Source organism: Lontra canadensis, unplaced genomic scaffold (assembly GCF_010015895.1).
Source record: "Lontra canadensis isolate GAN:19392208 unplaced genomic scaffold, GSC_riverotter_1.0 scaffold5, whole genome shotgun sequence".
Lineage (NCBI taxonomy): Eukaryota > Metazoa > Chordata > Mammalia > Carnivora > Mustelidae > Lontra > Lontra canadensis.
In genome coordinates, this window is record NW_022630999.1 from 36,890,210 (window position 1) to 36,962,032 (window position 71,823).

A 71,823-nucleotide genomic window follows, 5' to 3' on the forward strand; every position below is an offset into this window, starting at 1 on the left:
TATATATGCATACTTCTTTTAATAGTACCCTGTGCAGCTCTGATATGCTACAGACCTTCCTGTCTTAGAAACGTCTCTCTTTGCACACACACATGCATAGATGCACACACATATCCATTTCATTACTGAACAATACAGATGACATGCATGTTTTCTCTTGGCCTTGTAGGTAGTAGAGTGTATGCTTATCATGTGAGCACTAATTAAAGTGACCAAACCATTTATCATGGGAAGCAGGATATTTTTGAAAGTGAAAGGGGATGCTATTACTAATGCCAAGACCACTGGACCTCATGACGTGCATCATAAACACCACTGCAGCTGGGGTAAGTGACCAAACGTGATCTGAACCACAGTGAGGAGAAATCCGTGATAATAGTCTTAATCTCAGGGGATTCTAAGAGTGTAAGAGCAATCCCCAGAGATGAAGTAATTCAGCCATTCAGAACCTTGTCCCTGAGCTAGAAGAGGTTTCCTTGAGGACGTCTCATCTTATTCACAATCACCCTGCAAAGGAGGTATTATTATTCCCACAACATAGATAAAGGAATGGAGGCTTGCAGAGGGAATACAAAATGTCCAAGATCTCCGCAGCCAGAACTTCATAGAGCTAATACTAGGACTTCGCCTTCCCTGATTCCAGACACAACCTGGAAGCTATACGAAGTTGTGGATCGCATGCAAACATCAGTGGCCTTGGATCAGGGCTCAAGTTCCAGCTCCTGGTGCTCTACCAGCTGTGCGACCTTAGCTGACCTGTGTGATTACTTACAGTAGCACTATGAGAATAGTAGCTTCTCACAAGCAGTGCTTGCCATGTGCCCGGCTCTGAGCTGCTTTCCTGTTGTTATCACCTTCCCACCTCACACTAACCCCGTCACATTTTGCAAATGAGGGAAATAGTCTGAAAGATCCTGGAAAAGTGCCCACTGCATGGGAAATAATAAATGTAAGTTTCCCTTCACTCCTTACTACAGGTCAGAGCACAGTGCAGGTCCTGAACTATTTTGGGTTTCATAATATTGCTCTGGAAGGTTTTTAAAAGTGATCCCTTCTAATGAATAGGTCTCCTTGTTCTGTTTTTCTAAAGGCTCAACGGTTGCTTATTATATGGTTATTATTATGATGATGTCCAGAATCCCTCCCACTTTCTTGAAACCAATTTTGTCCCATGCCCTGGTTGTGGCCATGCATGAGAAACAGCAGGTGGTGCCAGATGACAGATGGTGTGGGAGCCCGTTCCCCGGTGGGAGGGGGCGCGAGCGAGGGAGCAGGCAGGCAGCTGCCAGGAGCTCTTCCCCTCTCGCTGGCGCCTCGCTCTCAGAAACTCCCAATCCAGACACAGGCAAGGCGCTGTCCTTTCAGCACCACAAGCTCGGGCTGAGGAGGGAGGACTCCTGGCCGTCCTCCTCCTCTTCAAATTGGCTTGAATCTGCTCTGACCCCCCAAGAGTGCATCACAGTAAGTAGGCATTTGTTTTTGTTATAACCACTCCTCAATATCCTCCGACCCTTTACCATCCCTTTCATCTCCACAACAATCCTATTTGGTCTAATAATGTTCCACCAGCAAGATTGGCAAAAGAAATTCAGTGGTCTGGTTTTCTAGGGGTGGGGTGGGAGCACCGTTTGACTTCCAAGGAAGCTTGAGAGAAATAAATGTGATTTGTTTATTTAGTTGGCAATCTTGCAATACGGGGGTTGCTAACTTTCCATGGAAGCAAAAAAAAAAAAAAATGGCCCTTTGCTATTGAGGAAATGGAGGCATTCCATGGCTGAATAACAGAAGCATGTTCAAGCCAGCCTTTTTTTGTTTTAGGAAATTGTATCTCCTGTACAACCTATGTATCATGTGAAATGGTACAGTACACATGGAGACATTGAATGTATTTATTGTGGTGTAGGGAGATTGCTGAAGAAAAGCCAACATAATAAAAAAGCAAAGTGGTAAGGTGTGGTGGTAAGGTGAAATTTATCATACTGCAGGGTGACCCAGAATAAGAGGATTTAATTTTGCAGTAAGAATAAGCTTTTCACTGAGATTATATGACTGTATTAGTTCTAGTGTTTTGGATTTTTTTTTTTTTAAAGCTTGTATATTGTTTGTGTAAGTCTGGGATTTCCTTGACTTTTCCTGAATTTGGGGGCTGTTGAACCCATGGGCAGGTGGGATATTTTGATGATTAGAGAAGTTTTGCTGGATAATGAGAATCATGTCATGAAATCTAGCAGAAGATAGATAGAAGACTGATCTCTACACTGAAAGCCGAGTGGAACTGTTTAGGACACTGCTGTTTTCTCTGTCGTCAGCCAGCCCTCTCTTTCCCTGCTTCACCTCCCACTATAACTAGAACCCCACTGTTTGCCTTAGGTCTGGGAAGAAAGGCGTAAGGATGGTGAAGCTGAACAGTAACCCCAGTGAGAAGGGAACCAAGCCGCCTTCGGTTGAGGATGGCTTCCAGACCGTCCCTCTCATCACTCCCTTGGAGGTTAACCACTTACAGCTGCCTGCTCCGGAAAAGGTAAAGCAGTTGCTCTTCTCCCCATCAGTCCCTCATGCTCCCCCCATCTCAGGAAATAAAGCAGCAAAAAAATTCCACCTCTCCAAACCCTTTCATTCCCTCAGCCAAATATGTCCCTTTTCTTGTAAAATGTAGTCATTCCTGTCAGAGACATGACATCTCTTGTGTTATTTCAGGTTTGTGGTAAGTGTTTACTCATTTTTTTGTTCACATATACATACATGGGCAAGAAAATTAATCTTTCTTTTTTGAAGTTTTATCATAGCATATGAATATTAACAAGCTTGTGGATGGTGACAGAGAAAATTGTCTTGATTATCGGGGGGAGGTGTTTCAAAAATTCACTGGTATAGATTTGAGGACAGAGAATTGGATACAGTCCAACGAGCATTTAGTCTGCACCTGCTAAGGCCCTATCCCTGTGCTACAAGTTGGTTATGAAAAGGCAAATTACAAAATCCCTATCTAGTGCAATGCTTAATATAATGCATCAAGGTAACTGCTATACCTGAGAATTTCACAGGTTATGAGAGCACAGGGGTGGAAACAATTAAATTCTCTAGGGGTGGGCGGGGACTAGAAGGACAGGTTAGGTAAACTGCAGAAGAGAACATTTGAATTTGGCTTGTAAAGGTGAGTAAAAACCTTCCAGATAGACCATAGGAGGAAAAGACATTTAAGACATATTAAAGCATGGAGAGCTTTTGAGATATAGCATGACTAGTGTAGAGCGTCTTCGGGGAGGCGTGGCTGGCAATGAATGAGTGGCTGATGGCACATCTCCTGACATGGGAGTAGTCCATGAAGAATGGAGGTGGGCACTTATATAAAGGTGGGCACTGATACAAAAGTTATCCCATGGGCAGAGCTGGGAGAAACATTATTGTTTAAGATCCAGTTGAGAGAACTTGGGGTTTTCTATGTGAGCTTTTGCACACTGTAAGAGATGGATTTGGAGGTGGATGATGGAGTTCCCTGGCTGAAGAGCAAACAATGGATCATTCCATTTGTTGGATTTTCTCATTGGCATCTCCAGGAGGGCATTGTGTGTCTTAACCAATTGGATCTATCCAATGAACAGAAGAGGAGCCAAAGCTAGATAAAGGGCCTGGCTGATTGGCTGGGGGTTGAGTCATCTGTTTTGAAAGTGCAGAGGCTGTCAGTATGAGAATGCGCATGGGGGTGGCAGAAATAAAGAATCCTTGAGCCATCCTGTGAGGCTGATAAGGCTTTTAAAAATAAAATGTGAACAGGCACTTAACACTAAAGAAATGTGAAAGAATAGTATTAATTAGGTATCTGCTACATGGATAGCAGAGGCTCTCGGTTTGGGGCTGCATATTAGAAATCACCTGGGGGAGGCTTTGAAAATCTTGATATCTAGGCTGCACCCCAGAACAATTATATCAGAAGCTGGGGGCGAGGCCCAGGCATCAGTATTAATTAAATTCCCCCAGGTGACTCATGTGTGCAGCCAAAGTCAAGAACTGCTGCCCTCGGTGCACACTTCCCTGTGGAGTCAGGGATCATGCACTCAAATTTATAGGTGAAAAGGTGAAGGATCAGAGGAATTTGGTTAGTTACTCCAGCTGACAGAAGGGGTAAGTGGCAATGCTAGAATTTGAACCCAGATATAATGGAAATTGGAAAGGAGCAAGGGGATATTTTCTTGAAGTCTTGTGAGGCTTCAGGAAGATTCTTCACCCTTCTGCCACTGCTACCGCCTGGAAGATCTGCATGTCCCTAAAAAGGATGCAAGGAAAAGGGACTGTGGTGAGATCACCCTTCTCACCATCCCTAGACCCACGGCAAGTCATCCTCATACCACGGCCTCTGTCTCTCCTCACTCTCCCATCCCACCTTTTTGCCTTCAAGGGCTCCCTTCTCTTCTTCAGAGAGGAAAAGACACAATAACCATGGAGTTGTTAGTTCAGATGAACAAAAAGTGTGTCCCAAAGCCTGAAGGACAAACAAACGGGGGACCTGCACGCATGGAAAGGGAAAGCAATGCATCCCAAAAGATGCAATTCCCTACAGGGGCACATCCTCACAGGGGCACATTACAGACTCTTTCTGATGTTCATGACCAAGTCTTCCTACCAGGCACCTCCATTTCCTCCTTTGTGAAGGGGGATCACCCTTACCTCACAATGGTCAGAACAAAGTTAGATACAGGCTCATATGTCAAGTGCCTGGCACAAAAATAACCATAAAAGAATAATAATGACCATTTTCAAGTGCTTCCTAAATACTAGATTCTGTTCTAAGACAAATGTCCATGCGTGCGTGTACCCCCAAAGCATGCGCATGTGTACACACACACACACACACACATGCACACTTTTCTCTCACCCTGTCAATAGTTAATAGGACTCAATAAAGAAGTTGCTATTTTAATCCAATTTTTAAAGATGACAAAACTCAGAAATGGAATGGTAAAGTAACTTCCCAAAGCATATAGTAAGCATCCTGGTGATGTCTAGAGAACCCAGAACCCAGGCAGTGTTGTTCCAGAGACTTCCACTTCAGCAGGAACAAGGAAGCCAGCTGGCCTGGGAGTCCACAGACTTGGGCTTTAGCTCAAATTCAGTTGCCAGCCCACAGTGTGACTCGTGTAACTTGTTTTTCCTCCCTCAGGCCTCTGTCTACTCTTCTCTGAGTGGGAAATGGTAGTAGCAGTTTTCTGTGTAGTATTTTGATTTTCTAATATTTACAAGAGTAGACAAGTTTTCCCCTGACATTAGAACAGATGTGTTAGAAGTGAATTGTACTCAAGAAGCCAAATGGGTCCTCCAAATGTTTAGCTAACAACACAGACTCTGAAGCTACCTCTCTAGGAGGGCGCCCATCTCTGCCCCCCTCTTACTATTTTACCTTGGCTGATGACTTGAAGCAAGTTTCCTATATGGCCTCAGCCTCCTTGTTGTGAAGTGGGGATGATAATATTGGGATGCAGGTCACAGGACTGTAGGGAAGGGTATGTGAGTCCTGACACACTCTTCGGTTAGGTTCCAGTCAGATGGTGAGTGTTTGAAGCCAAAATGTTCATTAGTAAGAAGTATATTTGACCCCACTATTAAATCATGTGGGGTTTTTTTGAAAATGTAAAATACAGAGTGTGCTTGGTGTGTGATACTGGTAATAATCTTTGGATTTGCACACTAAATGCACTTTAGTATGGAGTCTGTGAGTTTCAGGGTTGGGGGAAGCTTTTGGAGGCCAAATGGAGAAATGAGCATGTCTGAAGCCCTTGCGCTGGGCTGGGAATGGACCACACAAAGCATTCATATCTGTTGCTTCAGTTAATCTTCTCAATGGTCCTATGAGGGGGATTTTTGTGCACCCATTTCACTGGTGGGGAAATTGAGGCTCACATCAATGGAGTGGCTTGCCCAAGTGCACCGGAAACCCCAATTTTCCCTCTGCACTGTGCTGCCCTCAATAACAAGAAGCCTCCCATCTCCAAGAGTGCTTTCTCCAGCTCTACACCTCTCATCCATGGCCACGTTCCTCCTTAGTCTTCCTAGACCAGCTGGTGGGGGCTGGGTGTGATCCCCCAGAGAGAACATCCTAGCCTCCAATGCTCCCGCCCTGCCTACTGGAAGGATTGCTGCCAGCGTCAGGAGAGAGATGGGCTAGCTTCCCACCTAGCACTCTAATCAAATTCTCTACACTGCACAATGCCAAGGTTGAGAAACCCTGCCTTAGAGTTTCCTACACCTTCCAGGGTGGTTCATGCTTCTTCCCTATACCTAGAATGGCCTTGTCACCTCTTGCCTGTCTGTTAAGCCAGTACTCATCTTCCTAAACCCAGCTGAGAAGGCAGCTCTCCTGGGCGCCGTCAGTAGCTGCCCATAATTATAGCTATGGTTTTACTTATCCCCATGAAGGTATCTATTTACCCACTTACTCACTCACTCACTCATCCAGCACAACTTGTGAGGTATCTTCTATGTGCCAGGCACTGTGCTAGGCTATGGATACCCAAGCATAAAAAGCCAGGCCTAGCCACTGCTTTCATTGGCCAGTCCAGTGGGGACGAGGGACTTCATACAAGCCATCATACAAACAGACACACAGAGACACGAGCTAAAAGAAGGGCTATTAGGGAAAGATTACAGAGCTGTGATGTGAGAGAGGATAGGACTCCAGAGACCTAACTGTGATGGAGGCTGATCAGCGATGTCCTCCTGAGGAAGGAGCCTTGCCTGAGACCTGGAGGTTGGGTGGTCAAAGGAGTAGGGGCCGAATGTATAGTATGTGGCCAGGCATTGAGGGAGTTGGAGGAATAGGCAGGAAAGTAGGTGGGCTGGGCACACTGAACAAGGGGGAGAGATTTGGGAGGTGAGGGGAGGTGGGCACCAGTTCATGGGGGGCTCAGTGTATTTTTTTTTTGAGGTGTTTAAAGCAAGAGAGTAATGGGATCAGATTTGTATTTAAGGAAGATTCTTCTGGCTTCTGTGGGCCACCCTAGGGATGAGGGATTCACTCTGGGTCTCCTCTTCCTCATTCTTCCTAAGGTACCCCCCTCGCAGCACCAGTGTAGTTTCCCTAAGACAGAGGTGACTGGTTCCCTGCAGCATGTGACCATGAGAGAAAAGAGTGGAAGGCAGGAGGTCAGCTAGAAGGCCACTGCCATGTTCATGAAGGAGGGTGGGGGAAGATAGAGTAGTGGCAGTGGGAATGAGGAGGTGGTGCATTTAGGCTTATTTGGTGTCCGGTTGGCACTGAGGAGAATTGCCCACTAGGCCCGAGGGCCCTGCTCGGCCTCATCGTGCATCCTGGAATGCAATGAGCAGTAGGAAGTGCTGACTGAGTGAGACTCCCCATCCCTTACTTAGCCTAAAGCAGGCTTGGTTTCTCCACTTGACAGATGCAGGAAGAGACTTGAACCTAAGCAGTTGGGTGACTTTTTCAAACCATGAATGCAAGCTCTTGAGAAGCTGAAACATCAGTCAGCAGATACCAAATTCTGGGACATGCCCGTGGGGCCCACGTTGGTTTGTCTAAGTGAGCACATTTAACCCGGATGTCCCCACAACCCATCTGTGAGGTTGCAACCGTTATTGCCATTTTACAAATGCAGAGACTAACGCAGAGAGGTGAAATGCTGTCCTAGGACACCAAAAAGAAAACAGTGCATCCCAGATCTACACGCAGGTGTGCTGGGAGATGCCAGCTTATGGGCGGCAGGTCTGCAGAAAGCAAGCCACAAACGGACACAGCCCCACCTTGGCAAAGCCCCAGATGAATCATGTATTTGACAAGCCAGCAGCCAAGTTCTGGGCAAATGTTCCTTTTCTTTCTACTGATTCCTAAGTCTTTGCGTGTCCTGGATGAGGTTGGTCCACCAGCTTGTGGGAGGGAAAAATGCAGTCATTTGGAGATCCAGTAATGAGGTTTGATACACTTTGTATTTTGCATGGTAAGCCACATGAACTTTGCCATCCTTGAGGCCCGGGTTCAGATGTCAGCTAAGCTATTTTCTTACTGTGTGGCTTTAGGCAAGTCACTTAGCATCTCTGGGCTTTTTTTTTTTTTTTTAACAACTGTAAAATGAGCGTAATATCTACATACTAGGGTTATTGTGAGGAAAAAGAATGAAAATTGTCTAATGGCACACACATGGTGCTTTTAAAAAAATTTATTTATTTATTTGACAGACAGAGATCACAAGTAGGCAGAGCAGTAGGCAGAGAGAGAGGAGGAAGCAGGCTCCATGCTGAGCAGAGAGCCTGATGCGGGGCTTGATCCCAGGACCCTGGGATCATGACCTGAGCTGAAGGCAGAGGCTTTAACCCACTGAGCCACCCAGGCGCCCCACAAATGGTGCTTTACTGATATAATGTTTTATCTTTCACTGGATATCCAGAATATATGTCCTAAAGTTCATGTTTTCAAAAGATGACTGTAAAAATGAAACATGCTATAAATGGAGTTTCCAAGGTGAAGGCACACGGGATCCAACAATGTGGACCTGGACAGATGTGGCCAAAGGAGATGCCTCTCCTGTCACTGAGTCTGTCCTGCTTGTCTTCCTGGCTTCTCTGGTGGCTTTATCAGAGGGTTCTTTTTCTCCCTGAAGCACAGGATCAGAGAACCATCAGCTATTCCCTAGGGAGCAGCAAAAATGCTCGTCTCTGCACATTTGAGGTTCATCGAGCCCCCTTGTTCCACTCTTCAGATACTCTCAGGAGACAGATTATAAATCACCATGAACTGGAGCAAATGTTCTGACCAGGCAATTCCAGCGAATAGATATAAAAATGACCACGAAGCATATTTAAAATTCTTTATAATTTTAGAAATATAATTTTAAACCAAACATAACTTTTTACCTATTAGATTGGCAAAAAAAAGCGCCCACCCTGAAAACCAAAAAACAAAACAAAAAACCCCGACTCCACAACATTTGATAATGCCCAGTGTTGCTAGCACTGAGGCAGAGCAGATCTAATACACTGTTGTTGGTTATATAATTTGGTGCAATGTTTTGTAGAGGGTGTTTTGACATTGTTTATAAAATTTAAACTATATGTACCATTCGATTGGGAAGTTATCTTATGGGTATATTCTTTCAAGTATGCAAAGGCTTATGAATAAAAAAGATAACCTGTGAACAACTGGAATGTTCCATGCGACTGGGCTGGTTAGATGAACCCTAGCACATGGGTGTGGAATACCAAGTGGTTGCTAGGAGAACAAAGCGTTCCTGCCTGTGCTAATGTGGGAGGAGCCACAGACACAACAGCTCCGTTAAAACAGCTCTAAAGAACATGGCACGGAGTCATCCCATTTGTGGAAACACATCTGTGTGTATGTTTTGTTCTTATCATTCATAAAACAATTTGGACAGATGCATAAGAAACCATTAAACGTTGAGGGAGTAGGGATAGAGGTTGGATGGTGGACTGTTTGAAGACTTCCATTCCATATTTTTCATACTTTATTTTTATCATGAGAATGTATCAAATTTTCTACTTTAAACCCCCCCCCCCATTCTCACAGATGGTGAGACAGTCTTGGAGCACGGAAGGGACTTGCTTACACTCACACATGGAAAAAGCTGGTATCCCTGCACATAGAGGAAGGCATTATAGCAGTGCACTTTGAATTTGAACACTAACTCTACCACCTACTTGCTGTGTGACCCTGGGCAGGTTTATTAACCCCCCTGTTCCTCTGTTTCCTCGCTGCTAAAATGAAAACAATAATCTCTTCCTCTAAGAACTGTTTTAGGGGTGAAATGAGAAAATGCATGTCGAGTTGTTCACGCCAGTGTCCAGCACAGAGTAGATGCCAGAGCCAGGCTGTTGTTATTACTGTTGTTGCTTATTACCATTGTTCAGCAGTTTGGTCCCACAATCAGGATCACTTTGCAGAGCACAGGGCTGGCCCTAGGCCTGGAGGAGTACTGAGCAGTGTAGTGGGCTGAGCCTTTGGACCACAGAGGACAGGCCCAGAGGCAGATGTGCAGATCTCTACTATAAAGATGCCAGCCCCGGTAGCTAGTTTTCTTTCACAGCAGGAGTTGGAGCTCTCCCCATACCCCCAACCCTAGAGAGGACCATATGGAGAGTCCCTCATCTCCCCGGGTGCTATACCCTGCCAGGGGGTCGGACAGTCATGGTCATAGTGGACTGACTGGTGCATTTGAGGCCATATCAGCCCACCTTCTCTTCTGCCTCTGAAAAAATAAAAGTCCAGCAAGGAGAAGAGACCTGATCCTGTGGAAAGAGCCCCAGACTGGGAGTGAGCAGGCCCTTACTAGAGTCTTGCTTCTGACCCAGGCTTGCTCTGTGACCTGTAGCAAGTTCCTTCCCCTCTCTAGGCTCCGTTTCTCCATCTGAGAGTTGATGGGGTTGGACAACTCTACCACTAACGTCTTCTGAGCCTTGTGTTCTGGGCCCTTGCCAAGCTTTGAGGGCCCAAAGAAAGAGACTCAAACCCAAAAAGATGGAGCACGGGTTGAGTGGTGAGCAGGGGAAACGGGAGAATTTCCCAACTAAGTATTCAAGCCCCATCTGGTCAATTTCACCTTGTCTCTTTACAGATAGGATTTATTCATTCAACAGTATGTATGGATTCCCTCTTATGTACCAGGTGCCACAAGATCAGAGTTTGAGTGTGGTGATTCTTGAATGGTGACGTTCCTAATGGGTGGCACTTGGATCTGAACCAGAAGTTTCGACTCAAGATTTGGCTTTGTTTCTTAGTGCCCTTGTGAGGTTATGAGGTCATTTCTGCTCTCCAAGCTCGGGTTCCCCATCTGTAGAATGGGGATAATCATTCCTAATTCAGAGTGATTGAGAGGGTTTCCTATGATATAGGATGTAAAGCTTTTGGCACAATGGTAGTGGGTACCTATTTTATTTTAAATTTTGTATTTGGGGGGACAGAGAGAGAGAGGAGGGGCAGAGGGAGAGAATCTCAAGCAGACTCCCTGCTGAAACAGAGCCCAACTCAGGGCTGGATCCCAGGACCCTCAGATCATGGCCTGAATGGAAATCAAGAGTCAGACGCTTACCTGACTGAGCCACCCAAGCTTTCCTGGGTACCCATTTTAAAACAATGATAAAAAAGAGCAGGGTAATCTTGAGTTTGAACCATCAATTCAACCACTTCGCAGTCATTTGACCATAGGCAAGGGATTGAATTCTCTGAGGCTGAATTGCCTCATTTGAAAAATGGGAATCATAATGATTTTAAAGGAGATACATGAAGATCAGAGAGAAGGTTGTGAGGAGAGTTATGAGAAGTAACAGAATACACTCAGTAGGCCCCTTAGAACAGTGCCTGGCACATAGTAGGTGCTCATCAGGTTCACTGTCCTGCGCTGAACTTCTCCCTTCGTAGCAGGGATGAGCCGCAGGGTACAGCTTAGATCTATTTTTGGCCTGCACAAGTCCAGCTCATAAAAATACAATATTGCTCCTTGTCAGCACTTCTGCACTTTTATTTATTGTTCTTGCCAATCCCAGGGCCTCTCCATGTGGGAACCTCTTTATTATTGATAATCCTGGGAAGTAGTATTTTAAATTTTTATGATCTGTACTTTGCGCCATCTGAACCACCATGTATTATCTGGCCTTGCCAGTGAAGGGGGACTATATCCAGACGAGGGGTCCTTTTGGGATGAATAATTCATCCCATTTTCACAATGCCAATTATGTTAAATTATGTTCTTCATATCAGCCACTGACAGGACAATGGGGACTGATGTATAAATATGAAAACAAATTTATCTCTTTCCCAAATCCGCAATGGTATCTGAGAATCTGGAAGTTCATTTTTCCAAATATTTGTAAAACCCCACTTTAAATGATAAAAAGAGTAGAAGGGATTTTTCCTCTTCTCTCTCCACTCCCCCCAACCCTTCTGTCATTAATCAAGAGCTCAGGGCTTCATTTTTCCCCACTTTTTTTTTCAACTGCAGAGAATAGAGCCTTTCTTTGCAAATGTATTTTCCCTCCTCTCTTTCTTTGCTTATGTAAGCTGATTCCTCCAAGGTACAATTAATGATTGGCTAACATTTTTTATGCTTTCCCTTTCACAGTGCTAAAAAAAAAAAGCAATTATTGCCATATCTTCTTTTATAGAAGGGAAATGTTTTTGGCTCCCTTCCATCAGAACAGAACACCAAATTTTGTGACACGCCCAGTAGCTGGTCGATTCCAGTAACTCTGGAGGGTTGTGTTTCTCCTGTTCTCTGCATCTTTCCAGTGTATCCTACTGTGGCCAGAGGCTTCTCCATTACCTATAATAGGCATCTGGAAAGCCACTCTCTGGTTTATAATCCTTCTTTGGCTTTTCACTGCTTTCAAGTTAATCCTCAAGATGCTTAATGTGGCATTCGGAGCCTCTGTTTACCCCCTCACTCCACCTGCCCTGTGCTCTGGCCACTCAAAACCACTCCCTGTGGCTCTTCCACGTGTCAGCCTCCTGAGTGTCTTCTGAACGTATGCTGGTATATGCTGTTCCCTTGGTCTAGAAAACCCTTTTCCCTAAATTTGGGGAGGCAAGAATGGAAACAAGAAGCTGGCCAGAGAAACCACTCGTGGAGAGAGGACAATGCTCTGGACTCGGGTGGTGGCTGTGTGACTGGACAGATGGGTTGATTTGAGAGAAGTTTTTGAGAAGCAGAGCTGGTACTGAAATGGATTTGGAGGGTGACGGGAAGGGAGGAGTCATGGGAGAATTCCTGTATTTTATTTGACATAAGCACTGGCATGGGTAATGCTGCTATTTTGGGGGGATGACTTGGGGAAGAAATGTTGAGGGGCAGGTGGATCTAGGAGGCCAAGGACTTTGCTGTGGACATGGTATATTTAGGTGGGTTGGTCCAAGGGCAAATGTCCATTAGGGTAATGTGAGTGCTGGATGAGGTCTGAATTAAGCTCTAAGGATAAAGATGGACTTGGAAGTAATACAAGTGTGAACATTCAGAGGGTGTGTACGAGGGAAGCGTGCCCATGACCTCACCCTGAGAAATTCTAACATTGAGAGGTCAAGAAGAAGGGGAGGATCTTGAAAGGGAAACTGAGAGCTGGTCAGTGAACAGGAAGAGAACCAAGAAAGATACAGCCATGGATGCAAGGGAGAAGAGCATTTCAAGGGGTAGGGAGCAAACAGGCCCACTGCTGAGAGGTCAAAGAAGAGGCCAGAAGATTGTCTACTTGTTCTGGGCAAATGGGCAAAGACCTGCTTTTGATGTGGTGATGGGGTTCTAATGAGCTAACACTTCCTTAGGGGTGAAGTTAAAATATTAAGTATCAACCTGGGTTGCTTTTGGGGAAAATATGGCTTAGCTAAAGAGAAGAGAAGACTTGGGACCAGCATGGGTCAGGTACCCACCTGACCTGTGGTCTGTGTTTGAACTTGGTGGTTTGAGGAATAGGGCTCCCAAAGCGAAAGAACTATTTTCATTAGAAAGTCACTCAGGACATAAGCAGCCTGTCATAGGGGTTCAGGGCAAAGCAGAAGGTGGATTCGAAGGAGAGCTACAACTCCCAACTCTGCCTAAACCCAGCGGCTGCCCATTGCCCATTACTGCAGATGGTAAATGAGATGCTTTAAAAAGAAATAGTACATATATATATATATATATATATATATATATATATATACACATACATACATATATATATAATTATAAATATTACATGCTATTTATATATTCATTTTAAATATTATATGTAAGTTATATAAAGTAATATATAAATTATTCTATATATATTTTGAATTTGATATAAATGAAATCATATAATGTACCAAAAAATTTCATGTCAGATTTTGTTCAAAGTAATGTCTGTAAAATTCACCCATATGTGTGGCATGCCGTATTTTTATGAATACATATTTTTATGAATAAACCATAATTTATGCATTCTCCTATTAATGGATATTTGGATTGTTCTCAACTCAGGGATGTTATGAAAAGAGTGGGCATGAACATTTTATTTGGTGGACATTTTGAGGTGATTTTTTTTTTTCTCATGCCAAAAAACATCTACTGGTTTTGTTATGCTTATTTAGTATTTGGCCATCTTACTAAATTCTAATAGCTTTTCAGTTCATTTTTCTTGGAACACATTTTTGTTAGATAGAACTTTTTACCTCAAGTAACAGAAAACCTAATCCAAATTGGATTAAAGCCCAAAGGGTAACTGCAGAGTTCAATGTGAACTTCAGGAGAGGTGTGATCCAGAGGGCATTGCATCATCAAGGCCCATCTCAATTTCTCTAGGTTTCTCTTGGCTCTGCCCTTTTTCATATGCTACCTTTGTCTTCATCTTGACTCCTTATTGTGACAACAATCTCTACAGAAGTTTTGGAACTCAAGTCCTCACCATACCAGCCAGAGTAAGAGCACGTTCTTTGAAGAACACCCATAAGGAGCAAGGAGGCTTCTTTACCCTGGTCAATATTACCTGGTTTCTCATTGGTCCAAATTTTGAGCCAATCAAATCTTATGATCAAAAAGATAGTAGGTCCTGATTGGCTTAACCTAATTAGGGACCATTCCTATCATGAAGGGAGGCATTATACCCCCCAAACCACATGGTTGCTACACAAAGTGGCAGCGGTGAGTTCCCAAAAGGAATATCTGGGGACTTTTGATCTAAATGGATGCTAGGGAACCAACCACAAAATGTTTAATATGATATTTAGAATGGTATTGCCTATAATGATTATTCAGTGTCTCATTCTGACAGTTATATTTTTAAAGTTCTGTCACCTGTCTCAAAATATCAGCTGTGCATAGGGTCTTTTACATTTATGTGAAATGATGAAAATGGTTTTGAAACTTTTGAGAAACTTTGGAAAAAATGTTTATAGAAACTGAGGGGCAGAGGGAAGGACTAAGAAGCAAATGCTTCTTAACATTTGCTGTGTGATATCACGCCTGAGATCTGATGGCTAAGGATCTAGCCCCAAAGGGATCAACCCAAGAGATGGTCAATAGTTGAGATGGACTTGGCAGTGTGGGAAAGCATATCAGTTTTCTATCATTGTACAACAAATTTCCAAAAATGTGATGGCTTAAAACAACATGAATATATTGTCTTGCAGTTTTTGCAGGTCAGAAGTCCAGGCACAGGATAGCTGTGTTCTCTGCTTGAGGTCTCACTGGTCTGAAGTCAAGGTATTGACCCAGCTGCCTTCTGGTCTGGCCCTCAGGGTCCTCTTCCAAGCCTGCTGAGGTTGTTGGCAGTGTTCAGTTACTTATGGTTGGAGGACTGAAGTCCCCATCTTCTTGAGTGAGCTGGCTGTTAGCTGTGGTCACTGTCAGCATCTTGAGTCTGCCTTCCAGCTGCATGGTCTTCTTGTAACAAGTCAGCTTATTTCTTCAAGGCCAGTAGGAGATGTGGAACTTGACCCCAGGACCCTGGGATCATGACCTGAGCTGAAGGCAGATGCTTAACTGACTGAGCCACCCAGGCGCCCCTCACCCAGTGAACTTCTATTCATCTATCACACCCTACTTCCCCCCACCCCCCCTCAAGGAGATCAGGAGCATGACTGAACAGCATTGTTCTTGAGAAGCTCTTTTGTTTCTCTTGATGGGCTGGATAGGGAGGACCTGCAGGCTGACTAATACAGGCCAGGCTCCATTCCACACCTGCTTTGAACATCCCTGGAAGAATATCGGGCAGCACTCAGAAGCAGTATGAAAATAAACAATTGTTATTGAATGAATGGTTTGAGTGCTTATCTTCTATTAACTCATTTAAACCTCATGACAACCCAATGAGGTATTGATGGTTATTGCCCCACTTTATAGATGAGAAAACAAAGACACAGAAGGCTTAGTAGTGGAGCTAGTGTTGAAACCCAGCACAGAGCTTACACCTTCCTACAGTACTGACAGTATCAGCGCCTGACCCACAGCATAGAATTAAGTGAGATGTGCATATCAAATGTTCAGTACCTGCCATATGGCAAATTTGCAAGGCATGAGAATTATTCTTATTACCTGTGCCAAGGAAGCTTCTGTTTTCCTATTCTTCAGAACAGGAGGTAGAAAGAAAATAAAAATAACTAACAATCCACTCCACCTCCCAAAAGACCCTCACCCTTATTTGGCTGCCCTATGTTCCTGTTTGAAGGAGCCAGGGCTCAGTTCCATTATTTGGAGGAGAAGATTACAGAGAGGGGCAGGACACAAGAGCAGAAATGACATCTGCAAATTATGGGTTCTAGATGATGGGGAGAAAGAGAAGTGTTAGATGGGTTGGTCCCTGAGCCCCCTTAACCAACATATGTAAGTGCCACACTGGAATGCTCAGTAATAGCAGTACTTTCCCACATCCTTTCCTTTTCGGGTTACATTTAGTCAATGGCACGCCTCATAGACTTAAAGAACATTCTTTATAGCAGAATTTTTTGCTTGAGTCAGTCCACTTGACTGCTGTCTTCAGGAAAACGTGGTGGGAATTTTCAGTGAAGATTCAGTTAATTTAAGCTCCAATGAGAAGTAAGGATGATCATAGTTAGAAGACAGCTTCCTTTTATCTGGGTGACCTTGGACAAATGACTTAGTATCTCTGAGCTTCAGTTTCCTTGTCAGAAGAATGGAAATGGTAGTGGTATATAGATAAAGGCATATGAAATGCTTGATCTAGTTCTAGCACATAATAAATAATTCCAAAATATTACCCATTATGATCTCACTTAACACTCAAAACAGCCTTGTTAAATAGGGATGATGATTATGATTATTGCCCATATTTTACAGGTGAGACCTTGAGTCTCAGATAGCTTCTGTGTTCCCCCTGACACTATGGCACTGGCCACGGTTATTGATTATCTGTCAGATTCTTTTCTCTTCCACTTTGCCTACATAGTGGGATGGAATTCCATAAATGTCTTGGCAGGTTGACAGCATATCTTGATAAGATATTAACCACCTCTGCAAAATATGCAGACTTTAGAAAAACAAGACGATACAGGAGATTCTAAGACCTTTATGTTTTCCTCTGTACAAGTCCCTAAGTCAAATTGGAATTAAGTGTATGTATAAAGATGGATTACAAGATGTCCATCATAACTTGTTTACATAACCCAAACTGTGTAAAAAACCTAAATGTTCAACAACAGAGGCTCATCGGATTCATTGTAGCATATGCGTATAGCGAGATATTATGGTACATCAAAAAGCAAAATACAATTGTGTATTTGTCTCTATAAAAATATGTTAGTATATTGTTGTATGTTTAAAGTAGGTTATAATTCATGAAGTATGAATCTGTTGCATGAAGAGGAAATATATGTTTATATAAATAGCACATATATATCTAATAGATGCATATATATGCATATAAAAACGTCTGGAAAGGTGCGAACCGAATTGTCTCCTATGGTTGTTTCTGTTGGAATAGGAAGTATGGGTAATTCGAATTTTCTGCTTTCTTGTGTGTTTGAGAAGGAGATTCTTTACTTTCTGATCTTTATGGAATGTATAACAATTCTAGCTACTGAGAAAAAGAAAAGAAAAAAGAAGCGTTTCAAGTCTCCATTTGTGCTAACACTGGTTGAACATTTCAGGTGATTGTGAAGACAAGAACAGAGTATCAGCCTGAACAGAAGAACAAAGGGAAGTTCCGGGTGCCGAAAATCGCCGAATTTACGGTCAGTTTCCTTACACAAATTGTAAAGGTAAGGCTGGCTTCAGCCAGCTCAAGACTCCTCGTGCTAGTAGAGCAGGTGCTACTGGAGAGTGGGAAATTACATAAGACTATTTCTGGACGATTTCTTGAGGTCACACTATCTGGCTCACTGAGTCTAATCAAACAACAAAACCTCACCTCGTGAGGACTACATATGTTCTCTTTTGCTCTGGAATGCTCGGATAATTTGAAAATTGATAAATGTGCCTCCTTCCTTCTTTTCCCCCTGTCCCCATCTCTCTACATTTCCATCACAATCTCCTGGAAATATGATGGAAATCTATTTTTTAAAACCCTCAAATTTTAGTCAGTGGATGTTTATAACAAAATACAAAAAAGACAAAGGACAAAAAAAAAGCTGACTTCTTGGTGGGAAAAACCCAAATGGTTGACCTTTTGTTTCTTGGTGGAGGGGTTACTAGGAAGATTGACAAATATATATCATTGTGATAAGTCTCATGAAGGAGTCATGAAATATTCTCTGCAAGGACGAGGATAGAAACTTCAGGGGAGTACCGTGGAGAAGTCACTTAGGTGCTGAGAAGAGCACAGCTTGTGCAAAGGCCCTGAAGCTGGTACCAACTCTGAATAGGTATAAGTGCAGTGAGGTTAGGCTCTTAGAAGGGGGTAGGGAGTACCAGATATGTGACAGGAGAAGTGGGCATAAAGCAGATAATTCTAGGCTGTTTAGACTATATGGGGGAATTTGAGCTTCATGCTAGAAGCATAAAGGAAGCCACCGAAGGATTTGAAGAAGAGAAGAGACATGATTTAATTGGGTTTTAAATAAAGCACGTTGGCTTTTATGTGGCCCATGGACTATAGACGGCAAGTGGGAATTTGGGGAGCTATTAGGCTATTGCAGTTATCCCAAGAGAAAGAGATGGTGGCTGAAACAAGAATGTTGAGCAGACAGAGAGACACAGGAAGACCTAAAAGATATTTAAGAGGCAAAATCAGCCATGATTTTACTAGATCAAGTGGTTCCTTAGATCGACATTGGAGCAGTCTGGCTGGATATGAGCCCTATTTCCACCTTATACCAGCCAAGCGGCCACTGCAAGGCCACAAACCTCATGTATTAGATGGAGGTAATAGTAGGGTCATTGTGAGGGTCAAGTGCAGAAGACATGCAGGGTACTGTGATCTGTATGTGGTAAGTACAAATGAACAGTAACTCTTCAGTGTCAGCTGTGACTGGAGGCTTTGAAAGCGAAAACAGCCCTTGGTCGGAGTATGTACATGGATAAACATGTTGGTCTCTTCCCGTCCCTCCCTGTCTCCCTGCTAAAGCTGGGTTAAGCAGTTGGCTCTGTGAGCCTGAGAGGGCGTGTGGCCCCTCTCTATGCATCCCCCAGAGTGTAGTAGTTCCCTGGATGCTGATGCCTGCTTTGAGGGCAGGGGCTGCCCTTATTTTTGTACTTCGGTGTCTGGCTCACAGCATAGGTCCCATAAATATGGACCCAGCCTGAACTGCACACCTGCAAGAATGAGCTCAGAGCTTCAGTGGGAGGCCCAGGGCACCTTGGTGCACAAAGTATATGTACTGGGCCAGAGAGTAAGCTGACCTGTGCTCCTGGCAACGGAGACCATTAGAGACGCGGGGCTCAATCCCAGGACCCCAGGATCATGACCTGAGCCGAAGGCAGAGGCTTAACCCATTGAGCCATCCAGGTGCCCCTGCAGTGTTATTTATAAAATCAAAGTATTGGAAATAATGCTACATTTTCAACAACTTCCTCATGATTTTGTAAATAAGACCACAGCCATCTGATGGACTATTTTCACAGTTTCTCAAGGTTTCCTTTCTCTCAGCAAGTATTTCATCTACTCTGAATTATGGGCTTCTGCGATATTTTCAACTTCTTTTTACTTTCCTGTGCTTTCCAAATTTGATACGAGCATGCATGATTTTGATAATCAGAAAAAAGGTAGAATTATTTTTAAAAATTTGTCTGTTTTTCACCAAATAGCATGGTTCAAGCTTCTGATGGAATTATTCCTTATTTATCAGTTGCTTTGCAATGATGGTTATGAAGATGCACAATAATTTGGGCAAATACTTCACAGGGAAAGTTGAGTGAAGAAAGCAGGGATTCAAATTGTGTGTTTTCCAGGATTGGAACTATGCAAAAAACCACAAGTAAACAGAGGAAAAAGGACATGGCAGGAATGCATCAACATATGCCATCTGGGGGCGCCTGGGTGGCTCAGTCGGTTAAGCGTCTGCCTTAGGCTCAGGGCATGATCCCAGGGTCCTGGGATGAGTCCCCCATCAGGCTCCTTGCTCAACTGGGAATCTGCTTCTCCTTCTGCCTGTTGCTTCCCCTGCTTGTGTGTTCTCTCTCTCTGTCTCTCTGACAAATAAATAAATAAAATCTTAAAAACAAAACAAAAATTGGGGTGCCTGGGTGGCTCAGTGGGTTAAAGCCTCTGCCTTTGGCTCAGGTCATGGTCCCAGAGTCCTGGGATCGAGCCCCACATCAGGCTCTCTGCTCAGCAGGGAGCTTGCTTCCTCCTCTCTCTCTGCCTGTCTCTCTGTCTACTTGTGATCTCTGTCTGTCAAATAAATAAATAAAATCTTTAAAAAAAACAAAAACAAAAACAGAAACAAAAACAAAAACATATGTGACTGCATTACAGCAGTGGTGTTGGATGATTTTTTTCTCTTCTTTGACCACTTTTGGTGATGTTGCTGTTTAATTATATAAATATATATTTAATAAATATATTTATATTTCTATGATATAAATCATAGAAATATTTAATCATATTTAATCATATTTAATGCCCACAAGCCCTTGTGGACATTTAAAGAGACTGATGGTAATCCTCCATTTCTCAAAGGGGAGCCATGGCTCAGAGCAGTGATGCGATCTGCTCCCCTAGCCAGCAAGTAGCCGGGCCAGCACTCAGAGAGAAGCCAGATCAGCCTTTCTGTTCAGCCGCTCACCTGCGGTAGTCGGTCACTCCCCATTCAAACAGAATAGAAGTGAGTCAATTAAGAGAAAAGGAGGGGTGCCTTCAGGGCCTGGGGCTGCAGAAGCTCCCCATGCAGCTTGACTCGATTAGTCCTGGGGGTCAAGAAGGAAGGGTGTTGGATTTGGGGGCAGCAGTCCCTTGTCAGAACTGGCTGTCAGGGCTGGGCAGGGGGCCCTGCCACTCAGAACAAAATGCGAGGAACAGAGCAAATCCGTTTGTTTACGTAAAGCTGTAAGCATTCATTAGCCTTTTTTTGCTTTCTTAAAGAGAGCTGCCTCTGGGTTGTGCGGAGGATCTATCTGTTGGGGTGAGCGTGGCTGGAGGCTTTGGGGAAGAATGTGAGGGTGTGAGGTGTTGGCTGCAAAAAGGCTTGGGGGGCCCTGGTGGGCTGTTTTGAAGACGGAATTTATAGGACTTGCTCCTGGTGGGAAAAGGGGGGGCAGTTAGAATACTCCTCGGTGTTTGGCTTGGCTGGCTGGGTAGGGGGATGCTGTCCACTGAAGTAGGAACTGGGGGCCTAGGTTGGGGGACATGCATTGAGTGTGAGATGCCTGGGCATATGGGCCATGGATGGTGGCGGGGTCACCCTTGTATGTAGATGGCTGGGGCTCAGGATGAAGTTCTGTGCTGGACACCCCAGGGCTAGAAGTCAGAGAATTCCCAGTTAGCATTAGAAAGTGTGGTGCTGCGAAATAGTGGCCGGGCTGCCTCCCCAGGACATTGATCATGGCGGAGGGAACCTTGGGGAGGGTGAAGAAGTATCCGTCCCCCATTCCAAGAACCTCGCAGGGGTGGAAAAGCTTATTACCTCACATTTCAGAGCTGACCTGGAGAGAACAGCTCCAAGCCTGCGAGAGAGAATGAGAGGAGAGAACGGTGGGGTGGGGGGGAGATGAATTGAGAAAGACTGGCTAAAAGGATTGACTGGACTTTGCGTCTTTTCTAAAACCAAGAAGGCTCTTGTGAGAAGTCACAGACTTAAGAAAGTGTCCACCAGGCTACTTAAGAAGACAGGAGCATGAAGAGAGGAGCTCCTCCTTCTTTCTTAGTCTGGGGAGCTGAATGTTCCTCTAAAGCTGGTTTTGCCAAAGAAGGCATTGTGCAGGGCACTGGTCTGTGCAGGACGCTGGTCTGCACGGGATGCTGGTGCGTTATAAGGCATTTTTTCACTATTTATCTATCTGCTGTGATCTACTCATTTCTTTGTCTTCCTGTTCTGCTCCTGACCTGCGATTGCTGCCTTATGTATGTTATCTCACTGAATGATCCCAGCACATGGGGCTGGTGAGCTCATTGCCCCACTTGCAGGTGAGGGAAATAGGCTCAGAGAGGCTGGTCCTTCCCCCAAGTTCCACACCAGGAGGCTGTGTGGCTGGTCTGGGCTCCCAGGCCCTACGCAGGAAGTTAGGAGTCTGGAAAGGCTGCAGTGGAATGGGAATGGGGCTACCAGTGAGCAGCTCTCTGGGGATGCTGCCCAGCCAGCTTCCCTGCCAGTTGCTCCTTTCCTCCTTCTCTTCTGTCTGGCCAGGGGATGGGGCCTTGGCTCTCCGTCTCGGACCTCTGCTCCACTAGCGTCCCCTCCCATGCCAACATGGGAAAAGACTTGGGGCAGTGCCAGAACCAGCCTTGCCAGGCTCTGTTGCCTCATCTGACAGCTGGCAGACTCCAGGCCCCTCTCCCTCCTGAAAGACTCCTCCTGAGAGACTCCTGAAAGACTGTACCTTCTTCTCTGTTCTCCCATCCTCTCATCGCCCAGCCTCATCCTGGATCGCTCTGCCTCCTTTGTCAGACTCCAGTCCATTCTTCTCACCACCGCAGAGGAGGACTCTTCCTAAAGCGCATATCCTGTAAGGGCTTTGCCACCTTTAAAACCCATCCACAGCCCCCCCGTTCCCCGCCCCGCCCCGCTCACCTGCCTCTCCCACAAGTACTCTGACTGCCCAAAGCACTTCCTTAGACACTGTCCACGGTCTAACTCCCTGTCTTTGTTCATGCTGTCCCTTCCTGCTGGAATGCCTTTCCTGTCTTCACCACTGCGCATATTCCCTACTCACCCCTCAACACCCAACCCAAATGGCCCCTGTCCTGTGCAGTCTTGCCGGCTGGCCCCATGGTCTGTCCCTCCTCCTTGGTTTCCTGCACCTGTTGTATGAGCCTCCATTTTAGCACCGGCTACATGGTATTGGCGTCATCATCCTACCAACTGACTTGGGACTGGGATGGTGTCTTCATTGTCTTTGCACCCCAAGAGCCTAGCCAGTGCCTGACCACCTTAGGAACCAAAAGATGACTTTAATAACTGAATGAACAGGTGAATGAGTAAACAAAAAAATGAGAAACTCTGCATTTAAATAACACTGGAGCTCTGGCTGCCTCGTTTTCAATATCTTTATTTAAAATCAGGGCCTTATCTCTGTTCCTAAGCTTCTTGACCATGACACATTCTCATAAATGTCTTCTTCTTGATGCCACATTCTGAGGGAGGTGAGACCACGTTTATACGTTTGCCATTTGCTTCTGCCAACATTTCATCAAAACCCCAGGGGCTGCTTTCCTTGGGTGGGATTCTAATCTTTGTTGACAGCAGCAAATGGAGATAAGACATTTTACTTTATTATCTGTTGTCTTGGTTTTTATTGCTCTCCTATTTTAATTTTTTATTCTGAGGAACATTCTAGGTGAGTTATTAAAAACGTTGCCTGCTGGGTTAAGAGCAGTCATTATCTGGCATGGAAGGAAAGAATTTGCATCTGAGAACTTGGTGGGGAAAGGCCCTGCTCATATTTGATGTTTATTATTGCATTTCTGGCTAGGGTTTTATTGAAAATCAGAATAAAGATGCTGGCCTATGTTTTTGTCTGGGTGCTTTCTCCAGGCCTGGTAGAGGTACTGTTAGAGTAACTTCCAGAAATATATATATTGTTATCAATTGATCATTGAAAAGCAAATGTGGCTTTTTTTTTTTTTTAACAAAACCCCCCACGGTGCTGTCTCAGAAGGAATGTGCAGGGTTTCAGCGAAGGCCTGGGTGGCTGCGGGGGGCAAGGACCACTCCACAGCCCAGTAACTGAAGCTGATTTTAATTGCTGACTTTTCATGCTTGTTGATTCAGACACTGGTGAGTAAACACTGCAATAAAGCAAGTGACTTGTTAATATGTTGGATGTATAAGAAGGTTGCTAGAGTATAGTGAATATTCTTCTTTCCTACGGGACTTCTCAGCAGAAGCTGGAATTGGCTTACACCCTCTCCTGGGGGCCAGTTATGAAAAGTCTACAAGCCAGTAGTTAAGCCATTGCAAGCTTGTAACCAAACATAGTGGGAGTATTTACACCATGGAAATGGGCAAAGGTAGACAAATTTTCACTCCCCGCCCCCAAAGCAATAGGAAAGGCAATATGGAAGAAGGGGGAATACATTGGTTGGGGATTTGTGTGAACTAAAGCAGGTGTCAAATGGGATAGTGATGTCTACATTATAAGCCTGATATGAGGACTGAAATAACAGAAACTAACACTGTCCCAGGAGAGCTCAGTAAATGTGAGCTGCTTCTTGTACTTACACAGTAGTTGCATTTCTGGGGAGTTGGTCATCTGACTGGATGGAATGCATCTACCTAGGTCAGGCATCAGTGGGAAGCTTGCCTCATTCCATCTCCGTGAGCCCTCTGTCTCAACTGACATTGCCACGCACACCTGTCCTCCTCATTCACCCTTTCCCCTGTGCTAGCTTTTGACCTTCCATCTCCATCCCACCCCTTCCACCCACTGTGAGCAACATCAGATTGGATCATTGGTCTTGCCTCCCTGCTTCCTACAGGTAACAGCATGAGGTCCTTACTATGGCATCGCAGGCTTGTCAAAAGGTGTCCTTGTTGCTAGTTCCAGTCCCTGTGCCACTGACCTCCTGCACCCTCAGAACTTCAGCCTTCTCTTACTTCTATAAAGCCACTACACCTTTTCCCACCTTCTGGTCTTTGCCCGCACAGTCTTCCCTCTTCTCTATTCCATTTTCTCTGATGACCCAGCTCAAATATCACTTACTGAAACCAGTCCTCAATTCCCCAAGCCATTTCTCATCTGAGAGTCTCAAGATCCCAGCATTACCCATGGTCCCTGTACCTGTCTCTGCTTGGCAGAGTTCTCCAGCTACCTGGTTGGGTTGTTGATGGTAACACTGAAAGCAGGGCTTCATAATGTTTTCTTGAATCCCATGTAGGGGTAATAAGAGGAAGATGTTTGGAGAAAGTAAAGCAGTATTTACAATTACTTGTAATTAATAATTTTCATCTTATTGAACATCTGTATGTATCAGATAGTTTGCTAGTCATTTTCCATCTTATCTTTACTTTAACTCATGAAGGAAGCATCATTTTTTTTTAAAGATTTTATTTATTTATTTGACAGAGAGAGATCACAAGTAGACAGAGAGGCAGGCAGAGAGAGAGAGAGAGAGAGAGGGAAGCAGGCTCCCTGCCGAGCAGAGAGCCCGATGTGGGACTCGATCCCAGGACCCTGAGATCATGACCTGAGCCGAAGGCAGCGAGCGGCTTAACCCATTGAGCCACCCAGGTGCCCCGGAAGCATCATGTTTGATATACAGAGGAGAAAACTGGGGATCAGAGAGGTTAGTTAAGGTACCTCAGATCACATAGCCAACAAGGGGCAGAATCAGGCTTTTCTGACCCAGAGTGGTGTGGGTGACTATGGATGTTTTTGAGTGTATGTGTGAGTGTGTGTATGTGCTCTTTTGTCTATACCCATTTTCCAAATTGGGAAACCCTGCACATTTTGGGAATTGGCTAAATTACACTAAACTGAAAAGTGGTTGTTAGAATTCTAAATTTTGCTGCCTCTCCTTGCTATTTGCCAAGAATTAGGCTAATTTTGCTTTGGCTCTTTCCTTCTTTCTTTTCTTTGAATACACTATTTGGCCAAGCCCTGAAATGCATTGATCCAAAAAAGAAAAAAAAGGAGAAGCAAAATTTCCCAAGGGAGAAATGCCATTTTTCTCACTGATTGCCACGTGGCTGGCCTCGTGGTCCCATCACACAGTGGGAGGGTTGATCTCCTGACTTTCTCGCTCTCTGGGCCTCCGCTGCTACAATGCGTGATTATATTAAATGTGATTTTAAAAATAATTTATGATGTTTAAGCTCCTGGAACTGTCAGAGGCAGACAGGTCCTAACAAAGTAACTGTATGTGCAGCTTGTGTGTCACCACCATGTTCTATAATTATAAGAAAACTAGTTACCATAGCAACTGCCATAGAGGTCTAGCTTCCTCCTGGAGATGCTGACAAGCTCCTCAGCTCCGTGATCCGAGAAATTGGGAGGGAATTTGGTTCTCTGAGAACATTCAACTCTCACTTGGATGTTAATCGTGAGCTCACTCTGATTCTCCACAACTTGAACTCAGTCGTGTTATGCAATCTGACAGATGCGGGTTCGAATCTGATTCTAGAACTCACTGGCTGTTGGACCTTGGGCAAGTCACCTCACCTCCATGAGCCTCAGTTTCCTCTTTTGCAAAATGGGGATGCTAATGTCCACTTCGGAGGATTGTTGTAATGGTTATGTTTGTGGTGTACCTGTCAGGGTCCCCTGATATAAATTAGATATGTTCCCCTTAACTGCTTCACTGTGAACAAATGAAAAATTAAAAATGCTGATTTAGAAAGGGTGGTTGTTTTAATAATAGTGGAATTATAGTAATAATAATAATTTTGGTAACATTTATGGTTAGAAAACCAAATTCATAAATAAAACATTCTAGGATGAATCATGTATATGAGGGATAGAGAGAAAGAGGGATGGAAAGAGAGAATAGAGAGGGAAAGATAAATGAATATACACCTAGGGGAAATTGACTTGAATGAAGAAGATTCTGCCAATTTTCTTTTTTAAACTACATTTCCTTGAAGCTAAGAAAAAGATCCTTAGTCTCCAAAAAATCTCTAACTTATGTTAGGAAATCTAGCTTCTATCTCAGTCTCTGGACCTCAGTTTTCCCATCTGTAAAATGAAGTAGTCGGGTGGGATTGTCCACAAGGGCTCTCCTGTCTTTGATGTTCTAACTGTGGTTCTCAACCAGGGATGATTTTGCAAAGAGGGGACATTTGGCAATGTATAGAGACATTCGTAGTCATCACAGCTGTGGTGTGTGTGTGCATACTACTGGCATTTAGTAGTTAGAGGGCAGAGATGCTGCCAAACATCCTGTAATGTCCTGGATGACCTCTACAATGAAAAATTATCCTACCCCACACGTCGTGGGTGCCAAGGCTGAGAAACACTGGTCTAGGACTTACCACCATGTTTAGTGGTCTAGAAACAAGAATCATGCCCCTGTCACCTCACTGAGATGTGTCAGATGTGTTGAATATTCAGTTTCTTATCCTAGCCATCTTATGGAGATTTGAGGCCCTAGAAAAATTAGTTAAGGTAAAGACCAAAGACTTCACAAGATCCCAGGGGCTTAAGAAAAAATGGGATGGCCTTGGGAGGCGGGGAAAATGTGGTCCTGTGAATTTTCTTTTTCCTGGATACTGCATAAATCTAAACAGAACAAATAAGATTGTTTCATGGGCAAACAAGGTGCAATTTTGGACCCATAATTAGCTCTATTGTTATTTCTCTATAGAGAATAAAAATATGTCTTTGTATATATTTCAACTGCACCCTCATTTCTAGCTTCAGCCTTTGATTTTGACATTTCAAGTCACAGCTAGTGTGTGTCTCTTCTCAGAGTCATTGTGATCCCTTCTTACTTGTGCTTAAAATCATTTTGAGGGTTCCCCTGGCCTTCAGGGTGAAATCTGAATCCCTTTGTTCATTGTACCTGCTCCTCAGAAACTGTCTTTTGCTCATCTCTTCCTTCCTGCAACCAGACTCCTCCTGGCAACCCACATTACTCATGGAATCCTGGGCACACTCTGCCCTATCTCCTCCACTCTTTAGTTTAGCTGTATCTTGCACCCTGGATACTTTTCTCTCCCCCGTGGTCTAGTGCACACCTGTTCATCTCATTGGTCTGGCTCAAACATCACCTCCTGGATGAAGCCAGTCCTGGTAGCCTGTCCTCTCTTCCCCGTTGTCAGTTGTGGAACTGACCGGTTCCTCTGGGATCTTCCTCACTGGACAGAGTTTGTCAACTTGACCTCCTTCATGCAGGTATTCCCTTACTTGGGATTTTCCATGGCCCTGTGAAAGCCTGGGCTCTTGGAGACAGACGACACCCCTGGCTGAGTTCTGCATCACCTAGAGCTATTAATCATGGGGCCTTGAAAACCATGGGTGGTCAGTAAGTTTTCTTTTTAAACAAGAGTAACACATTGACATGTGCAAAATTCCCACAGTATAGAAAGGCATAAACTGAAGAATGTCTCCATTTCTCTCCCTTTGTAATCCTTCTCACCTCAAAAACCCATCATCGATGTCTATGCTGTCCACATTAGAAGCCTCTAGCCAGATGTGGCTATACTCATTTAAATTTATCAAAATGAAATAAAATTCAAAATTTAATTCCTCAGTCACACAAGCTGCATTTTGAGTGCTCAACAGCCATGGGAGTCCAGTGGCTACCATATTGGATAGCTCAGATTTACAGCATGTTTCCATCATGTTTGCATCATGTTTCCATTGGATGGCCCAGGAGAGTTTATGTTCCCTTCTAGAGACATTTTCTACATGTCAGCATATATAGAATTATATATGCATGTATACATTTGATATTCTTTTTGTTTCCTCAAATGGGACCATTTTATATATATTCTTCTGTACCTTGCTTTTTTCTCTTAATAATATAGCTTAGAGATCCTTCTACATCAGTACATTGAGATCTTTTGTGTTCTCGTTAATGACTGTAGAATGAGGGTTTTCATAATCTTCCTCAATCAGTCTCTTATTGTTCTAGCTTTCAGTCTTTTGTCATTAAAAACCCTGCTGCAGTGAACTTCCTTGTGTGTGTATCTCCACACACACACATGCACACACACACACACTCACCCATCTTTCATATATTTTACAAGTATATTTCTAAGCTATGAGAATTTTCATCTTATAAGCTTTGCCAGAGAGCCTGTGAATCTTCAATTTTTAATAGATTGGGCCAAATTATCTACCAAAATTTTTCCGACCAATCTAGACTTGCTCCATCATGGCTACAAGTATGTTCTTCCCCACATTGCTAGTTTTAACAGTCTTTAAAAATTTTACCAATTGGATATAGAGAAAATGCCACCTCTTCTTTGTTTAAGCTTGTATGTCTTTCATTATCAGTGAGATGGAGCCCCTTTCTGTGTAGCAGTTGACTGTTTGATGTTTGCTTCCTTCCTGGAAAACACCCTATTTGGTTGAACCACTTGCTTTTCCTTCCTACAGATTTGTGTGGCCTCTTCCCAAAACTAAGAACTTAGTCATTCTCATTTATTTGGTACTTTCTTAGTTGTCTTTTGCCTTTTGGTTTTGTTTATGGTGTAACTTCTTTTTTAAGCCAGCAGGATTTCCTACATTTGCTTTAACTTAGATTAATCACCAACTCCAGAAGGCATAAATGAAAATATTGATACATTTAACTCTATAAAAATCAAGGCCTTCTTCTCCCACCCTAAACTTGTGTTTTCTTCTAGTACTTTTATGATTTTATTTTCTATATTAAAATTTTGGTCTATTTGAAATTTGCACTGTAAGTAAGTGCAAATTACTGTGAGTAAGGTAGGAATCCAACTTTCTTTGTAAATGGCAGTTTGCCATTTTTTCCACATTCATTAGTTAATCCTTCCACTCTCTGACTTGACATACCCCCATTTTTAGATAGTGCATTCCCAATTGTATTTGAGTTTACTTCTGGGTTCTCTCTTCTTCCTTTGATCTGACAATTATTTGATGTAAAAAATTGAGACAATACCAAATTGTCACAATTACATGGTTTTGTTATTTATTATTATTTATTTATTATTTTTAAGTAGGCTCCACACCCAGCATGGAGCTCCATATGGGGCTTGAACTCACAAACCTGAGATCAAGACCTGAGCTGAAATCAAGAGTCAGTTGCTTAACCAACTGAGCCACCCAGGCCCCTTTTAATTACAGACTTTTATAATACATCTTATAATCTGTGTAAATTGTTCTTTCCTTAATCCTTCGACTTTTCAGAAACCCCTTACCCATTCTAGGATGTATGCTTTTCCGGATAAATATATTTTTTAGGTTCTAAAAACTCATGCTACTTTTTCATTTGGGTTATAAGAATTTATAGATTAATTTGAGGAGAAGCTACATCTTTAAAATACTGAGTCTCTATAGACACAAATTTAACTTTGCATCTGCTGAAGTCTTTTTTAGAGGTTCTAGTTGAACTTTAAAATCATCTTTATAGTTCTTATTAAATTTATTCCAAAATATTTACCTATTTTTTTGTTGATATTTATAAGAGTGACCTTTTCTTCCATTATATTTTCTAACTGGTCATTATTTACACTTAACAAAAATGGTTTTGAATTTTATACCTTTGCTTGTCACTAGGTAGTTACTAATGTATCTTATTGTTTTTAATAATTTTTTGAAAAAATAATCCTTTGGGTTCTGTACATATATAATCCTTTGGGTTCTGTACAGATGATATTGGCATATCATCTGCCAATAATGCTGATATTGTTCCCCTTTCTGATATTTAGTTCTCTTGTGTTACTTCTTTGAAGATTGTTTTTAGACTCCTAATGTCATTTTCTTGTCTAATTGCATGGCTCAATACTTTCAAGTCTGCTATTTCTAACATTTGGCCATTTACACTTTTAAAAAATTTATTTTAGAGAGATGGAGGAGGCACAGAGAGAGAGGGAGAAAGAGTCTTAAGCAGACTCCCCACTGAGTGCAGAGCCTGACATGGGGCTCAGTCTCACAACTCTGAGATCATGACCTGAGCTGAAACCAAGAGTCAGACACTTAACCAACTGTGCCACCCACATGTGCCTTTGTCACTTACATTTTGATGGATTTTTTTTTCCTCCCCAAATGTCTTTTCTGCATGTATGGAGAGGGTCATATGGTTTGTCTTCTTTGACCTGGCATTATGAAAAATTATATGAGTAGATTTTTAACTACAAAGCCATTTGTATATGTCCATGTTTGGTCATGGTGTACTACTGGATTCTATTTGATAATATATTCTTTGGAAATTTTGCTTTAGTCATGTGAGTTTGTGTTGAGTAATTTTGTGTGTGTGCTGTCTTTGTCAGTGTGGTACTATTATGTGCCTTTGTAAAGAAAATGTATATGCCTTTTTCTTTCTTGATGCTCTAGAAAATTTCAAGGATTAGAGAAATACCGTTTCTTTTAGTTTTTTTTTTTTTTTTCCCTAAGAATGAACACATAAAGTCATCTGGTTTAGTGTTATTGGGAGGGTGTGGGTAGTTATCAGTATATATTTGAAGAACGAATAAGCAAATTTCATTTGTACCCAGCTTCCTCTCTAAAGCCTTGAAAGCTTAGCTTATCTTTTGAAATGCGCTCATTGTCATTCTCTTGATTGTAATTCCCTTCAGCAATATTTCTCTAAGTGGCTCCATTCAGTCAATAAATATTTACAGAATAGACACCATGACCCAGGCCTTGGGGTAGGTGATGTGGGTCATTCATGGAGGTACCAGACTTGGCGCACGATCTTATGTTCCCAGCATCCAACTGAAATCTCCATTCTTGTGCATTTATTTGATTTTAAAGCAACATCATTTATCATTGAATATTAATAGAGCTCAGGGCTCTGTATTTACAGTTTCCCCTTTAGGCATACAAGAATTATTTTTGGCTGTAGAGTGCAACAGCTCACTCCATCACACGGCAAATTGTCTTTCCTCTTCTTGGGCTGGAGCGTGCTGTCTTCCGTCTCTGACTCGGGTCTTCCGAGCAGGGCCATGCTGATTGTCTGCAGGTAGAGCTCCTGGTGTTACCTCCCTTTACTCTCTGAGCTAAGGTTTTGGTTTTTTTGTTTTGTTTTTTTTTTTTTTTTTTTCAAACCTGTAAAATGGAGATACCAAACTTGTTTGGTGATACGTAGATGGGAAAACATTTGTAAAGTGTCAAAATGCAATGGGCACCCCGTAAACCTGAGTTTATCTCCTTATTTTGGTATTTCCCCAAATACCCAGCTCAGTACCAGGCTATGAAGAAGGCACTCATGGAATATGTGTTCAGGTCTAGATTATTTTTAGAGTCCTTGACTGGTCTTCCTACCTCCCAATTTTACTACCTCCAATTCAATTTCTATCCAAACTGCCAGAGTAATATTTAGTGCATGAATGGAACCACATCAGTAAACACTGGATAGTACATAGGTTAGCTTTCTGGTTCTCCCAGTAAACTCTAGTCTGACACTGTGCTCCTTCTTGAGCTTGCCTCTGTTTACCTTTCAAGCTTCCTCGTTCAGCATCACGTACCATCCACACCTCCATATCTTTGCACTGGCTGTTCTCTCTGCCCGCATCACCCTTCCCCGCATCTTTCCAGACTGTCTCAGGAACCCTCTAGCCTGATGCGGTCTTCATCACAGCTTGTCTTCTAAGGAGCTCTCCTGAGGGTGGAGACCACGTGTCTGTCATCGCTACGTCCCACGTGTCTGGCCCTTGGTCTGCTGTGGACCAGGTGTTCTGCCAGTATCTGTTGTCAGGTGCGTGATTAGTCTTTGGGTTACATGGTAAAATATGAATGAGGTTTTCTCCGTTTCAGGTCTCAGAGGAGCCCTGGGGAAATAGGTCTTTAAAACACGAAAATGAGGCCAGGAAAATCAATTGCATTTCTCGGATGCAGGAGATGACGGAAATGCGTGACTTTCGTGAGCCTCCCAGGGCACAGCACTATAATGGGGAGTTGGAGGCACCTTTCATTTAATGTGGATTTCAAGCAGGGCCCAGGTTGGAACTCACCAAACCATTCAGCCACCCACTGCTCATGAAATTCAGATGCAGGCTTGCTTGAAAAGCCCCAAGATGCCTTGCACAGCCCCTTTCTTCTTTTTAAGTAATAATGAGCTGGCTGGGCAGCCTTGCCAATGATTTTACAGTTAAACGCCTACGCTCCAAGATATCTCCTTCAATAAGTGGATGGGGGGAAAAGGTCAGTGAAGAGACAGGAGGGTGAATATTGACGGAGTGTCTTCTGGGTTCCAGGCACTGGGCTTGCCGTCTTTATCATATCCTGGACCTTCCTAACTGCCCTGTGATGGGGTCATTACTGTAATCACTCCCTTTGTACAGAGGACAAAACAGAGGGTGAGAGAGAGGTGACTTGTCCAGGGCCACACAAGTCAGATAGGAGCCATTTGTGTATCTTCTGAGCAGTCAGTTTTCTTTTCTTTCTCCCTTCCATCTTTCCCTCCTTCCTTCCTTCTCCCCACCCCCTTCCTCCCTCCCTCACTTCCTTCCTTCCCTCCGTCCCTCCCTCCTTCCTCCCTCCCTTCCTATCTATCGTCTGGACTCTGAATGTTCTAACAGATCCAGTTCCTTTCTTTAGTCAGGCTCTAGTAAACACTGAGCCCATTTTTGCCCCCTGCTCTGAGTACGGGCACTGTTACAACACCTGCTTCCAATTTATGCCCATCTTTGTTCCTTCCACTTACTTCATTACTATTTTCCTCATCTGTGAAATGCAGATAATCATCATAATCCCCAGCACAGAGGACTGTTGTGAAGACGCACTGGAGAAACCAGATAATGTCCTCAAGGCGGAACTTGGCACATTGGGAACACTCAGTGAATAATAGTGATTACTAAATCATGTAGCTCAGAAGTTGCCTTAAATCATTTCTGGAAAAAGATGAGGAGGGTGTAATAAAAATCAGACGAATGAAACTAGTAATGTGCCTTTTATTTACTTGGCACAGATTTTATTGAACACCTACTGAACTGAAGCCTGGACCAATACAAGGGCTACCAAGATGAATCCTTGAGTCTGGAGACCCTTGAGGAACAGACAGTGCGGGGCCAATGTCCAACCAGTTTGCTTAGCCATGGAACCTGTCACTGTGAACATCCCACACTCTGTATCTTCTGTATCTTCCGCCCTGACCTGAACCTCACTCCCAACACTTTGGTTTTCTGCAGTCCAGCAAAGAACTGCATTGAGGAAATGACACTGGCCCTTCACTCTGGGTCACGATGCCCGACTCCTCCAACCAGGACTGCTGGGAGGGGTCGTGCCGGGGTTGCCATTGGATAAGCACACAAATAGGGGCCCAGATTGCAATCTCCTTTAGGCTCCAAGCCCTTCCTTTAGTGTTCTGCAGAGAGGTCTTTCTTCGGCCCTGCAGGCTGGCTGTGTGCTCAACCTTGTGTGTCTGCTGGGTGATTTGTTTGCCTTTGTAGAGTCTGAGCAATTTTTAAGGGACATGCATTTCCATTATTTGGAGTCAGGGAGAGTGGGCGAAATGCAAGGGTCTGATTCCTGCCCCGAAAACACCATGCAAAAGTTAATTAAGGCTCTGAATCACCAGACCATTTTGATGAAATTAAGAGATTCAGCTAAGCGTCGGCTATTTCAGTGACAGGAAGTCAAGCAGTTGGCTCTGTAGGCGACTGCTTAAGAAATGTATTTCAGTAATAATGACAGTAATGATATCCAACATTGCTGGGCGCTTTACATCCAGTGTCTTTGGGAGTCCTTCCAATGTGTCTGGTAGGTAGTGTTATGAATTTCCATTTTTGCAGATAGGAGATGGAGGCTCAGAGAGGTGGCGCTACTTGCTTAAGGTCACACAGCCAGAAAATGGTGGAGTAGAAACTAGATCCCAGGCCAGTCTGGAGTCAGAGCCTGGCTCCTTCTCCTGCCTCCCACTGCTTCCTTTTTAAACCCCTGCATCCCAGTCCCTGCAAAGCCAAAACTGAATTGCTATGCCCCTTGCACCCTGATCCTTTGGAAGCCTTTTGTTTTCTTCATAATAAATTAAAATCGTGATCACGGCAGCAATAGATCAACATCATGTCCTATCTGCTCAAAGCCCATTTGCCTGCATGTTGGGACAGATTTGTAGCTGCAATCACTCCTTGTGGAAACAGCAAGGCTTGTGTGACATCTTAATTTACTGAGCTTCCCCGGGTGCCCAAGACCCCTGGCAAGATTTGCGAGGGTCTCCTTGTCTGGACCATACTTACAAAATGCAGGTGAGTGACAAGGTTGCAGGAAAAGCTCCAGGGCTCCCCTTGTTCAGCAGCCCAAGCAGGAAGAAGGCCCAGGTGTGCTGAGCAAATGTTAGAAGGCCTTGACCTAGCCTTGCTGTGGGATGCTGGGAAGTCCCCTAGCTTGACCTCAATAAGACAGGGACAATAACAACTTCATCAAACAGTTGTTGCGTGGACTCGATCAAGCAACGGGTCCAAAACCCTGTGCCTGGCTCACAGCAGATGCTTGATAAATGTTAGGTCCTTCTTCTCCACACCTGCAAATTCCCTCCCTTCCCTGGGGTAGAAGGTGCTGGGCCTCTCTGGAGAGGTTTTGTGGACACATGCTCCGGACTCCTTGAATCCCCCCACCTGTCCTGTGCAGTAATCAGTCATTATCTCCCTCATAGGACTGATTGGGAGCAAGTCCTGATTTCAGCCTTTGCTGCTATCTGACCCTGAACCAGTGACTTTTTGGAACCTTATTTCCTGCAAAATAAGATTTAAAAGACCAATTTTATAAGGGCACATTTAAAATGCATAATAAAAGAAAACATAGTTTTGTGTCTGCTGCCCCCAATTTGAACACTGGGAAATTTCACTTAAAGTTCAGGACCTCTGTCTTTCCTTGAGAAAGCAGAAGATCAGCTGTGATAGGCCCTCCTTCCTGTCCTTGATGCCACTTTCCTGGGGCTGAGCAGCTTCTGTCCCCTGTGGGGTGTGTTCCCTCCAGTGCCCTCGCCCTCTTCCCTCATTTATGTTGCTTGTCTGTTCTGTGCTCACACCTAGTGGGAGACTAGGAAAGGTTGACTCCCTCCCCCTTGATACATCGTTTAGATCAAGTTGCATTTGTTTATGTCTCTCTTCTACATTTGTCTTTGTCAGCTTAGAAAGACACAACCTTGTGAAGTAGGGTCTCAGCCTCTCCATCCTATAAAAACATCACCGTCTTAACATCCTCTGGTCCAAAACAAACAATGGTTTGAACTTCTGAAATGCAAAATACTTTGGGAGGCCAGAGATTTGTCTCCCACATAAGCTGGGCTGCCAGGCCCTCATTTCTTCTTTCTGAGGATTATGCCAACAGCAAATTACATTGAGAAATAAGTTATTGCTTTGGAATGTTCCAGTTTAAATTGTGCTTTTTCTTTTTCAAGCCTTCCACAGTTATTAATGAATTCCTGGCTTGAGCTGGGTTGACACTTGGGCACACTCCTCCTTCTGTGGGGGAATTTCCCTTCCTGGGTTCTGAAAGAGAGTCTCGAATCATTGTTCATATAAAGTTTGAGGCCACGGATGTTTCCTTTTTCTTTGAAAAGGCAATTTACTGAGCAGGATTCATTTGTGGCCCTAGACAATAGGCTTCTTTAATGGGTTTTTGGGGGCTTCCACAGGGAGCTGATCTAACAATGTAATAATGCCATCTTTTTGGTTTAGGGATGGAGAGAACCTTTGTCTTCCACGCTACTAGCGGCCACTCCAGAGGAAGTAGTGTGAGTGGAAGGTACACAAAGCCTCTGGGGTCAACCTGGGTTCAAATTCTGCTTCTTAATTCATTATTTGAGTTTATCTAGGCAAGCGACTTACCTTCTTCGGGTCTTATGTTCCTCATTTATAAAACAGGAAAACTGAGAAGACCTACCATATAGGATTGGTTTTAAAAAGTTATCAAGAAGAAATAAAGTCAAAACATCCAACTGTATTTAAATACTCTTACATATCATCTTGGATATGGAAGCATGGCCCGGAAGCACAGCCAACTTCCTCTCCAGGAGCTGACTCCAATGAAGGAATTAAACAGAGCATGGGAGTGAACAAAACACACGCTTACTCTCCAGACCTCTCCTGCCCCTCCAGGGTCAGCGTTTCTACCCCAGAGGTAATATGACAGAAATTGTTCTGCCCTCCACTGAATGTGCACTGCTCCAGAGCAAAGCTGGGCTGGTGGTCTCTACGATCGCATGGTACCTTTCAGTGCTCCTGGGAGCTAGGGAATCACTCCCATCTTTAGGCAGAGAACCTGAGGCTTAGAGATGTCATAGAACTTGCCCAAAGCCATGCAGAAAGCAAGGGGAGGAGCTGGAAGTGGAGAGGCATGTCTGTTTTGAGTCTGCATGGGCCTCCGGGTGGCCCCTACCACTAGTGATGGGGGCACTAGTGATGGCTGTCTTCAGTCTTGTCTGGATAGTTCATAAAACCCAAACAATTTTTTTCCTTCTGATTGGGCCAAACAGACCCATGAAGACATCAGGGGTCTTTGTTTTGGTCATTCTGGTAGTCTCTCATTCACAGGTATGTCCTTGAGTTCAAGGAATCTAAAATAGGAGAATGAATCCATTAATATTCAATGAATGCGGTTTGTTTGGCATGGGTAAAAAAATCATTCTAAGCATGGAACTGTGGGACAGTCAGAGGAAATCAGATTTTAAACCTGGAGACATCTTTATTCTGAGCCCAGGCATTGGGCTCAGTATTTCCACACAGTGATCTCGTTTTATCCTCACCCTGGTGCTTTGAAGTAGTTATTATGATCCCAATTTCCAGATGAGAAAGCTGAGGCCTTTCTCAGGAAATCTAAATGGGACCACCACTGCATTTCTACCTCTTTATCAGGATGGAACAGACTGATGATAAAGTGTTCCTCCTGAGGCCACACTAAAACCTCCTTGACTGACTTGGGAATATTTGGGTCTTGAGGATGGACTCAGCTCCTAGGTGTGACCTAAATGTGAAACTGGGGAGCATCCTGATTGGGCCATGTGACTGTGGAGTCAGCTTACATACCCACATGTGTACTTCGCCAAGAGCTGGGAAGACAAATATTTCAGTGCCAGAATCCTTCCCCTCTTTCCTTCTGAGGCTCTCTGCCAAGGACATCTGTATGGAAGGAGGCAAAGTACCCTTGGAGAGACCTGACATCCCGAGAGACGGCTTCTTCTGTGAGCAAAGTGGGTATGAGGCTGTGGGTGGGAGGTCTCGGACAGTCTCTGGCTTCTCATCTTGGCCTGTGCACCCTCACCGCAAGGAGGGAGCTTGTACTGCCTTTTGAGAAAAGGGCCATCCAAAGCACAATCGCCACCAACAGAGGGAGGAACATGAGAGCTGGAAGATAGGAGAGAGTGTGTTTGTTCCCAAATCCCAAGGTCAAATCCTAAGGTCAGGCTCACCCAGTGATGAGTGATGACCTGGGTCAAGAGGCCACAAGGAGAGGAGGTATAGACTCGAAAAGAGATAGCACAGGTTCCTCCTGGTCAGGAAGAAGAAGACCTTTACCCCGTCCTGATCCACGAGGCAAGAAGTAAAGAAGTGATATTCAGGAGGCCTGAGCTGGAGAGGCAGGTGCCTGGAATCTGGTGCCTGTCTTTAAGGCATGGGGTCCATAGTAAAGCAGGGGCATTCCTGCCAAGCTCTGAGAAATGAGGTCCACGGTGCTTCTCCTTTAGGGGAACCAGAAAGGGGGACAGTGAGGGGAGCCACTCTCAAGGGAGGTCCCTGAGACCACCCCCAGGCTGGTGATTCTCAAGCAGGACTCCCAGGACCCAGTATAGAGCTTACTCAGCACTATGCTTTATTACAGTGAAAAGACAAGGCACAGTCAGCAAAGGAGAAAGGACCCCGTCAGGCACAGGCTTCCAGTCTCCTCTGCTCATGGAGTCACGCTGGACTCAGCTCCCCCAGCAACGAGCTGTGACATACAGGGAATGGCGTCTACCAGGCAACGCCCAGGGTTCTTACTGGAAGCTGGTCACGTAGGCACCCCCTCCCCGGCATGTACCCACATTCCAGACTCCCAGAAGGAAGTCAGGTGGTCAGCATCACCCGTGTTCTCTGTGTAGGTTAGGCACAGTGAGCCACTCTTACTGGTTCTGGAATGAGCCGGTTCCCAGGCACCAGCCAAGTGCTTGTCTTGCAAGTAGACCTTCCAGAGGTAGCGGTCTCAGACTGGGGGCTTTGACTCTTTCTTGGGCATCTCTTTCCCAAGACTCCTCCAGGTGGGGAGGGCGCACATGTCTGTGTGTCTGTGAGTCTGTGTGGGGCGGGAGGGGAGAGGAGGTAGAAGATGCGGGTACAGATTCCTTCCTCCTCATGGACAAAGGCAGCAAATTGAGGAGAGGAGCTGAAATGATGCCTCCCCCAAACACAGCTGCTTCCTGTCCCAGGACCCTCTGCTGCGGGGCCACTGTGGCATTGGTAGGCCTGGTTTCTCACCCCTATAAGGTTTATAGGAAGACGTGGGGTGGCTTATCTGGCTCTGAATCCCCACCGGCATTCCTAGGGGTACCATGCATTGGAACATGGAGGATGAGTTCTAATATTCCAAACCAATTTTGCTGACCCAATTCTCTCTCTCTCTTTTTTAAATCAACTCTTCTGCCAAGAAAGGGGATTGCGGAATGAAAGTAGCTTAATGGAACTGCTATTTGGGCTGCAGGGCCAGTGTCTCCATGGAGATGGGGCTGCAGGCTGAGTCTAGACAAGGGTTGGCTGGGACGCCGGGAGACGGCTGTGTGCCTCTGACTGTGGCTGTAAGGTGCATGGAGGGCCCCCTGGCTGGACGAAACCTGCCCTACTCTGCTCGGGCCGGCTCCAGGTGTAGCTGAAGCAAATGGGTGTGAGTCCTTCACAGGTGCCTCCTGTGTTCTCTGTGGCAGGTCACAGAGGCATGGCCCCTGCCCTTGGAAAGCTCCTGGTCCAGTGGGGTGGGCTGATGGGGCAAGAAGTCATGACAACACAGATTGCTAAGTGACCATGGCTAGAACCCAGCACCTGGAGGCTTCAGAGCAGCCTCGCTCCTGAGGGAAAGGTCTAGGAAAGCTTCCTGTGTGTCCAGGGGGAAGGCAGTGGAAAGGCATGTCAGTAGCAGGAAGCCTAAAACTTTCAGGAACTAATGAGAGAGAAAGGGACTGTGTGTGTGTGTGTGTGTGTGTGTGTGTGTCTGTCTGTCTGTCTTTGTATGTCTGTGTGTTGGTTCATAGGTTTCCATGTGTGTCTCTGTGTGTCTACATGTGTCAGTATGTTGGTCTGTGTGAGTGTGTGTGTGTGTGTGTGTGTGTGAGTGAGGGTTCCTGGGGCAAGGTCAGCAGAGGGTTCCGGGGACAGGTCAGCAGAGGCCAGATGATGAAGACAGTACAGTGTTGAGGAAAGACAATGTGTTTTGGATCCAAACAGATCTGGCTTCTAGGTCTTGCTCCACTACTGATGGGCTGGAAAACTCTGGCAACTTACCCAGTACCTACCTGCAATCCTCAGGTTCATTGTCTAGAAAGCAGGAATAGCAACCATACCCACTTTCTGGAATACTGGATAGGACTGAGTCAGCTAATATTTGTAAAGTGCTGAGTATCTGTCAATCAAGGGTGTGAGCTCCTTGCTTTCTTCTCTTGGAGGCCAGGCAAAGAGTTTTGGTCTTTGCCTTGATCTAACTATAGTTTATTGGACTTATGTGGAAATGCTGGTTTCTGGGTGTCAGAGAAGTATGAAGGACCCTAAGTTCTGGGCCCCTGCATCAGCTCAATGTCCTCAGATGGCCCTGGTGCTCAAAATCGTAGACACACCGTGTCTGGGCATGAGGTCAGCCCTGCCATGGGCTGAGATAGGACCTGCAGGCACTCCCACGAAGTGTGCTGGGGAATAAGAATATCCCTTTGGAGGCCAGCAGAGATGATGGATGGGGAGGGAAGGCAGGAGAAGCCAGAGAAAAGATTATCCCCATGATCCCCCTTTCTATCTCATTAGTAAGAATCACTGGTGGGACCCTCAGGCCCTTGGAAGCCCAAAGGTAGACAGTGCTGCTCTTGAGGGGCTGTCCGTCCAGGAGCACAGGTCACTGGAGATGGCAACACAGTCTAATACCCGATGGTCCTCGTGCTGCAGAAACAACTGGACCAAACTCAGCTCTGAGGATGCACAATTCTAACAATAACAAAGATGGTCACGATCAATAATAGTTCAGCACTTTCACATTTATGTGGCACTTTGGCCTTTTGCATTATTCATCTTAGTCGCACCTCGTGACATTTTTGTGTACATCAGTGTAATGACTCTGAGCCATTGGCAGATGGTAAAGTGGAGGTCTGTCCAGGGCTGAGAGGGGCCAGACTTGGTATGTGGGATACTTTCTCTGTGATCGTAGAGAGCAGGATGGGCCACGAATGGGTAAAATGGAAAGAAGCGGAAGGAATCAGAATTTATGCGGGGATGCACGTGGATAAGAATAAATAGAAAGTGTGTAAAAACAGACTCGAGACGATGGCAGGATTGTAATGGGTGTTTTCCTCTTGGATTTCCAATGTTGTTCTTATTATAATGGTGCAGCTCACTCTGGATAAAAATAAACTCTAACACAGCTATAGATCTATCAGCAGGATAACATATGGTGAGGCAGCTGTATTTCTGAGTTAGACCTGAGTTTAAATCGTCACTCTGCCTTCATACATGTCCAGTCATGGCCATCTGTAAAATGGGCACATGGTTAGTACCTTCCACACGGAGTTTCAAGGACATGAAGTGATGTGACCCATGAATGTGCTCCAGAGGTGCCAACTAAGGTCATTACCACGGGCTGGGCCTAGCCTGAAGGCTTCATGCATTGTCACGTTCTGTCCTAGTAGCTATCAGTGTCTCTCTCATTTTAGAGATTGGTCAGGGATTCCAAAGGCCAAGCAGCTCACCCAGGTCACATAGCAAGTTAGTGATGGAACTGGGCTTTCCTTCTAGACATTCTGGCTCGAAAGCTCTACTCCATTAAGTGCTTGGTGCTAGGGCCAGGGCCAGAAAAATCAGGATGTCACTGAGGCAGGGTTTATGGAGAATTTGCCATCCCCTTGCACTTGCCACTCAAGCCCTATTGTCAGGATCTTTGGGACAAGCCAGGAGCAAGGCACTGGGTGGCCTAATTTTGTCTCTGGAGGTTCCAGCTGTCACATACAAAAGATGAATGTCTGTCGGGTAGCTCTGTTTTTATCTTCCCACAAAGTTTAATTTCCCCGATGTGAGTGGTTCCATTGCTTTGAGGTTTCCAGGGTTTGCATTCTTCATAAAAAGGCTGGTTTCCTGGGCACTGTGATGCCGCAAGGCTGCAGTACACGAATGTGAATGAAATTCACATTTCTTGCCATAATGAGGGTCCTAGATCAGTGTCTTGGCTCAGCAGACAGCGGGAGGCTTTTGTTCTTCTCCTCTGTCTTCCTAACTCCTGGGATTTCCACATCCAGGTGACATACCCCCTTGAATAAGTTAATAGTACAGATTGTCTTCTTTCATTGCATTATTGCAAGCAAAGGCAGCAGCAGCACAGAGAAATGTTTACCAAAATTCTGTTTAAGGTAGTGGTCAGGGTTGAGAACTTTGGAATCAGATATTCCAAAGTTTCCCTCAAGCTCTGCTGCTTCGATTACCAGGAAGCCTTGGGCAGGCTACTTGGTGCCTCTACACTTCTGTTTGCACAGCTATAAAATGGGGATCATAACTGGGTTTACAGGTTTCCCATGAAAGATTTTAAAAAGATGATATGTATAATGTGCTAGACACAGTACCCTGTACGTTCCAGAACAGTCAGTAAATGACGGCTACTATTGGCTGAGCCCGTGCACCAGGACAACACCAGGCACTTTCGCAGACAATATCTCAACAAATCCTCACAGCAGTCTTGTAGGGTGGGAGTTTTGCCCCCATTTCACAGATAAGGAAATGGGTTCATCCTGCCCAAGGTCACACAGCTCATTGGAGGCAGATGCAGGCTGAGAGCCCTTTTGGAATGGGGTCACCACGGCTGCACAGAACTTCATGGCAGTGCCCGGAATGGTGGGGCCCAGTCCTCCCAGCCGTCAGAGAGAAGCTCTCATCTTTGACGGCCACAGGAGACAGACCAGGAGTTTGCTCCAGAGGCAACTAATAATTCTTCCAGCGTCAGATGAACTTCTCAGATGACTTTATGCAGTGATTTTATCCAGTCAACCTGCAAGGCAGTGAAACAGTTACAAAGGGCCCTGAAAATTCGCTACTGGTAGTGCTTTGTGCCAAAGAGGAGAAAGGGGGTGAGGAGTAGGGAATGTGGAATTTGTGTTAGCATCCCCTCTACCCAGTGCCAGCCCGTGAGCCAGAAGCTGGGTCCACAGAGGCAAACGAGATATGGCCCCTGTCCCATGACACACATGATAGGATGAAGAGTCCTGGTATGGGGCCAAGTGCTAAGTGGTAGAGGAAAGAAAGTGTGATGAGAGCACAAGTAGGCAAGGGAAAGCTCGCCAGGGAAGGCCACATGCTGTGAGCTGGGTTTTGAAGCATGCCTAAGAGTTCACTAAGAGAGGAAAGGGTGCATAAGAGGAACATATGTTGAGAAAAAATGGCAGTCTTCCAGAGGGGTTAGAGCTTTGGGAGTACATGCTTCTCTGTGGGAGTCATGGTGCCGGGCACAGAGTAGATGGTGAGAAATGCTCGCTGCCCAAGGCACTCCCTGGGGAAGGGAGGGTTCAAGGGTATGAAGAGGTCACCACAACAGAAGGAATGCCTTCAGGTGGCCAGCGCAGGTCCTGGTACAGAGCCAGGCAGGGAAGGCATAGCAGGCTGGACCAGAAGGCTGAGGACCATTCTCTGTGATGAGGGAGGACACATGGGAATTCCAGGTTGAGATGCACGAGTGCAGGAGGGCTCAGTGGGCTGCGCGTGTCTGGAGGGGACCATGCGAGCCAGGAAATGGCAGCCTGCATGGCTGGAGGTGGCAGAGACAGGCCAGGCTGAGAAGGACATTACCTGAAATATGGGATCGATATTGTGGGAAGTTGCTCTCCTGAGCAGGACAAAGGTGACCTTGGTCTCAAAGCCCTGTGGCATCTCATCTCAGTGTTCTCTCCCCTTGTCCCCAGTTTCAGCTCCCCTGCTCCTTCCAGACCCCCTAGGACCCAGCTACTCCCTTAATGGGTCTCTGGGCTGGTACCTCATCCTGGACGGCTCTGGCCAGAGTCTTCTTATGCGGGGCTCCCTGGACCACCCTATCCCTGCTATGTACCATTCCAGATCCCGCATGGGGCTTGTTTTAGAATTATTTCTTGGTGACATGCTTGTTCCGCGTCTGACCCTGTCTCTGCCATAAAGTCCTGAGGTGATGACTGTCAGGCAGCATCTGGCTCGTGATAGGCCCTTCATCAGTCCGTGCTGAGTGGTTGCTCTGATGAACGTGTTGGCGGGTAGGAGGCGCCTGGAAACGGGGAGCAGAGACCATGCCCAGCAGGGAGGACTGCACCTCTCAGGAAACCCGAACCTCGAACGAGATTTATTTCTAGTTGCATATTGTTACATCAGGAAGAGAAGCTGAAGGCCATAGGACCTCTCTGAGGTTATGCAAACTGAGTCTGTCATTATGGATGTGCAGCCAAGCTTCCCCATGTGAGGCACTCTTTGGGGGAAGTGGGAGCTTCTTGCTGGGGTCCTCTCTGGGGACCCTTCCAACAAACAAAGCCATGCACAAGAATCCAGACCAGCCCAAAAGTCCCCCGTCGTCCCCAGGGTCAGCCCCTTGCTCCTCCCCTCTCACATCACCCTGCTCACCTCCTAGGCACTTCTCATACAGTGCACCCCTTCCACCCTCAGGGCCCCATGTCCAGCCTCTGCATTTGGGGCACGCCCTGGTGCCTCAGCCTCCCCACTGGCCTCTCTCCCTCCAGCCATGCCCCTGCAAACCTGCCTCTACCTTGCCTCCAAGACATCTCTCCAAAACATAGTTTGTATCCCGTCACTTCCCTCCTTAAAACCTTCAGAGGCTCCCTATTTCCCTGGAGATAAAGTCCAAGTTGTAGCCTGGTCTTTCCTTGCCACCTACCTACTTCCCCAGACCTCTCTCTCCCTCACTCATACCCTCTGGGCCAGCCATGTCAAACCGTATGATGTTTCCAGAACAGCCCCAGCTTCCTGTCCACGGCAGACATGACTTCTCTGCCCAGAACCTTCTTCCTTCCCTATTCTGTTTTCTTCCCCAAAGTCACTTCTAACATTACCTCCCCGAGGAGAACTTCTGTGGTACCCTACCGACCTTAGGCCCAGCAGTCCCCTGAGCCAATGCCCTCAGTCACGGTGTTATCCCTGGTGAGCATGTACCCATATCCATCTGTCCAGCCACACCTCACCCTATAGGCCGTGAGGCTTCAGGGAGGGCCTGGGCTTGACTCACAGCCCCATATTCTCTGACCTCCACAGGGTCTTAGGTCTTAGCTGCAGAAGTCATCAAGATTCAGGACAGGGAGACAAAGCCTCCTTCCCTTGAAATGGCCTCTGCTCGGCCTCGTTCCAGGTCTCTTTAGCTTGGCTCAGCAAAATCCCTCAGTGGCTGCACTCCCATCACCCCTCTCAGCACCAGACTCTGGTCTCTGGCGGTAGTACAGGGCACCCTGCCCACCATCTATGTGTCACAGTCTTCTCAACCCTGTGGGCACATGACAGCCACCTTGGGGCTTGAACCCTACCATTGGAGGTTCTGCTGTAGTGGGTCTAGGGCAGGTGCAGAACATTAGGATTATTTAAAATGCTGTCCAGGTGACTCTAAGAATGTGTAGCCAGCTTGAGAACCACTCACGCCTAGTCATCCTAGAGTAGAGGTCCTTGTCCTTTGTTGGATGTTACAATCACCCAGAGAGTTCATAAGACTGCCCATGCCCCGGACCTACCATCCCTGACCCAGTAAATGAGAATCCACTGGGCAGTAGCAATCTTGGCATCAGCACTGAATCCTATAGAATCTTCCCTCCCTCCCTGTCTCCTTCCCTCCCTCTCTCCCTTTCTTTGTTCCAGAAACATTTACTGGGCTTACCTATCAAGGTCTGGGAGCACTGAGGTGGATCAAATCCTGCCCCTCCTCGGTGGGGGCTTAACAGGCCTTAACTCAGAGCTGTTAGGAAGGGAAGAGCCCCTCCCCCCACTGCTCCCTAAAGAGTGGTGTACTGGGCCCTGCCCTGGCTCCCAGGGCCGCCTCCTCTTCATCAACCTGCTGCTTTCCCGGGGACGCCCATGCTCGGTCAGCCCAGAGACTGGGTCTCTGTTTCGTCAGATCACATTAGAATGGGGGCTCTCTGTGGGGCTGCCCTGGACCCTGCACGAGGCTGGCGGTAGTGGCAGACCGGGGGCTGTGGGTCTCTGCTCTCTCCTTGGCACACGTGAGTTCCGCAGCCATCCTTTGTCTGCGGCTGCACCTGTAAGCGTGTCTGTGTCTTGGTCCCACGCATGGCTCTGGGGACGGCATGCCAGCAGGACTTCAAGGTCCTTTTGATGGAAAGAATCAACCTGGGTTCTGGGCATTTTTTTAAAAATGCAGATAATATTCACGTATCAAATTAACTGAAGTGAAAACTTGAGTGCCATTTATTGCATTCACAACATTGTGCAAGTACCACTTCTACCTAGTTCCAGAACATTGCCCTTGCCCCAAAAGGAAACTCTGTTCTCCTTCCGCTTACCCCCAGCCCCTGGCAACCACCACTCTGCATTCTCTCTAAGAACTGACCTATTCTGGATGTTTCTATAAATGGAGTCATATAATATGTGGCCTTCTATGTCTGGCGTCTTCCACTTAGTGTGTTTGCAGGGTCCATCGGCCTTTGTAGTATCTACTAGTACTTCGTTCCTTTTCACAGATAAATAATGTTCTATTATATGGCTGGACAGTGTGTTGACTCATTTATTAGTCCATGGACATTTGTATTGTTTCTGCCCTTCGTTATGGGGAAATCTGGGTATTTACAATTCTTTACATCTATACTCCAAACATCTACTGACTGGTATTCTTAGGTCCTTAGCATTAGCCTGTGGGCTGTGGTGGTCCCCTTCCCTGTACTAATCAACTACTATCTTCAGGGTCCCTAAGGGGGTGTAGGCATATGTGGGTCATCTCTTGCTCCAGCTTCCAGCCTCCACTGACATCTCCAACTCTCTCTACATCCTACCTGGGTGATTCCAGTCCCCTCTCTGCACTGCCTCACCCCACCCTACCCGCACCCCAATCTTGGGCAGGAGGCTGGTGCTTGTGCAACAGACTGCAGCCGAGGGATTAGTGTGCAAATGAAGGGGGCAGACAGCCCACTGTGCTGACAAGAGTTTAGATGTGAATTTTGTGTGTCGCCATCTGAAAGGAAAAACTGCTTTTTCTCCATCCTTCCACAACACTTACGATATCAAATGTGCAAGGTTTTCCCTGCATCAGGTAATTCTCCAATTTTCTCAATGGATGGTGACTAGATGTTCTATAATTTAACTCACCCCTGGCACTAGCTGCTGGAGCTAGCTCACACCTCCCAGGGAAGGGGTCCATCCCACAGGCTGCCCCAATTCAGATGCCAGTCTCAAGTCCCGGGCTGCATCTATGCTCGTGACCACTGGCCAGTCACTGGCAATTCCTGCCCCTCCCCCTCAGTATTAATAGTTTGCTAGAACAGCTCATAGAACTCAGGAAAGCACTTTACTTAATCTTACTGATTTATTACAAAGGATACAAATGAACAGCCCCCTGAGGGCATACGCAGGGAGAAGTGTGGACAGGTCCTGGGCACTGGGGCTTCTGGCCCCGTGTAGCATAATGGGGTAAGCCATACTCCTAGCATATGGACATGTTCTTGTTCACCAATCTGGAAACTCTCTAAATCCCTTCAGTTAAGATTTTTATGGAGGCTTCATTACATAGGCATGATTGATGAAATCACTGGCCATTAGTGATTGAACTCAATCTCTCCCCTCCCTGTGGGTGAGGGGGTGGGATGGAAAGTTCCAACCCTTTAATCCCATGGCTGGCCTCCCAGCCCCCACAACTGGCCCCCCTCCTTAGAGGCTTTCCGAAAGTCACATTATTAACGTAAACTCAAGTATGGTTGGAAGGGGCTCGTTATGAATAATAAAAAACACTTCTTTCGTCTTTATGGATCTGGGCTATTTCAGGAACCGGGCACAAAACCCAAATATTAGAGCAAAAGATCCTTCTAGTACTCCTATTATTTAGGAAATTATAAGGGTTTTAGGAGTTCTGTGCCAGGAATTGGGAACAAGACCCAAATATATATTTTCTTCTATCATAATAGCAGACTGTCCTAAAACTTCATACACATGGCACACAGTATTTCTAATGGAGGGGGTCTGCCCATCAGGTTTGGACGGACACCTCCTATTTCCATCTTCTTCTTGTCCTTTTCAAATGCCTCCCACCCAGTATTTAAAGCTGCCAGCAAACAACTCTGTTCATTTGGAGCAACATAAACTTCTGTGTTTTCTGGTCCTTATAAACCACAACCTGGGGTGGGAAGGAGATGGGATGTGGACACCCAAGGTTGATTCTATTTTTTTTCTGAAACAAAAGAAACCTCCTCTCCATGAGGAGAATTCTGCCATGTTTCTGGGCCAACTGTCTCAAACAGCTACCTGCTTTTCAAAAATAGCATGAAAAAAAATCTGTGTGTAACACTAGGTGCCCCATGTTATGGGGATTGCCCTACCTCTTTGTACACGGGGTGTGGGATGGGGCCGGTGCAAGCCTGGACACGCCTTTGAAATTAACCATCTACTCCTTTCTGGTGAATCCTGTCTGTTGAGTCTTGTATTATTTTTTTAAAGTTTGCTCGTGGGTAATGGTTAGGAGCTGGGCTTTCACTGTGAGCAATTCGGAGACCATTAGATGCTTCTGAGCAGGCAAGAGACGTGCCTTGACTTAGATTTTGAAAGGACCTCCCTGGTTGCTGCAGGCACCGCATCATAGGGGGCAAGAAGGTTGCTAGTCAGAGGCTGCTTGGGGACTGCAGGTGAGAGGTGCCGATGACTCGGCCGGGCTGGAGACAACCGGGAGGTCAGAAGCCATCAGACTATGGGGTATTTTCAAAGACAGAAACCATAGCTTCTATGGAGGCCTGGATGTAGAATATGGGAAAAAGAGTTGAGGATGACTCCAAGGGGTGCCTGGGTGGCTCAGAAGGTTAAGCCTCTACCTTCTGCTCAGGTCATGATCCCAGGGTCCTGGGATCAAGTTCCGCATAGGGTCCTTGCTCAGCAGAGAGCCTGCTTCTCCCTCTCTGTCTTCCTCTTCCCCTACTCCAGCTTGCTCTCTCTCACTCTCTCAAATAAACAAAAATAAAAAATTTTTTAAAAAAAGGATGACTCCAAGATGTTTGACCTGAGTGACTGTAAAGGTGGACTTGGGGGAAAATGTAGGCACAACAGATGTGGGACGGTGAGGAGCAGGGGATTAGTTCAGTTGATGTTTCTAAGGTGCCTACTGCATGTCCCAGTGGGGGTGAAAGGGGCAGGTGTATCTGAGGTTGGAATCCAGTAGTGCTGAGGAGGACAGTGGTGATGGAGGGCAGAAGCACCAGAAGTGACAGGTGGATTAGTGATGCCCCCCACACACATTCCTTCACCCCCTGCTCAGGTGCACAAACACAAATAGGAAACATGAAAAACAAAAACAGGAAAAGTAAATGAGGGGGGAAATCACACCTTGGTGCCAAGAAAGAGCTTCAGAAAGTATCTAGTAGAAGAGGGAAACTGAGGCCCAAAGAGTACAGGCAGTTTGTTCCAGGTCATACCACGAGTAAGTGACAGAGCGAGGCAGAGCCAGTCTTCGGGCCGCAGGCTGCTGCTGCTCTTTCTGACACACCGTGTTGCCCACCAGCTCCAGGATTCGAAGGCTGCCTGTGTGCCGGGCTGAAGGCAGGTAGGGCCGAGGCTGGATGACTGTCAGCGTTGTTTCCCTCTAGGTCACCATTCTCGTCAGCCTGGCCCTTGCTTTCCTCGCCTGCATCGTGTTCCTGGTGGTTTACAAAGCCTTCACCTATGACCACAGCTGCCCAGAGGGATTTGTCTATAAGGTAAGGGGTTTCTGGCAGGTGAGTGGCCCCAGGTGACTGCCAACCTCAATTAAAGGGTTTATCAATGTCTTCTTTTCATTGGCCTCCAAACTCGGGCAACCTCCCTGCAGACTATTGAGAATGTGGTATGTGTCTGGCAAGGGTTTCACGAAGGATTTCATTTCCTTCCAGTAGGCAGTAAAGTTCTTCCTCCCAGATGGTGCTCTCCGGAGTCTGGAGTAGGAGGGGGTCCCGCTTCAGGTTGGAGGTCAGCGGTCAGGGAGAGCTCGCTTCCACCCGAGAGGGGCTGGTCCATCCAGAAACCTCTGCCTTGGCACCTGTCTTCCTGGTTTGATGTCTGATTCCCAGTTCCTGTGGCAGGAGCGGTTCATTTACTGAGCACCTATTAAAAGTCACAACCTTTTCTAGATATTTTCATAAACATTATCTCAACCAAGCTGTACACACATTTTGAAAAAAAGGTTTTATTGTCCCCATTTTACATGTGAGGAAACAGGGGAAGAACGTTTGGATGAGAGAGTTTTCCAAATCAGCACATTACATTGTCAAGTGAGGGAGTTAAATGGGGGGTGTTCTGTCTTAGAAACACGCGTCCTTCAGTTCTGCTATGTGGCTTCCTCAGACTCCATTCCTGGTAGTTAAAAGCTGAGGTTCTCAAAGAAGCAACAACTCTCAAGAGGGGACAGTTGATGATGGGGACAATGGATGATGATGTGTTCACACAAGGGATTTCTGGGCAGCTGTGAAAATGGGTGGGGAAGGTCTCTAGAACCGAGCCTGGATTATCCTCCAGGTTAATAATGAAGAGGAAAAAAATGCTTCCCTTGTGTGAGGAAAGGGCTCGGAGGGGGAGGGATATTTGTTTCTATTTTCAGGAAAAATTCTAGAAAGATCAATGAAAAAGCTAGGAAAATTGATACTCAGTGGGGGTGGGGGAGGAAGGAAAGGAGTAGGGGAGACGGGGAAGAAGAGCAAGGCTTCTCTGGAGACCTCTCGCTATCCATTTGTCCTTGGTATCTGTAAATGTCTGGCATATCTAAATAATAAATAACCACAAGTCATTCCTGAAAATTAAAAACAAGCTTGACAAAGAACCTTGCTCTGTATAATTTGGGGATGTCGGCGTACAAAGAAAATAAATATTCCAAATGAGCAGAGTGCATTGACTGTTCACGCACGTAGAATATATTCTAAGGATTTAGAAAGAGGAATCTTAAAGTTGATTCAACAATCTAACTGTTGGTCATAATATTCATGTTATTTTGTGACCATTTGATGTATGTTGTAGGATAACGCATATAGCAATTCTAACAATGTTTGTTGGGAACCAAAGATTTTGATCAGAAGAGTTACAAATAAAAAAAAACAAAAAAACAAAAAACAAAAACAGACAGCCATAGGCTGCAGCAATGGCCCAGAGAAGCAGCTGGGGGAGGGGTGAATGAGCCGGATCAAGAGGTCTGGGGGGGGGTGGGAGGGATGGGGGGTCAGGAGTGCCCTCTACAGCCTCATAGTCACTGAGCAGAGGACTGTGGATTAGTATCAACCTCAGGTTTCTTTCTCTCTTTTTTGTAAATGGAGGGATAATTGACATATAAACATGTTAGTTTCAAGAATCAATGTGATGATTTGATTATTTGCATATATGTTTAAATGTAAGTCTAGGTAACATCCATCACCACATGGTTACAAAAAAAATTTTTTTCTTATGATAAGAATTCTTAAGATCAACTCTCTTAGCAACGTTTAAATATACAATACAGTGTCCTTAACTATAGTCACCATTGTCCATGACATCCCCAAAGCTTATTTATTTTATCTCTGGAAGTCTGTGCCTTTTAACCACTTCCACCATCTTCATCCCCCCACGCCCCCGCCTCTAGCAACCACCAGTCTAGCCTAGGGTTTATTTTTTCTGGTTTCGAGTAGGCAGCAGCTTTGAGGCGGTGATGGTGATGATGTTGGGGAAAGAGCGCTGAGGGCCAGGCCCAGGCCAGGTGACATCCCCTACCCTCTGGTTCAGAGCCTCTTGTGGCTGAGGCCCCCAGATGGAGTGGCCATGGGGCAGGGTGGGTTGGAAGCAGTCCGCTGAGCTCCCCCTGACTCTGTCTCTCTCGTCCTCAGCACAAGCGCTGCATCCCGGCCTCCCTGGATGCTTACTACTCATCCCAGGACCCCAACTCCAGAAGCCGCTTCTACACGGTCATCAGCCACTACAGTGTGGCCAAGCAGAGCACCGCTCGGGCCATCGGGCCGTGGCTGTCGGCGGCTGCTGTCATCCATGAGCCCAAGCCGCCCAAGACCCAGGGCCATTAGAGGCCCACCCCCAGCCAGAATGGGGGGCCCAGCGAGGGGTCCCCTGATGGCTAAGCCAAGCTCCAGTTACAAGACACCACTGTACTCCCGGGATATGGGGGTGGGGGCGGGGCCGGGGTGGGTGGGGGGGATCTCACCGAAATTATCGTGCACTGGAGTTGTCTGAATTGGTATTTCTTTTCGTCCTTTGGTATTGTTGATTCGTCCCCAAGTCAGGATTATGTACAAAGGCATGTTTCGTGTTGACTGTTCCCATGTAAGATATTTTCAATGCCACTGCTTATTACTTGTTAGGAAAATGTAAAAACAGAAAAGGAAACAAAATGAACAAAGAAGGACTCAACTGGCTGCATTTGGAAGATGTTGGCGGGCCGTGAAGAGCACAGACTCTGGGCTTCTTCAATGAGAAGCGGTAGCCTCCGTGGGGGTTTTGGAAGGTACAGGGAATGTGAGCGATGCAGGCTGGGGCTACGTGGTGGGCCTCGGCTCTGCAGGAGGGAAAGACAGGCAGTCCGGACTGGCCTCGTTGGAGAGGAGGGCTGATTTCGGCGTTGTTAAGCCTGGGATTCACAAAACCTAAAGTCAAGAGCACTCACCATGGGTGCGTTTTGCTAAGCTAGCCCAGATCACCATACGGGAATCTGAGCTGGGGCTTGGGCCAGCGCCTGCGGCCTGGGGAGGAACAGGTTCAGTCAAACGCTGAGCAGCAGGCAGACTTTCTCAGTCTTTCTCTTGCGTGTCTAGATCAACACCGGGTGCTGCCTATGTTGAAGAGACAGCAGGGCAGGATGGGGGAGAAGGAAAAAGAGGCCGCAGGACAAAGCAAGGCGTGGGACAGGCGTATTGCATGTGGCCAAGCTAGAAGCACAGGCACCACATTTTAAAAGTCTTGTTTGTTTGGTGTTTCCCAAAGTGCTAAGAGCCATTGGAGGAGTAGTGATAAGGGTCATAGCTGGGAAGCTCAGGTGACAGCTAGGGAGACTTTAAGACTGGGTCTGCAACAATCCCAAATCACCCATAAAGGAAGCTGAAAAATGTGACCGTCTTTTGCCCACATGTTGGACTGACAGCCGTCTGACAAGCACCCAAAGTCCCCGATCTAGTTCTAGAAGCTGACTAGGGGGCAGCGTCTGGCATTAACCAGGCCTCTCGCTGTGGTGGGATGCCACCTCCCCCCGATCAGGCACTCCCACCTGGTTCTCCGGCAAAGGTTTCTGGGAGGCCCCCTCTGCAGGATGTGGCTCCAGGCTTGCATGGACAGAACAGGCTGGGAGAGTTGGTTATTTGAGATGTAGTACTGTTTCCCCATGAAGCCCGACAGCCCGGATAACAGACATTCTCTCCTGGCTTGCTATGTTACCGAACTCATTGTACACAACAGCTGGGTAATAAGACTAGTATAGCTCAAACTATCCTGCCAAACGCTATCATCTGACTTTCCTCCTCCCACCCCATCACCTCGAGTCACCTGTAAATTCATTTGTCATCCGAAGCGGAATAACAAATCGTCCCTAGCAAAACCGCTGAGCGCTTTATAATTTTGTGGTGTATTTTTGTCAGTAGGTAGCAGAGGCTGAAGTATTTTTTGGTGTAATTCTTGAACTTTTCTGACAGGAAACAAATAAAGATAGATGTGTCTGAAATTCTTGATCTTCCTTTGCAACCTTCCTCACCTTTTGCTCAGTGAGCTTGGTGGGATGCTGCCGGGGTCAGAGATCTCTGTCTCTAAGGTTAGGGTGGGCTCTGGGGGCAGAGTGTCTTGTGAGGCTGCGGCTGGAACTGGGCTGTGGGGGGACCTCCATCTTCAGGCAGGTGGGCCCAGAAATGATACATCTGGCCACAAGGCCATGACCCCCTGAGTATCTGGTGAGCGCCTGCGGAGGGCCAGGCTGTGCTGGGCACGGAGCACTCAGTGATGAACAAGGCATAGTCACCACCCTGACATCTGGAGATGGAGTTGGACATGGACACAGATGCTGGCAAAAGAAGAGTCTGAGGACGCCACCGGTGTGACACAATTGACTGTTAGCAAATAGCTTGAGGAGGACGGTGATGAGTAATCAGTGGGGTCCTCTTCATAAGTAGCTTTGAGGTTTATTATAACCATGGCAGGGGGTCGTTATTGACCCCCATTTCACAGATAAGGAGACTGAGGCTCAGAGGGATGGAGAGGTGCCCTAGGGCCATAGCAGATGAGCTGGGATTTGGACCCCGGTCTTTTGGGAAGGTCCTTTAGGAAGTTCCTTTGCCCTGCCCCCCCAGCCTTCTTCTCTAAGACCCTGAGCCACCTTGTCAAGGTTATAGTTCATTTCCCCCAAAAGTCAAGTCACTGTTACCATAAAAGCAAACTAGCTCACTCTCAGCCAAAACTCAGTATCAATGATTAATGTTAAGAATAGCAAACATGTGGGACGCCCGGCCGGCTCAGTCGGTAGAGCATGTGACTCTTGATCTCGGGATTGTGATTTGGATCCCCCCGACCCCTGCCCCCAACCCGGCCCAAAAAAGAATAGCAAACACATGAATGCCCCTTGCTCTGTGCCGGGTACTACATGGGTCATATAACCCTCCATCAGCTCCATGAGGTAAGCAGCCTCATCACCAACGTCACTGTCAGCGCACTGTCATCCTCATCCCCACTTTGGGATGGAGGAATGGAGGCATGGAGCAGTGTGGCAGCCTGCCCAAGGTCACGTGGTTGGGAAGTGGCTGAGCCACGCTCCCAACCCACAGGTTTTAGGACTAGTGTTCTAACCACGGAGCCATTTAACAGTAACCGTTCACCCCTGCATTTTGCTTGGTAGCTTATGGTTTGCTTTCACAGTGCTTCTCAAACCCAGATGATAGGATGTTTGAGGGAAAGGCTGGGATTGACTCTGGGCATAGCTGGAGGCTGAGGCTCCAAGTTCATTGCTACACTGAGGACTGTGGCCATTCATGCATGCCTGGCGGGAAGAAGGAAGCTAGTGGGGCTCCTGCCCTTTGGGGCGGCCCACGCTGCTGAGTGCTGGCATGAGACGATCCTACCCGCACCCACGGAGCCCTGGAATTCAGCCTCTCTTCAGGGCAGGGTGAAGCCAGGGCAGGGATCTGGGCGGGCAGCCCGCTCGTGGAGGCAGGCTGATCCATATGGCCAACGTGTAGACACCCACTATTTTTTTCAATTACACAAAGTCAACTAAAGACTTAATGAACACATGTTCAAACATTCTGTCATAAGTGGATTTGCCACTCCATTGCCTCAAAAAATAAACCAAAGCCATCTTTTCTGTGGAAGGAACAGGCTATGGGTATGTGACTGGAAAGGAGGGAGACGGTGGGGGCTAGGTGTTGGGCGACAGATACTTCTGTTTTTAGGGGCAACCCTGGGCCATATGCTATGCTTGGTGGAGTCATACCTTTCTCAGCAGAAAAAAAAAAAAAGAGGATACTAACTCTTCTCACAAGACCCAAGGGGTGGGTGATTAGTTCTAGAAGAGTTTAACCAGAGGGGGTTTGGTCGGGGAAAACTGCTCTGGTTTTTGGAGGATGGGGTTTTGCAGGGATACCGCTGGCTGAAGGAGAGTCAGGGGAAGACAGGAAATCATGACATAAACAGCACCTTGGTTCATGGGAAAAGCTCAGTCTGTGGCTTTTGCACGCTTGTTAACCTAGTCACTGACACAGGGGATCGCTCTCTTGAGAGGCTTTCAGCTGACAGGGAGAGAAGACAGACAGAAAGTGTGCAGGAGAGGTGGAGGGGAGGGCGTGACAGGGTGGCTGTGAGCCACGGGTCCATGGAGGAACGAGCCTTAGAACTGGACCTTGAAGGACGGCTTGCATTTTTGATGGAGGGAATTCAGGAGGGTGGAGAGAAGACGCCACAAAGCAGCACTCCCAGGTAAGGAGACCAGCATGACAGAAGCGCGGAGGAGACAGGCCCAGAGCTGCTCTTCACACAGGCTCTGGGAGGTCCCCTCCAAACCAGAGCTGGATGCAGAGATGACATGCCCAGGACAGAGCTGCTGCCCGCCCCTGCGGCTTCCCGGCCAGGCTTGGGGGAGGGGAGGCAGAGACCTGAAGAGACCATTGCTGCATCTGGGGTGGCGGGGGAGAGGCTGTGATGGCACCAGAGTAATCCCAGCAGGCAATCAGGCCCGGGGGTATGTAGAGAGATGTACATTCTTCTTGGAAAATCGAAAAACTACCTGCCGGAACTGCTGTTGATCAATTTCTTCTGCTCCCCTCACCCCGACATCGGGTTCGAATCTGACTGGGGAGTCATGTGGAGGAAGAGAAAGAAGAAGAAGAAAATAAATCCCTGATCATTTTTCCAAGAAGCACACATCACCGCCTCTTTAGAAAAACAGTGCTCCTGAACGGTTGAGGGGAAAAGACTGGTTTCCATGGCAACATCAATGTCATTCCCCATAGATCAGCCTCAAATCTGGCACAGCGGAGGGTTTATCGGATTCTGTCCCTTCGTCAGAGATGATCTGCTTCTGAGAACCCAGACCCAGAGTTCATTAGTCAAAGTTGTCCTCAAAGGCAGTCTTGCAGTCTCTGGACACTCTCTGTCTCTCTCTCTTCTCTCTGTCTTTGTTTTTCTCTGTCTCTGCCTCTCTGTCTCCTTCCAAGGGAAGGATGTCCAGAGGCTGTGGACTGAATTGATGTAGTTTATATTTCAGTTTGAGGCCCCAGGTGAGTGCTGGGCTGGGTGTGGGGGACAGAGGGGGAAACAGAGTTCCTGGGAGGGGCACAGCGTCCCCATGCTGTCCTTCCTGGACCTGGGGCCTCAGCTAACTCCATTTCCCCCTCCCAGCTTCAGCCTCTCCGTATTTAAAATGGGAACAATAATTGTACCTAACTTTTTTTTTTTTTTGCCAGAATTCGAAGAAATAATACTTAAAGATTTACCTATGGGTGGTATTCAACAAATTATAGCCACCATATCTTGAACAACTCCCTTCCTCAGACTCCGTTTCCTCATTTGTCAATTGGAATTATTTATTTAAAAACAAAACAAAAACAAAAACCCTCCCCTCACAGGATTGCTGTGGTTTAAAATAAGGCAGTGCTGTGACATGTCCTTGACCCAGAAAGTGGTCACCAACCACCTGCCCTTAGGAAGCCCGTGGGCCCCACCCCTTTTGTTCCAGGCATCCCTTACCTCGTCACCACAGGTGCCCTAACACAGACCACATGTCCCCATTCTCCTCATGTCTTCCAACAGGTTTTCATTTGTAAACTTAGTCACACAAATACATCATTTTTCTTTTTTACAAATATATCATTTTTAAATGATAACGTTCATTTAGGCCATTTTGATCAAACTCTTTACATGTATTTTTTAAATAGGACTGAACTACAGGCTTTATTCTGATTTCACCAATTTTCTACTGAAATTCTTTTTCTGTTCCAGGATCTGTTCCAGGACCGCACATTGCATTTGGTTGTCTCCTTAGTCTCCTTCGATTTGTGGCAGTTCCTTGGTCTTTCCTTGTCTTTCACAACCTTGACACTTAGAAAGAGGGCAGGTCAGGTGTTTGGAAGATTGTCCCTTGGTGTGGGTTTGTCTAATGTTTTCCACAGTTACACTGAGAATATGACCTTTTGGGAAGAATTCCCCAGATGTGACTGCTGTTCTCAGAGCCTCAGTTCAGAAGGGGCATAACACTGATGTTAACCCTATCTTCATGTTAAGTGGTATTGGTTTGCCAGTTTTCTCCATTGCAATGTTACTATTTCCCCCTTTGTAATTAGTAAAAGTTTGGAATAGATACTTTGAGAATGTATAAATACCCCGTTTCTCCTTAAACTTGCACAGACTAATTTTAGCATTCATCAGTAGATCTTGCCTGTAGCAATTATTATGGTAGTGTTCTAATAGTCATTTTCTATTTTCCCCATTTCTTCTACATTTAATAATTGGGTTCTTCAGTGAAGAAGGGTTGTCCCTTCTCGTTTATTTGCTGATTCAATCATTTATATTAGTAGGGACTATATCTTAACATAGTATATAATAGTATATTTATTTATACTTATAATCAAATACTATCAGTATTTATTTGTTTGCTCAAATTGTTTCAGCTTTTGTCATTGGAAGTGCTTTCGGGTTAGCTCCTGTGTTCTTTTACACATTTCACTTTTTGGGTGGGATTGGGGGCACTTCCTTATTTTTTGGCACCATAGCATGTCCCAGGCCCATCTTGTATTCCCTTTACCAGACCTGGAATCAACCATGTTTCCAAGGAGTCCTGGTTCCCTTTTGAGGAATGGTATTTAGAAACCAAGATCTGGGTGTTAGGTGTGTGTATTTCTAGAAAGATGTCATTGCTGCCAGACACTCTCAGTGGGCAGAGTTAGGAAGCTATAAATTTATATGTACTCATATGTATATCTCTATCTCTGTCTCTTTTTGTCTATCTGTCATCTATCTACCATCTACTTATCTTCTGTCCATCTATAAAAATCCAACAGACATGAATTTATTTTGATACCTCTGTTTCTAGTGCAAAACCAAAAGTTTCATGCTAGCATCCCTTCTTTGCTTGCTTGTAACTTCTGTCTCTGACAGTGGAAAATATGACTCCGTTATCTACCATATGTTTACTGAACTTATTTGTCTCTAGTACACAGGTGAAGTCATTTCAGGTACATGCATTTTTTTGACATTTAGAATTTCTAACATCACCGGAGACAATTTTCAAATCATTAACTTTGTGTTTTAGAGTATATCACTTTCCTTTGTGCTTAATTTGCAAAGACTCAGAGGCAGAGCCCTTTGTTTTCTGAAGGTTAGCACTTTAGGAGGTCAATGCCTTGTGTTATATTTAAGCTGACTTTCCCAAGTCCTCACACCTGAGAGTCAAAATGGGTCTTATAAACAACAATACCTTCAATGTCATAAACACATGCCTCCATCCACTCATGGAGGATTCAACTTCTCGTAAAGACCTTTCTCCCCGGCCCAGATAGAGCCTTATGTGTGCTCGAGGACAGATGTGAAACTTCTGGGCTCTTCGGAGCTCCATAGGTGCCCCAGATGTTCTCAGACACCGATGGGCAGGTCCGCAGATCCCCTAGAGCCAGTGTGGGTGTGTTTCTGCAGGCTCTGGTGGAGTAAGGGAAGACGGTGTTCTCTGCCCTTTGAACTTCACCTTATTATCAGGGACCCACTGCAGGACGGCTTGTGCCTCCGACAGAGTTTTAACCAAAATAGCTCTCTTTATTCTTTAATTGTATCCTCAGCACTCCTGCCTCCTCTGTCCCCTGGTGTGAATCCACGAGGTCTGCACTAAAAGACAAATGGGAGTAGTGTGCTTGGGTGCTAGGGAAATGGCCAGCAGCCTAGATGCTCCTGTCCACATTCATGGCCAACTGTGAATCGTTTGTGTCACTCTCTCTCCTGGGATCCACTGCAGCCAAGGCATCTCTCCCGACACCCGTTCTCCATACTCCCTCTACATCTTGATTTGATGTTGTTGGTGACAAACATTGCTGGCTCTCTAAAACGTCTCATGACCCCCTCCCAGAGCATAGAGTTATCACCAGGAGGGCCTTGGCTGGTGAGGGGTCCTCTTTCCCAGCCCCTGTCATATCCAAGTTGACTACACACTAGTTTTCACCCTTCAAATGTAAGTGGGAGGGATGTGTGTCACTTCTGGGTTGTCACTTTCAAACAGGTGATGGGGCTTCTCTACTCTTCCCACCCACTCCTCCCCTGCAACGTCTTGAAGACTCTGCAACGTCTTGAAGCCGAGGACTCCCAGGACTTGGGGTAATGGAAAGAGCCTGAATTCCTAAATCTCCATGTGGAAGACAAACACCTGCTTACGTTGGGTTGTCCCCTATGAAAACCAACTTTTATGGTGCTGTTAACGAAAGTTTAGGTTTTATTTGTTATGGCAGAAAGAAATGCCCAGACCAATACACAAATGAAATCCATTTTCCATCTGGACACCATTACCTTCTTTGGGGGTTGACTGTAACAGTGGCTAGGCCTTACACTGGGCTGGGCTCAGGACACCAGCTCCATAATCCCTCAGGTGAGCTCTCTACAGAAAGCTCCCCAGCCTCCAAGCTCTCTCACCCATCAGGCACATTCTAGTTCATGCTTCAGGAAGCAGACATGACTTGTTCTGTGAAGTCTTCCTCTCTCTCTCTAAACTGGGTTGGATCCTCCACTGCTGTGCCCCCAAATCCTGTATCACAAAGGTACATGGTCTATTTTTATCATCAGGTTCCTTATCTGTGGACTCCTGGTTAAACTGATGGATGAAACACGTCTCTATGTCAATGACTCCTACATGTCCATCCCCCATCCTGGTCTTCCCTCTGAGAGTCACACCCGCATGTGTCTTTTCCTGTTGACCCTCTCTGACTGAAGACCCTTGCCTGCCCCTCAGACTCAACATGCCCCCCAAAACCTTCATCATATTTTACATAAATATGCCTCATTTTTCATGTCCCTTAAATTGGGCGATGACTTTATCAATTTTTCAGCTTTCTAGACTGGGAACCTAGGGATCATTTTAGATACCCACTCCCAAGCCCCCACCAAATCTACCAGCATCTGGTCAGTTCCTAAGTTCTGCCCATTTCACTTTCAAAGTGTGACTCGATTCTGCCCCTTCCTCTGCCAGAACCTGTGTTCATGTCTCACTCACTTCTCCCGGGCACAGCCTCCCAGTCTCCCTCTGTCCCTCTCAAGAGCTTGCATGGATCCTGTCATGCTCCTGCCTGCAGTCTTTGACTGGCTTCTCCTGGCCCTCAGGATTAAACCCAGCCTCTTTGCCTTGTCATCAGAAGCCCCTTGCAGCCTAAACCCTGATTTCTTGTACCCCCTCATGTCTTCCATGGACAACCCACCCCTACCCCCCACACTCAGTCCCGCCAACCTGGCCCTTCACAGCACCCACAGCCTCAAATGCCCTTTGAGCTGGGAAAATGTTTTGGAGATGAAGGTTTCATTCCCCCCCCCCCCTTTTCTCATCCTCCTCACCATGGCTGGTTGAAATAGGTAATTGTCTTCATGCTCATTGTGTGGGAAAGGGATGTAGTGGGGCCTGAAGCAGAAAGTGCCTTCCTGACCTTCTTGCTTTCGTTTCTAAAAATCTATACCTCAGAAGGAGGTAGTTCCAGCATACAGATGAAGGGTCTTGAAGAAACACGGAGAAAGATTTGTCTTCTTCCAGAAAAGATCATCTGGGCTGAAGAGAGTAGGAGATAAAATAGACAGTTTTGTGAGTCATGGAGAGGAGAGCCGTGCCTGTCCCTCACCCCCAATAAACACCAAGGGGTCTCCCACCCAGGGGGCACTGAGTCCCCAGAGAGGACTGGTGATGTGTGTCCCTGTGTCCAAGAGGGTGGATGGGCTCCCAATGCCTGCACGTGCCCATCGGTAGCCCAGAAGCAGATTGAAAGAGGCCCCAGAGACAGGCACACTTGTTTCTAAGAGATGCCTACAGTTCCAGAACCAAATTCCTCAAAGGACTGAGGTTACCTATTCTGCTGGCCCAGCAGAATGGGGACTCAGATAGTGTTGGGTCCATGGTCAAAGGAGCAAGACTGATACAAAGTGAAGGTCAAGCAAAGCTTTATTTCGTGCCAAGCATCAAGAATCAAACTGACTGGCCAGGGCCGTCTCTTGCAAAGAGGCGACCCCTCCCAGCCTCACAGACTAACTTTTATAGAGTAAAGGCCATGTGGTTGAGCCTGGCCACACACAGGTGGCCAACTGAATTACAATTCACCCTATAGTAGCTATTTGAACTAGCCTATCACTCTGGTCAGAACTGGCGCCCAAAAGGCAGGGCCCACATTCTTGGGTGGTTAGGGAGGTGCTTTCCTGATTGGATATCTCCACCTGGCTTGACTCATCCCTGTATTCTGGGCTCTGTTACCTCCCCCTGACCTGACACGTCCTGGTGTATGGACTCTGTTATCAGGGGCTGGTCAGTCATATTTTACTGGTTTCCCAGACTTGTTTCTAAGTAAGTTCCTGGGTGGGGGGCAGGGTCAATCCAAGTCTACTGCATAAACAACAAAATGGCTCACTCTGGCTAAGTAGGCCCTTACATTAGGAATTGCTTTGAGTTTGGAGGAAAAAGAGAAAGATCTTGCCCCACTGAATTGACAGAGTGAGGTTTACACTCTTTCTGCCCTTCCTACCACCTCCAGCCGCGCTCACTCTGCGGCAGCCCCTTGAGACAGACATTCTCCTCGGGAGCCCCTCCTCTGTGTCCCCATTGCATCTCGTCTAACTTTCCAGTGTATTCCTTACTCCATAAGTGTTTATTCACTCAGCAGAGTATGGGGCAGGTATTATCATTGTGATTTCAGTTTATAGATGAAGAATGGAGGCTCCTACAGGTCAAGGGTGGTGTTTGAACGGGCCCGGCTGCTTCAGCTCCTGGGCACTGGCCTTGGCACCCTTGTGTGGAGTCACTGGCACCCACCCATGCCTCCTCCAGCCTCCTCATGGCCCCCTGACCTCTGGCTTGGAGGCCCCCCAGTCCTGCTCTCCTGCAGACAGAGCATCCGCTGTGTGGGGGCTGAGCTTTCCCCCCCGCAGCTTTAAACAAACACATTTGATGAAGACGATGTGTCTCTCTATGTTGGCAATTTATTCCCTTCTATGCAAATTGTCCAACTAATTAATAAAGAAAAAAAAAACCGACACAATTCAGACCAGTGAGCTCTTGAAAGAGAAAACAAGGGAGCTGTCAGCACACCAATGGCATCCAACCAGATAGTCCTGGGCTTGGGTGCGAATTCCCACTGCAGTGATCCCTGCCCTTGCGAGCTCAGCCAGGCCATGCCCCCCAGCCCTTGCCTCACTTTCTTCATCCATGGAACGACAGTGCCAATCCCTATCCCTACTTCATGGGGTTGCTGGGAAGGTCATTTGAGAAAGTATCCAAACGTTTAGGGAACTCCGTAATGCTATGGAGGTAGAAGTACAGGAGGAAGAGTCCTTTACATTAAATTGCAGAAAAACTTGCAAGTGGTCCGCGCCTCTGCTTAAAGACTCTAGAACATATGACCACACTTAGAAACTCATGGAGTCATGACCTCATGGTCTCTTAGACTATGTTGTGGCTTGAAGCGTGTCTCCACCGAAAAGAAAGGCTGAAATCTTAGCCCCTAGAGCCTCAGAATGTGATCTGGTTGAGAAATAAGAGTATTAGGGGTAATCAAGTTTAAATGAGGCCATCAAAGTGGGGCCCAACAGAGTATGACTGATCCTTCTAGAAAGGGGGAATTTAGATACAGAGGCACAGACAATAGGCAAACACCTTCTGAAGGTCTAGGTTTGGAGAGAAGCCTGTACAAACCAAAGTATGCCCCAGACTACCAGCAAACCAGCAGAAGCCAGGGAGGGGCCAGGACACATTCTCCCCCTGGGGCCATCCGGCAGCGACTGCTTTGACAGCACCTTGGACTCAGACCGGCCGCCCATTTCTGTTATTTCCAATCCCCTGGTCTGTGGAACTTGTTAACAGCAGCCCAGCAAACTAACAGAGACCCCGGAGGCTGAGTTCTTTCTAGAAGCAGCCTGCAACAACTGTTAGCCTGCGGTTGTTCCAATAAATGAACGCAGGCTCGAGTGAGTCTATCCAGCTCAGTGTTCAGTCCACTGAAGCTCGTGCCAGGTCTCTGCTGGGAACAGGGAAGCCAAGGACCACTGAAAATGCAGATCCCCAGCTTCTAGGTGAGAGTGAAGACTCCCAACACGTACGGCTCCAAGAGGATGCCCCGCATTCTTGCTGAACCCTGCAACCGCTCGGGCAGTGCCCTCGCCCCCAGGAGAGCTGCTGGGACCTCGCAGAGGGGAGGACCCGGCCTGCACCACGGCCTCCGGTGCCCGGGAACTCCCAGTGTGGTGACAGGGAGCACAGCCCCCAGATAATAACAACCATTATCAGGCCAGCGAATAGGCCCACAACAGCCAACCCAGAGGGGAAAAAATAGCAAAACTTCATTTGGACTAGATGAGCTGGAAACAAACCCTTTCCCTCACATATTTGCTGTGAGCTCTCCAACGCCTTTGCAATCATCAGATAAAATAGCATCAGCAATTTGGGCTTGAAATCAGCAAAGGTAGTTGGCATCTAATTGGGTTTGGAAAGAAAACAGAGGAAAATCTTTTAAAGTCATGATTGCATTTTCTCTAGCGTGATAAGTGGCGCTTTCAATGAGTTGTTCTTAGGCCTCCTCCTCAGCAACCCCGGGGGCGGGGGTGAGGTGGGGTGGGGAGCCTGGTGGGGCCGGCTAAAGCCAGCCCCAGGGCAGCCCCATATTCTCCTCCGGTCCAGGGCAGGAGCTGGTGCCTGGGGGCGGGGCAAGGGTGGGGCCAAGGGTGGGGGTGGGGCTGCGGGCAGCGGGCCCTCCCAGGGAAGATGGCCAGGGGCTTGGGACTCAGCATTTGCTATTGGCTTGGGCTTCAGCCTTCAGCCCCTTCTTTCTGCGGCTCTGGGAAGCAAACCGCTTTTAAATGAGGCTTGGAAAAGACGTGTGGCCCAGAGGTGTGCCTTGTGAGTCTGCCTCTCTGTGATAGGTCTGTCTTTCATCCCGACCTGCCCGGCTAACAGCTTTGCTGTGGCTGATGGAAACTTTTGCAAATGAATTTCTTTTTCCAAAAGCAAAGGGACAGTTTTGTTCTTTTTTTCCGCCTACTGTAATGACATAGGGAGAAGTCAATTTGCCAGATTCCCTTCTAAGAAGGGCACTGTATTATTTAGAAGAAGCGCCTTGAGTAAGCAGCTCGGACAGATGAAGAGTGGCATCGCAAGGCAGAAGGCTTCCAAATATTTTACTCCAGGTCCCCCTAAGACAATAATCATTTAAAAAGTGTTGTTTTGCCTTGCACATTTTTAAGTTGATATGTAAATCACAAATTTAAATGGTTGCAAGAGAGGCAGTTTGCTCTTTATTGTATGCTAAGTATATGCTTTAAATCTATTTTCTTTGGAACCTTGAAGCTGCACATTTAAGCTCTTGCAGTTTTGAAAATGTCTGCCACCTTGCTCAAATGGCAAGGCCATTTATTTAAACTAGCGGCCAAATTAAACTATCAGAAAGCACCTGACTTCACTACTTAGTTCAAAAAATTGAACTTGACACAACCATCCCCCTTCTGAACTCCAGTTCTAAGATGAATAGATAGACATAGATGAATGGAAATGGACAGATTAATAGGCAGTTGAATAAAGTCAGAAGGGGAAGCCCTATAAGGAATTTGCTCCAGTGTTTGTCACTGAAGCTCTTTGCTTTGCTAAGGGACTCTCCCTCCCTCTGCTGCTGTTCCTTCTGAAATCTTTCCCTTTATTTGGGCCTGGCCACGCTGGCAAAGTGCTACAGTCATAATTAGCCTGGAGGCTGGAGGGGAAGCAAGCCTTTCTTCTGCGAGGTGCAGGATGGTGTTTGGAAAAGGGAAGATGGGGGCGAAAGGAGAGCAGAGACCCTAGACGCTGGCAGACGGTCCATTTTAGAAACACGGGCTTTTGCAAACTGAAGATCTGGCAACTGATTAAAGAAAACACACCCACATCTCTGTGTATCCCCAGGGCTCTGCTTCCGCAGTTTGAAGACTCCCAGATAGTATAAGGAGTTCGGAAAAGGATTGATTACAATTTACTAAGAAGTTTCCAGATTCATCGAGAGGTCTGGAGACCCCAACTCCAGGCCTAGTTTTCTGGACAGCACTCCCAGGGGTGGCTAATAAGGAGGCCAATTCACTTCATTCCCTGCAAGAGCTGTAGGCCAGGGGAGGGATGGAGAAACCGCATGGGAGGACCTCCATCTCTCAGGCAGACTGTTCTGCCCCAATATTAAATAGGTCAAACATCTTCAGAGTTAATAAAAGAATACACTGGCATGGATGTTGAAACATTCCACATTTGTTAGCCTTTTTTTTTTCCCCCAAGAAATTACTGTCTTAAGCAAGAATGGAGCTTTCTCTCTCTGAGCTCTGTCGGGTGTCCTGGTCATGATTTGGGTTTATTTGGAACAGACACGGAGGATGAAGATCATGCTGCATTATAATTTTTTTTTTTAGACAGAGGTTTTGTGACCTGGGAGATACTTGTTCAGCCTCTGTCATTTTGTTCCAGAACATTCCAAATTCCTCTCCTTCGGTCACCTGCCTGGTCTAGGCTCTTTCTTCTTCTAGTCCCCTTCCTCAGAGGCTACCAGAGTGACCTTCCTTTTTTTAGCAGCTTAGGAAATGGTTGGTGGAAAGATAGAATGATAGAATTACTTTGGGAAAAGTTCTGGAACTTTCCAAGTGAAACAAAACATAAGCCTACCCTATGGCCAGCAATGACACTCTTAAGAAATATGAAGGCACACATCCACACAAAGATTCGGGTAAGATTCTTCTTAGCAGCATTTTTCACAATAGCCGAAACATAGGGGAGAGCCCAGGCATACGTCCATGGGTAAAGGAACACGATGGAATGGTACTAGAAAGCCAAGGAAGGAACACTGGTCTACCCAGCAACAAGGAGGAATCTCAGAAGCATTATGCCTCACGAAAGTAGTTTGCCTCAAAGAGGACAGACTGCTGATATATTTATACAAAGTTTTCCCACAGCCCAGACTTGTCCCTAATGCTAGAAATGAGGACAATGGCTGCCTTTGAGGGTGGGTGGGTCTGGAGATTGACCGGTAAGGAACGCGATGGAAGGTTCATATTCTGGGTCTTGACAGTTCTTACACTTCACAGTGGTATCATTTGTCAAAACCCACTAGCAGGTAATGTTTAAGATTTGTGCATTTTGCCATATGAAAGTTTACCTCACAATAAAAAGAAAAACTATACATAGATACTGAACACTGGTTAATGACAGGTACACCGAAATGTTTAGGAGGAAGTGTATTTTGAAATGCATACAAAATAAGATGGGATAATGACAGGCTGGTGGGGATGGCTGGATGGAGAGAGACTTGAGAAAGGAAATGGAGCAAAGTTAGGTACCTCAAGGGGCTGGGTGCAGGGCTGTTCCCTACAACTCCTTTAAGGTAGGCTTGTCTTCAACATTATTCTATACCCAGGGCTTAGTGCAATGCCTGCTATGAGTTACTTATCAGACATTTCGCTCATTGAGTCATCGTAACAATCTTACAAAGCCTGCACCCCTGAGGTTATAGACGAGAACATAGAGGCTCCTGTATGAAGTCATCCAGTTGGTTCGATGTAAGCCTGGATTATAGCCCAAGGCTCCGCCTCTGGAAGCCACATTCCCATCATCTCACCAAGACCACTCCTCCAAGGTCACTAGCTATTTTAAGCTCTGGGAAAGAAAGCTGGATACATCAAAGTCTTTTCTATGCTCCAGCTATGGGCCATGAGGACCTCTCAGAGGCTGACTGACTTCTCTCTGCCTTATGTGGCCCCTGCTGTTTCTCTCTCTCTCTCTCTCTCTTTTTTTAAGATTTTATTTATTTAAAAAAAAAGATTTTATTTATTTATTTGACAGACAGAGATCACAAGTAGGCAGAAAGGCAGGCAGAGAGAGAGGGGAAAGCAGGCTCCATGCTGAGCAGAGAGCCTGATGTGGGGCTCGATCCCAGGACCCTGGGATCATTACCTGAGCTGAAGGTAGAGGCTTTAACCCATTGAGCCACCCAGGCACCCCCAATGCTGTTTCTGTTTTGAACATTCTGATTTTGAGACAATGACTCTTATGGGTTGAACTGTGTCCCCCACAAGTTCACGTGTTGACGTCCTAACACCTAGAATCTCAGAATGTGACTTTATTTGGAAATAGGGTCTTTCTAGATGATCAAGTTAAAATGAGGTCATTAAGGAGGGGGTCGAATCCAATAGGACTGGTGTCCCAATAGAATGGGGACATTTGAACACAGAGACAGGCATGTCCACAGGAAGAGTGTCATGGGAACATGAAGTAGAGATCAGAAGGGTGTACCTACGAGTCAAGGAATGTCAAAGGTGACCAGCAAACCATCCAGAAGCCAGGAGAGAACCATAGAATATGTTCTTCCTCAGAGCTGACAAATGGAACTAGCCCCACAAACATCTTGGTCTCAGCCTTCTGCCCTCCTGAACTACAAGACAATACATCTCTGCTGTGTAAGCCACCCACTGTGTGCTGCTTTGTTACGGCAGCCTGAGGAAACACGTTCCACGTCCGGGTAATTCTCAGTGCCGGACATTTTATCCTGTGGCTTGTTTTGAGAACCATCTCGCACGCATACCCCAGTGTGTGATATTGTATGTTTAGCTGAGATCTTAAAGATAATATGGCTTAGAAATACACTCCCAGAGAAGCTTGACTGACTGTGTAATGAGGACCCGGGGAAGACAAGATTTAATTTATAGAAATGTATTTTCCAGGTAACCTTTCAGGAATTAATCTGTAGATGATGTCCTCCCAGAAAGATTCTGGGAATGAAAACAAAAACTGCTTGATTAAACCATAAGATTTTCTCTGTATTATGCTGAGTATGTCGGGAGGGAAAAAATTAGTTCATGCTCACTTAAAATAATGAGGCTTAAGGGTGAAAAGTAATTTTCCTCCCACCTAAAGGCAAAGGATAGGGCACGTTATATGCCTCTATCCCTTTTCCTTCCTTCTTTCCCTTCCTCAGCCGAGCTCCCGCAGCATGTCTGGCCGTGTGCCAGCTTCTGGTGACAGCGTACAGCAGACACTGTCCACATAAGATTCACTCATTCCTTCCATGATGCAAGGAAGCAGGTGCTGAGCTCTGGACCACATTTCCCATACCCCCTTACTTCTAGGAGGGGTTCACAGGATTGAGCTCTGGACAACAGAATATGGGAGGAAGGCATGGATGCTGGTTTCCTTTAAGCTGGGTTCTTAATGATAAATCAGAACAGTCATCCCTTAATCGAAGACACTTATTTTATTATGACATTTGCAGTTGCAATGATCAGAAGCCGATAATCAGACATAGATTAAGGAGAAAGAAAATAAAAATCTTTTCAGGGGACAGAGAGAGGATTCGTTAGAACATTGGCTTTTAAAGAGATGACTGGGACTGGGAGGTGTTTTAAGAGATTGGAGAAGAAACATTCCATAACGTTGAATCACACCAAGAAAAGGTTATTCTTTTTTGTACGTCTCTATAAATCCTGATTACATGAAGAGGAAAGTCCCCGTTTGGGTCTACTCTGTAGAACACGCCCTATAGGGCTCTGTCTTCAGCTAGCACTGGTATTATTGTTCTAATTATATTTTTTTCCATCATTACCTTAAGGTATAGTGAATGGTTTTTATTTTCCGTTCATAGTCTCGATATACAGTTTTCTCGTGAATATGCAAAGTTGTAAGCGAACATATCTGGCCAACTGAATGAAAAGAATGAAGTAAGCAGTAATAGAAGGGATTGGTGGGTGAGTCTGAGATAAAGATAGTGTTTGAGTCCCTAAATTTTGTTTTTTGTAAGGCAGCTAGGGAACACAGGCCAGGAAGCTGTTGAGCTGTCCCTGGGGAGAGGCTGAGTCTCAGGAGCCAGAGGATGGGAAGGGAAATCCCGACTCCCTCCAGCTCTGTCATCTCTCTGCTTCTCCCCTCTGTTCCATGTTGGCCTCTGCCTGCGGACCAGCTTTATCACCCCCAGAAAATGGTCGTCAACAGCTCCTAAGTTTGACCACCACTAAAGGCAGAGAATGATTCATTTGATCTCAGTCCCACTGTCACCTTCCTTAGGAATGGGATCTGTGGAGCCGTGGGGTCAGGTGCCTGCCCATCTGGGCACTGGTCCCTTGTATTCCCTAAGGTAGGATGACATTGAAGGCAATGGTCGTCTTGGCTGAAGTTACACAGTTGGGACGGAGGGTCAGCTGGGGCGGTGGGGGCAGGGGGGCTCAACGGGGTCCTGACAAGCCAGAGAGCAAAATGGATGAGTTTGGCATTAAAACGGAGGCCATTCTCTCTCAAAATGGAGGCCATTCTCTCTCAACGAAGGGTTCCCGGAAATGTTACTGACAAATGACAGGCTGAGTCAAGATGGTTGCAACATCCCATATGTCAACAAATTTTTGTACCTGTGCTCTGTAAAGAACTCCCACAACCCAATTAAAAAGAAAATACAGAACTCAGGAGACGTAGGACAAAGATGAACATCTCCTTCCTAGAAGGGGAACCCGACTGGCTGAGCAATATGTGAGGAAAGGCTCGATCGCACTAGCAATGAGGGGAGTGGAAGTGAGAACAACACTGTGATAATCAAGGTATGTGTAGGAGTGCAGTGAGCATTAGTCAGTGAATAATTCCACGTGCTGGGGAGGATGTAGGGAGACCAGAACGCTTGCGCTTGGAAGCAAGAGTGCACGTTGGCAGAGTTCTGAAAAGGGATCTGCAGCACGTAGCAAAATTAAGGATTGCACGCATCCCATGTTCCAGTTAGTACATTCTTGGGTGTGTGGCTCAGATCAGTTCTTTCCAAGGTCTTCAAGTGAATGTGTCCTAGGATCATCCTTGCTAAGCTCTGGGAGGAAGGGGAGGTGAGGATCTTGGGTGCCCATTAGGGGCAAGCACAAGCAGAAAGTGGGGGGAGGCACCCTGTAGAATATGCTCTGGGAGCCAGACACCATAGTACAGGTGCATATACAGCGGCATGGAAAGATCTCCATGCAACAAAACTGAGGGAGGCAAGGGAAACCCAACGGCCTTAACAGCATAATACCGTTTATTTAGGTTCAAACACATTCCCTACAAAGCGACATTACTTAGCTGATAAGAATCAATGCATAGTTAAGGCCAGATATGAGCTACATCAGGCTGGGTGCCAAGAAGAGTGATATGAATAAAGAATCAGGGAGAAAGCGAGAACTGGAAAATAAGGAAACAGTAGACAATCAGCAATGTCTGACCGCCTGCCTGGGAGGTGTATACATTAGGCCATGTACAGGTCCGGGCTGGGACAGAGGACCCCGTCGTGACACCATGCATGATAATGGTCTGGGTGAAGGAAAGAGAAGACTCGGACTAAATTAAGTAGTAAGGCAGCAGGGATGGCAACTGATTTAGGGGAGATATGGGAGGAGGTGGAAATGATGGGACAGGGGACAAACTGGATGTGGGCAGTGAGGACGAGGGAAGAGTCTAGAACAATTCTTTGTTCCTGGAAATGTAAGTAAACTGCAGGCATGACTAGGACAGGAAACCAGGAGGAGGACCAGGTTTGGAATGGAAATGATGAATTCCCTTTTGGTTGTCAATACACGATGGTCCACGGTGAGTGGCTAAGTGTTTTACTGTGGACAAACTTTGGGGCAGCCCGTTGGAGCTGATTCCCTGCCTAATAACACACATGCTGCCATGCTAAATTAGCCTTCTTAAAAAAATGGTTAGGGTGACGTTGGTAAAACACATTTCTGGACTCAAGGAGAAAGCAAATAACATTTGGTTAGAAATTGGGCAGGCCTGGACTGAAGAAGAGATTTTCATTTGAAGTGTAAACTGAAATGCTGGGGTTCATTTTCAAATCCCAGAATTTGTGATTAATGCAAAGCGTTTTTATTCCCTGTGGACTCCAAATCATGAAGAATATCAATATTTTAGAGCCTTCATAATATAATGCCAGAGTTGGCTGAAGGACATACATACTCATGACAGTGATCATAAATTCATTGTCCAAATTCTCAATCCATGTAGCAGTTGGCAACTGCTAGGGCTGAAAGCTGGGGACATGAACGTGACCATTTGCAAGAAATCTCCTCCCCCCGCCCCTGACAAGGAGGACTCCTCTCGGCGTGATATCCTGGACTCCACAAGGGTCTTGCTAGCAGAGTAGACAGAGGGAAGGTAGCAGAGAGACAGCTGTATGAGAAGCAGGGGAAGGGCACAGAGCTCCCTGCTAAAACACATCCTGGGGGACTGG

At 46.1% G+C, this 71,823-nt stretch overlaps 1 protein-coding gene across 1 annotated transcript; it reads left to right on the forward strand.

Moving 5' to 3' along the window:
* Positions 1–1,293: 1,293 nt before the first annotated feature.
* NSG2 (neuronal vesicle trafficking associated 2) lies at positions 1,294–52,288 on the forward strand. The gene is made up of 5 exons (XM_032851841.1): positions 1,294–1,461; positions 2,371–2,521; positions 17,570–17,653; positions 49,543–49,653; positions 51,778–52,288. The coding sequence occupies exons 2-5, from the start codon at positions 2,393–2,395 to the stop codon at positions 51,967–51,969; spliced, it is 516 nt and encodes a 171-aa protein (XP_032707732.1). The 5' UTR covers positions 1,294–1,461; positions 2,371–2,392; the 3' UTR covers positions 51,970–52,288.
* Positions 52,289–71,823: the final 19,535 nt, after the last annotated feature.

Bases quoted from the DNA above. Each gene is read 5' to 3' on its own strand.
- NSG2 (XM_032851841.1), top strand. From the start codon at position 2,393: ATGGTGAAGCTGAACAGTAACCCCAGTGAGAAGGGAACCAAGCCGCCT. The intron at 2,522-17,569 runs GTAAAGCAGTTG...TGAACATTTCAG, and splicing joins AGCTGCCTGCTCCGGAAAAG to GTGATTGTGAAGACAAGAAC. The intron at 49,654-51,777 runs GTAAGGGGTTTC...TCTCGTCCTCAG, and splicing joins CAGAGGGATTTGTCTATAAG to CACAAGCGCTGCATCCCGGC.